The 62,708-nt window shown below is 34.3% G+C and overlaps 3 protein-coding genes and 1 pseudogene across 3 annotated transcripts; 3 read left to right on the top strand and 1 right to left on the bottom strand.

Moving 5' to 3' along the window:
- The first annotated feature begins 6,237 nt into the window (after positions 1-6,237).
- LOC111368013 (protein SUPPRESSOR OF MAX2 1-like) lies at positions 6,238-10,252 on the top strand. The gene is made up of 3 exons (XM_022989177.1): positions 6,238-7,849; positions 8,159-8,453; positions 8,530-10,252. The coding sequence occupies exons 1-3, from the start codon at positions 6,564-6,566 to the stop codon at positions 10,102-10,104; spliced, it is 3,156 nt and encodes a 1,051-aa protein (XP_022844945.1). The 5' UTR covers positions 6,238-6,563; the 3' UTR covers positions 10,105-10,252.
- Positions 10,253-16,894: 6,642 nt separating this feature from the next.
- On the top strand, positions 16,895-19,781 carry LOC111374409 (zinc finger MYM-type protein 1-like). The gene is made up of 4 exons (XM_022997081.1): positions 16,895-17,117; positions 17,202-17,579; positions 17,625-18,805; positions 19,776-19,781. Exons 1-4 carry the CDS (start codon positions 16,895-16,897, stop codon positions 19,779-19,781), a joined length of 1,788 nt encoding a protein of 595 aa, XP_022852849.1.
- A 12,054-nt stretch (positions 19,782-31,835) lies between these two features.
- Positions 31,836-45,463, bottom strand: LOC111368004 (annotated as a pseudogene).
- Positions 45,464-57,769: 12,306 nt separating this feature from the next.
- Positions 57,770-58,314, top strand: LOC111374400. The gene is made up of 2 exons (XM_022997073.1): positions 57,770-57,788; positions 57,869-58,314. The coding sequence occupies exons 1-2, from the start codon at positions 57,770-57,772 to the stop codon at positions 58,312-58,314; spliced, it is 465 nt and encodes a 154-aa protein (XP_022852841.1).
- The last annotated feature ends 4,394 nt before the right edge of the window (positions 58,315-62,708 follow it).

Below are 62,708 nucleotides of genomic sequence, written 5' to 3'. Positions count from 1 at the left end.
ATTGAGACAAAACTCTATAAATTTTGAGTGCTTTTATTTTTTTTTTGCTAATTAATTGCTCTAGGTCATGAAATAGAATTAGGGTTTCTAATTCTCAGTACTATGGGTCAAAGCATACCTTAAAAATGTTGTTTAGGTTGCAACCTAACTTTCATATTACACTCTCGTAACATGTTTGTACGGAGGAATTGACAGCAGAAGACTTATAAAAAAAAAAAAAAGGTTTATTATACTGTTCAATATTACATGCTAAACATTTACTTAGCTTCTTTTTTTAAAAGATGAAACAATTAGGAAATTTACAAAATACACCGCATGTATTTACAATTTGCATTCCACGTTTTGCAAAATCACTATAATTTACTTATTTGTGATATATATATATATATATATTGCACAAAAAAATGCAAATATGTTATTATAAATAACTAAACTGACCAAAGTACCCGTAATTAAAAATAACAATTCGCATCCTATATTTACATTACATAACACTTTACATGCTATTTTTTATTCTTCAAAATTGTAATTTTAGTTACTGTTTCATACAGAAGATTAATCTTTTTTCTCTATCTAACTCATAAATTAATTTTCTATTATTCAAGTATTTTCAATAAACTTCATTTATCACACAAGACTAAATTTTTATCAAGAATATTTATTTATCTTATGTTCTTAAAGTTTCTCATAAAAAATGAAAAATAGCATCAAAAGAAAAAATTAAGAAATTTAATGTATGCATTCTTCAAAATTCCTTAAAATACGAAATGGTATAAAGTTACAACCTCAACTAAATAAGAAATCCATTATAATTAGATGCAAAATCCTTATTTCTTAAAATAAGAAATTATATACTTATTTTTCTAAAAATAAAAAATCATTCAATGAACTTGACTTATTTATTAAATGATGACAAATAAAAATTTCCCTTTGTCCATTTAATAATGTTCGAAAATTTTCAAATGAAGTTTTTGCTATTTTTTCCAACGCATTATTAATTATTAGCATTTATTTCTATTTTTCCAGTTGTATTTTAATGATAATGATGATCATTAATTTTGTAAACCTCATAGTAAAAAGACCGTCATAAAAAAAACATTTAATAAAACATCATAAGCTTCTAGCTATTAATTTTTGAGAATAATGAAATAGTTATACAAATGGTATGTAAAGTGTTAACGTATAGGGTGCGATTTGTTATTTTTTATTAAGGTTTTTTGATCTTTTGAGATATTTATAATAATAATTTGTAAATAATTTTATTTTTATTATAGAAAAAATAAATAAATGAAATACAGTATGCAAAATATAAATTTACAAAATATGGTATGTATATTGTAATACACCCTAAATGCAGAATGTGTTTTGTATATTTCCAGACAAATTAATGATCATATTTTTGTTAATCTCATTGGTGCTTCCCCTAATATGCATCTTTCATTATTTTAAAGGGAAACTACTTTCCCATATATCCTAACTCAAAAGAGTGAATGGGAAAGAAAGTGTATAAAGTCTACATGCTTTGAGTACAAGAAGCTACCAAAAACTTTGTCTTTGCTTAAAGTTTGAACTTGATGCTATGATATTTCTCGCATATATACATACATGCATAAAGTGAGGTGGGGTTTGGCTTGCACCAGTGAAAAGGGATATGGGCCCAATTTGTCTCATAATATTCCATCAATTACAAGTTATATTGAATCATGAACGCATCAATTGCAAAGGAAAAAGGGACTCATGGAATTATATAGGTTGAATTTTGACATTTAAGCAATGACAAGGGAAAATAGAAGTATTTACTCGTGGAAGAGAAATAAGGGTATTTTGAATCGTGTTTATCTATATTTGATAGGATACGGTGGCATGAAAAAGTGTATGATATAGTTTGATAAATATTTTAATCATGATATAGCCACGTACTAAGTGACTTTTGAGGTTAAATTTCTAGAGGGAGGGAGGGGGTGTTGAAGGTGAGGGTGAGCTTAAGTCTTTTGAAATTGGTGCTTGAGTCTTTCAAAATTCAAAGAATTATTATAGAGTATCGTTTTTAAGTATGGTCATAGAACATGTTTAACTAACTTCAAAAGTTACTAAGTTTGGTTGGAATACAAACAAGTTTGGCGAAAATAAATAAATAAATATATATATATATATATATATATATAAAAGTTGTCCAATTGGTACCAAGATTCGACTTAAGTCTCTCTTATGTAGAGGTCAAGGGTTCGAATCCTAGATGATGCGAAGAAAAGCCGTGAAGGATAAGTGGGCGCAAGGCCCACCTAAAGCGGATAGTACGTAAGTTAACGGTTTGGGCGAAAGGTTCAGGTCGTCGTTACAAAAAGACGTGCGTTTTTTTTTTGTAACGACCCGAACCTCTCGCTTAAGTTGTTAGCTTACGTACTGTCCGCGTTTGGGTGGTCTTGCGCCCACTTATCCCTCACGGCTTTTCTATCGCGTCTTCCAAAATTCGAATTCTTGACCTCTATATAAGAGAGATTTAAGGTGAATTTTGGTACCAATTGGGCAATATACATACATATATATATATATATATATAACTTGATCAAAAGTAAATTTGAATTCTTTTAAGCTCGCCAAGCATGATTTAGTCAATTTAAATAAATTCTATCAGAATTTCTCTTTTCCCTTTTTCTTTCATTTATCCTTTTTTGTTCTATTAATAACTAAACTAATTCTATTAACAATTCGAACCACAAAACTACTTTAATTCTAGTGCTTATCCTTAATTAGACTATATAACTTAGAACGTTTTTTCTTTCAGTTTTGATTCCAAAAAATAGTTGTACTCTAATTTCAGTCAATTGATTAAAATAGGGAATAATTGCGACAAACGAATTATTCTTCCCTTTCGGTACATATGCATTAAAGTATCAAAAGATTGTGGGGGTTAGAACAATGTCATTCTAGATTCGAAAAACGTGTAAAAAAAGTTAATGAAAGCGTGCGTTGCCTAAAGGTAAAATGATGATGATTTTTACATTTTTTATGTACGATTTAATGACTAAAAAATTTACCATCTGGACCATCCTTTGTATATTTTTTAATTCCTCCAACTTTAGATAAAATATATAGTGTATAATGTATCCGGCTTGTAGATCGTCAAATATAAGTTGAAGAAAACAATACACACTAAATAAGATTAATTATTCGGTCATCTTCAAGAGATAGTTTATTATAGCAATTTGATTATTCCTTTTCCAAAATTGAGACTTAATTTCTACAATTTGTTTTTGTCGAATTCAATCTCAATCAAATAGTTTCGATTCCGCTAACTCTTATCTTGTCAAAGATTATGTTTGTTGCTGCCTAACTCAATTAGCTAAGCATCATAGAGTAAGTCACATACTTGAACCTAAGACTTGTGATGGTCGATTGATTGAATTCATTTATTTAAGGCTTCTTTCCGTAGAAGAACTTGCATTCACCACGTTATGTTAAGGGTAGGTCTTCAAACATAGAGCAATTATGTTTAGAAGCAATTTGCTTATATCGTTAGCCATTGAACTGTCAACAAAAAGGTTTCATGGCGGTTGTGACTACATGAGAAAAACATTTTTCGTGTTACTTGTACTAATATTTATAAGATAGGCCGAATACGAGAAATGCAAATATGTTCATCAATAAACATTTCATATATCTTATTTCTTTAGCTTTATCTAGTTTTGTTCAATGAAATATATAAAATTATTTTTCAATATACATCAAGAGTTATTTGCAAATGAAAAAAGCTCAAAGGGGCTTCTTACTTTTCAAACACGTCCTTCTACATCTATATATAAACGCTCGCTGATAAAGAGTACACAAGAGAAATACTCGAGAGAGATGATTAGAAACAATAGTTTACTCTAAAACAACTACAAGAGTAAAAAGAGGCTCATTTACTATTACGGAGATTGTGTGATTTAATTCTTTTCTTATTATTATCTCTATGTCTTACAAGAAAGACGTGTGATTTAGGAAAATTTTTGAAATACATATGCTTGTTGAAGGTGAAGTATGAAAATAGAATAATTACTAATGTTGTGTATCATTTACTAAGCAATCTCAGATGCTATGTTTTAATTTTGATTTTAATACTGAGCGAAAGATTACGCCTTGAAGTTCTTCATTATGGGTTAATCCTACTCCGCTAGGACCAATAGGCAGCGGGTCTTACTGTAACCGATTTGTCTGAAAATATACAGACCCATATTTTTCCACCACGGCGTGCATTTCGTGTCATTGCTCGTCGACCTGCTTTGATTTGTCTAGATGTGATCCAAGCAGGTTCAAGTGCCTGAAGAGCATATTTACCAAAACAAATATGATTACCTCGATAAGATATTCCATTCATTCTTCCTCTATGTTGTTCTCTTGTTCCTGTTTAGTTCCCTTCATTTCGTAAGCTGTTTCCATTTCTACATCTCTTTCTTCCTCACTTTCCACCTTTTCTTCCATTTTTGAGGTTTCTTTCCATTTCTTAGTAAGAACGGGTGACGGTATTCTGCCTAAATAGTAGACACAGGTAAGAAATAAGAGAATACTAAAGATCCGAGCCATAGAATTTCAAGCCCCTTTGACATCTCTTCATCTGCAAATAATTCTCGATGTGAAAACACAGAGCCAGGGGGCTGATCTTTGAATAGGAAAAAGAGCGGATCTGCAGGGTCCCAAATGAATTGGCTTATTCGAAAAAGGCCTTGTTCTTTGGAAGATCTATCTCGTGTTTGGATAAGGGTTTGCCCGTTCTTTGTACATAAACCTTTGTGAGGGTTTCGCGTAGTTTCAGCAGTTCTTCCGCTTCCAGGATAAATTCTCCCGTTTGTGCCTCATAAAAAGAAATAGCAGGTTGATGGATCATTACCCTGATGAAAGTGCATTAACATAAACACAGCAGTAAGAAGTGGCAATACAAAAGTGTGTAAACTGTAAAAACGAGTCAAAGTGGATTGTCCCACACTAGCACTTCCGTGCAATAATTCTACCAAAGGCGATCCTATTACAGGAATAGCTTCAGGTACACCTGTTACAATTTTCACCGTCCAATAACCAATTTGGTCCTGAGGTAAGGAATAACCAGTTACGCCAAAAGATGCGGTCAATACCCCCAGAACCACACCTGTAACCCAAGCACTATGCCTGGCAGCCTGGGAATAAAAAATATGACAACTTTGTTAGAAATTACTCCTTTCCTTATCTACCTATTTCATAACCTCATTAATATTTTACAATTACGCAATGTCCTTTGCAGAAATCTGGCTTAAAGGCGAACATGAGTTATTTTACAAGACGTGGCAAGAGCATGTGAATTTAATAAACAAACAAAAACTTTACTATTTCACTTCACGATTTGTGCTGCATGTACAAATACATTTGTACCAACAATTTTACACACTCTCACAGTAGAATGGTAGGGATCACATGGCCGAATTTTTTAATGCAAGGGGGACTCGTATACATTTGAGAGTTATTAAATCATTTTGTCAATCAAATTTTTTACAAATAGTTTTATTCTTCACTTAAGGATAAAATTATTTGTATAAAATTTGGTTAACAAAATGGTTTACTCACTCTCACATGCATGCGAGTCCCCCTTACATTAAAAAATTCGGCCAAAGATAAAATTATTTGTACAAAATTTGATTGACAAAATGATTTACTAACTCTCACATGTATGAGGGTTCCCATTACATTAAAAAATTCGACTATATGGTCCCTACCATTATATTGTGAGGGTGTATAAAATTTTTTGTATAAATGTGTTTGTTCATTTATCACAATCCTTCACTTAAAATAGAACAGGTTACTGTACCAAGAAAGCATATTTTTCCCAGAAATCTTTGCAAGTGATAGTACTTCCATTGACCCTATTTTCCATAAATTCCATCTCTCTCTCTCTCTCTCTCTCTCTCTCTCTCCAACAAAACAAAACAAGAAACGTTGCATGCTCCCTTCTCTGACACCTCCTACTAATTTTTTAATGGCAATTTCTGTGGTTATATCAAAAAGTTGCTCCCATTTTTCAACTCATTTAGCCCCTGTTTGATCTCTATTACCTGAAAATGAAAATTGGGGGAATAGTATTTTTTAAAAAAATGAGTGATTGACAAAGAAGGAAAAGTTTTCGATTTACGTGTAATATTATTTTTAGAAGATTGTGTGGTTGAAAATAGGAAAGAGAAAAATGAAATGTAATGTAATTTAATTTAATGGGGATCAAACAGGGGCTTAATATTACACTCACATTAATTCAAGAAAATCAGTGAGAAACGTTTATTCTGATATTTTCCTCTTTAGATTTCGATTTTTTTTTTCTTGAGTTTTGTACTTTTATGTGAAAAGGGCTGTGATCCTTCCTTATAGCGTTGAATTTTTATACGGCTTTTTGGTGTCACGCATACAAAGTATGCACGATCCGATTCAAGATTACCAAAATTGAAGGAAACCTGTCAATCTAATTTTGATACATATAACCTTTCTTGGATTTTAATTTTCTTTGTATAAATAAGATTTTCTTCACTTCTGAATTTTTGGGTTCTGTTCGTTTTTGATAGAAGAAGATGAGAACTGGGTTGAGTACTATTCAGCAGACTCTGACGCCGGAGGCGGCGAGTGTTTTGAATCATTCAATAGCGGAGGCGGGCCGCCGGAACCACGGGCAGACCACGCCGTTACACGTGGCGGCGACGCTGCTGGCGGCTCCATCGGGGTTTTTAAGACAGGCATGCATCCGTTCACACCCCAATTCTAGCCATCCGCTTCAGTGCCGGGCGCTGGAGCTCTGCTTCAGCGTGGCCTTGGAGAGGCTCCCCACGGACCAGAACATGGCTCCGGGGATGGAGCCCGGCATTTCGAATGCGCTAATGGCCGCTCTAAAGCGAGCGCACGCGCATCAGAGGCGAGGGTGCCCTGAGCAGCAACAGCAGCCGCTGCTTGCTGTCAAAGTGGAGCTGGAGCAGCTTATTATTTCGATATTGGATGATCCCAGTGTTAGCAGGGTTATGCGCGAGGCAAGTTTTTCGAGTCCTGCTGTTAAGGCCGCGATTGAGCAATTGCAGACTTCAAATTCGAATGCGAATGCTCATAATTATCATGTTGCTGGTGCTAATGTGAATTTGGGAGGAGCTTTTGGAGGTATTGCACCAAGGATGCTTTCTATTCCAGGTCAATTATCAGCACTGAGTATGCCAAAACCATCTGCATCTGTTTCATTGTCTAATCGAAACATGTATTTGAATCCGAGGCTGCAGCAGGGGGGTGATACTAGACAGATTGTAAATCAAAGGAATGAAGAAGTGAAAAAGGTGATTGATATTTTGGTGAGAACTAAGAAGAGGAACCCTGTATTGGTCGGGGATTCAGAGCCCGAGGCTGTGGTGAAGGAATTGTTGAAGAAACTAGAGAATAAAGAATTGGGAATCGAAGGGCCTTTGAGTAATGTTCAGGTAATCTCGATTGAGAAATATTTTCTATCCGATAAGAATCAAATACCCATGAAGATAAAGGAATTGGGCGGCGTGATTGAGTGCAGGATTAAGAGTGGAGGGATAATTCTTGATTTGAGAGATTTGAAATGGCTGGTGGAGCAGCCTATGGGTTTTGGTGGCGTTCAGCAACAGCGGGTGGTTTCAGAGATGGAGAGAGCGGCTGTGGTGGAAATGGCGAAGTTATTGGCCCGATTTGGAGGGGAGGGTAATAATGGTGATCATAAGCTTTGGTTGATTGGAACAGCAACATATGAAACTTATAAGAGGTGCCAGGTTTTTTATACTACAATGGAAAATGATTGGGATTTGCAGGCAGTGCCTATTGCTTTGCGCTCGTCTCTGCCAGGGATGTTTCCAAGGTATAATCTTGCATTAATCTATTCGAACTAGTGCTTCCAAATTGTTTAACGAGCCTTTAAATGAACCGATCTTAGAATTATTCGTGTACTTGTTGATTTAATCTCGGTATGTTTGAGAGTTTGCAACATGTGTATCTTTCATAATTTAAGGAATCTGATTTCCTATTTTCATTGATCGAGCTATTAATTATTGTAACTATTGGAGCACGGTTATGTTTATAGTACTGCTTATGCTAGGATTTGGAGAATTGTTTTCCTTTCTTCTACAATTATCGATCATATTATTTTTATGAATTGATTGTGTCTTAGGCTTGGAACTGAGAGAATTCTAAGCACTCCTACAGAATCTTTGATTTCATTGAAAAGTGTTCCAATTCGGCAGCCGATTTGGACACAGCGTGTATCGGAGAACTTGGATACTGCTCAGAGAACAACCTTTTGCCCAAGATGTTCAGAGAATTATGAAAAAGAGGTTGCAAAACTAGTTGCCATTGAGAAATCATTTTCCAAAGCTAAACCAGAAGTCACTCAACAATCTCTGCCACAGTGGTTGCAAAATGCCAAACTTGACAGTTGGGATGCTATCACAATGGATGACACACAAGTATGTTTTGTTCAACCATAACTCTTGAAAAACCAAGTTATATTCGCATGAAGGGTAATAGCATTTATATTTACAGGGAAAGGATGAAGGCATGCTTTCAAAGCAGAAAAGTCAAGAATTACAGAAGAAATGGGGTGATACATGCTTGAATCTGCATCCTGATTTTCATCGCAACATCTGTTCTAAGAGAACTGCTCCAGCAGCAACTCTATCCATGACGAGCTTGAAAAATCCATCCCTACTTGCTCCTCAACCTTTCCAGCCCAAGTTGCAGACGAGTAAACCGCTTGGAGAATCTCTGCAGTTGAACATAAATCAAGTCACCAGTTGCCCTGCAGGTAGCCCCCCGAGAAGTCCAGTGGGGACGGATCTCAGTCTTGGACGAAAAGGAACTGAAAGTACACCCAAGAAAGCTATTGAAGACTATGTTAAAGATTCCATTGGTTACATTTCTTCTGAACCACAGACTGAGTTCCTCGATAAGTTTGCTAGTGCATTGGATTCTGATTTATACAAAAAGCTCCTCAAGGGCCTATTGGCAATGGCGTGGTGGCAGGCGGAAGCAGCCTCAGCAGTGGCTTCTGCCATGACACGGTGTAGATTGGGTAATGGAAAGCGGAGAGGTGCTGGATCAAGGGGTGACATATGGTTATTGTTCACAGGCCCTGACAGAGTTGCCAAGAAGAAGATGGCATCAGTACTTGCAGAGCAAATATGTGGGATTAATCCAGTATTGACCTGTCTTAGCTCGCGACGTGATGATGAAGACTCAAATGTAAATTTACGTGGTAAAACAATAATTGATCGCATTGCTGAGGCAGTTCGTAGAAATCCATTTTCAGTTATCATGCTTGAAGACATTGATAAAGCGGATATGATGGTGCGTGGGAGTGTAAAACAAGCAATGGACAGAGGTCGACTCACTGATACTCACGGCCGTGATGTCAGTCTTGGCAATGCCATAGTTATTCTGACGGGAGATTGGTCGATTACTAATCATAAAGATGGTCATTTTGTTGATGAAAAGAAGCTTGCCTCCGTAGCAAGTGGCAATTGTCAGTTAGAACTCGTAGTCAAAGAAAAGTGTGCAAAACGCCAAGGGAATTGGTTATCAGATGAAGATAGACCTACAAAGCCTCGAATTGAAGTTGGATCTGACCTATCGTTGGACCTAAATCTTGCAGCGGACAATGAAGATGAAACTAATACATCTCACAATTCAAGTGTGCTCAGCATTGATCATGAAGATGTTCTAGACCTTGAAAACACACATTTCTCAATTACATCAGTACCTCACGAGCTAGTTAGCAATGTTGATGATTTCATACCGTTCAAGCCAGTTGATCTCGCTTTTGTTCTCCATGAGATCAAGAAAACAATCTCGGTGAAATTTTCAATGGTTGTAGATGAAAACATGCCCATAAAGGTAGAAGACGATGTTATAGAAAAGATCCTAAGAGGGCTATGGCACGACCGAATCAGTCTACAAGAGTGGATAGAAAAAGTTTTAGTTCCGGGCTTCGAGCAGCTCAAGATGTATCTACCCTCTGTTGGTGGTGGTAGTAAGGTCGTATGGCTCGTGATCAACTCAGAATCCGATGGTCGAGGCAATGGAGATTGGTTACCTGGTAGAATCACTGTAAAAGGTTAACTTCTTATTTCTCCTTTGAGTGATTGGCCGAAGGTTATGAAGGAGTAAACTTTTTTGTTATTCAATAGTAATTTATCGTAAATATTAAGTTTAATTGTTACATGTAAGAGTATCATTTGATCAATAAGAATATAATGTTTTTTCTCAAGTATAATTTCATTGCGGAAATTGTTGCATTCGTCTTGAACCTTACTGTATAGCAATCTATATCAGAGTGCTTGAAATAGATTGGTTTAACTAGATGTTCACTTCGGTGTTTTTGAGCACTTTCATTCATTGAGTTACTAAGAAACAATGTTCTATAATCACGTGCACAAATTATCACTGGTGATTCTGAAATATTGGTTAGATCATCACTTGATGTTTATGAAAGCACAACTTGATCCAAGTTTTTGAAAACTAGATTTATAAAGTTGGTTTACGTCTCTTATCATTGATCGTGCAATTATAATGAAAGCTCGAAGATCAACTTGACTGAGCATCAAAATAGAATAGGAACAAGCAGTGCAAATTTCCTATGTTGTTTTATTATGAGAGGATATTATGGTCATTTAACTCTTGAATGCTAGATTTACCATTTTGATGTGATCAGTGGAATACGACTTTAAAAATCTGGTGAAGGTTCAGAGATGATGAAGTGATTGATGGTCAAAAATGAGCTTTTTGGATTGATTATCATCACCAAATGTGCCTCCATCAATAAAGTAAGTTACAGAAAATACTACGTGTCTTCATCGTCACCTTTGTAAAGTAATGTTTTTAATTTGGAAAAAGTCACGAGTACAAAAATTCTTGATGGATCCTAAGTGATGTCGATATAGTTGTAGATAATTGGATTGTTTTTTGTTTTTTCATGTTTCAATCAATTTTCGTCAAGTATTATTTATCAAGATTTTCTGTACTTATGAATTAATTTCTCTTCCTACCTAAAATAGAAAAAATAAAGAACAAATAAATTACGAATTAATAAAATATTTACACAAACAAGTATATAAAGAGATTCTTTGCACTTGTGTCGCAAAGGTTTTCTAAAAAAAAGTTGATTTTGAGATTAAGAAATTATTTTTCAACATGTTTAAATAATTTTTTAGAAATCCTATAATAATTTCAACATGAAACAGGTCTAAGGTAACACTTCAAGAAGTTCTTTTTACAAGAAATAAAAGTTAAAACAAAAATAAAAGCCCTACCGAACAAGCCCTTTAACGAGGTGGATCCTCATAACTCGTCAATGAATGGGTTTTTTTACTTATTAGAGCTGTCAATGATCAAAATATTATTGGCCGTGAAATAGTATTGAATTATTTATGTAAAGTAACTAAAAAATGCAGCTTCGAAAGTTGGTCGATCTATGATCAATTCATCTGCTTCCCAAATGAAGCGACTAGTAAATTAAGTCTTTCGGCATTGTTTAGAATAATACGAAGAAGTTGATTTTTGAGTCAAGTTACATTTTTTCATATCAAATTAACAAGTTGAAATCTGACTTTTTATCTTTTACAAGTCAATGTAGGGATCGATTTTTGAAATATTAATTAATATAGATGAGTCATAGGCAAGGCATTACAATGAACCACACAAACATTTTGATTTTTAGCCAAATTTGCACGTTCATTTGTAATAGTCGACGTAGCAAACAGACAGCCGCCCTCTTCAATAACCTCACTACCTTGCCGTGAGACCATTGGCACTTTCAAAAGGGACAAAAAAATTAATTAGAAACACAAATTTCACAACCCCACCCAACCCATTTTCTCCAAATCAATGCATTAGCTTCCCAAAAGGGACATTTCTTTGAATCTAGACACACTTAGAAAGATCAAATCAAGGACACCTAATTAAATCGACAAAAAATGTTGCAATCTTTGTTTTTTCTTTACAAATTGGTCCATTTGACTCTCAAACAATGCATGTGTTTTCATTTATTGGTCATCGTTTCTTTTGTAGTTGAGATTATTATTGTTTCACACTATCCCAAAATCAATTGAATAGGTAAAAGGCCATCGCGTAAGTTAAAGAGAACGTGGCCACTGGATTAAATGAGCTAGTTGGACGTGATGTCATAAATGTTTTGAGTGAGCTGGCGTTATAAAATCTTGAATTCCATATTAAGATATCGATCTTGCAAAGAGAAATTTTAACTGTTTTAAGAGGTGTAAGATTTTATATTTTACTTTTAACATGTTTTCACAAAATAGAGGCACGCTTTTAATTGTTAATTTGAGCTTTAAGCAAATTTAATTATTAGTTTTAACAAGTTGAGTTCATATACCATATTAAATCTTCAAAGTCATCTTGAACTTAAACCTTGTGTTGTCATAATATGTTAAAACAACTCTCATCATCAACTTTTCATGAAAATCATAAATATATCAAGATGCATGTTATATGTCATAAAGATGTTCAAATGTAACTTGTATTTTTAGACTAACAAGTTCATTGGAAACATTAATGCCCATACAAGAAGGAAAGAAATATGTAAAACAATCCAATGTTTCACATCCAAATTCCATCAAGGTGGGACACTTGATTGTACCTTAAGAACATTTAGGAAGTTGTATTCATGTAATTGGAGGTTGGTTAGCGAGAGTTGTATTTGAACTCGATTGATATAGTTTCATTGTAACTAAATTGTAAAATGTTATTTGAATCGATAGACTAGTGTTAATATTCGGTTTTAACTGTTGATATGCATATTTTTATCCATGATATATTAGCCGAAAATAGAAGGATATGCTATTAGTAATTATCACAATCATGACAATAAAATATCTTATTACTTTCTTGGATGATCGCTTTATAAATCGATCAAATCTATTAGTTCAATCTTTCACACTTCACAATAACATTGTCCAAAAGATTCTTGCTAGCGGAAAGACATTTGTGAATGCTTAAAACTTATGAATATGTATTAGAGTATGTATCCTACAAAAACAATTAAATTTTATGTTGTCAATAAATACATACATACTAATCAGGGGTGAAGCTCCGTATGGTTTAGTGTGGGCAACCCATATGGTAAAGTGCAGGCACTTACCTCCACATTTTTTTTAAAAAATTTTTTCGAGAGCCCCATATTTGGAATGCAATGATGGGATGGACACTATTTGTCAACTTTTTGGGTTTTTCAGGTAACTAAAAAAAAAAAAAAAAGAACTAGTGGGATTTTTGGATGATTTAATTTCTACGATGGTTTCGCAAATCTAAAGGGTATTTTTTAAAGTCTAGGATTCGATGCTTTTGGTATTGAGTGATTAATTGTGGAATAAAGAAACCTCTTTATTTTATTATTATTATTATTTTTATTTTTTGGGAAATCAATTATGGATCATGTGATTGGCACAAAGTTTTAAGTTTAGGAATAAAATTGACAGTGAATCTTCTGGAGAGCTTTATTTGAATAATTTGATTCATTTTTTATTTTTGTGGATGTAAACTTCTTTCGTATTCATAGGCAGCTTCCTCTTCTTTATCACTATTGAAAAATAGATTATTTCATCATTCCCAGTCACTCATCCGTGCATGAATAAGTGGAAAGTCACTTGCTATTATTGTTGAATTAGTATGCTAAAGATAAGTGTTATAGACACTTGCAATATAATTGATTGAAGTTTTATCTTTTCAATTTCGATAAGATACATCTATAAATTGGCCGAGTTTTTATGTAACAATGAGATATTGAAGTTTTTTGTAAGACAAAAAAGCAATATATCCTATCATAGAAATTCAATTTTTTGAATGAGATACATTCTTAAATATTGATAATTGAATTATTGTACAATGATACAAAGTATGAAAACTCACAGTTAATAAGTTTAACTTATGAACTATGCCATTTTTAGTATTTTTATAATATTGCTTTTTTATTTTTTTTCATAATTAAATCCATGACAAAAAATTCAAAATTTGACGTCGATTAAATTGTGCACGCATTGAAAGAATTTCTTGGCTTCGCCTCTCATACTAATTGCATGTTGGTGTGAACTATGCATGCATGCGCGTACTCATATTTAACTCATTATATCTTGTAAGAAAGGAAAATAATTTTATAATTAAAAAAGATAAAAAGTTTTTGGTCATGCACAATATAATAATATAAAAATAAAGACTTAGTTAGACCAATTACACTGCAACACGAGTATCTTCTCTTGCTGCTACGAAAGTTATCATGGAAAACTACAATTTAAACGATAGATAAGGTAATCATCTAAAGTAAACGCATGCCTGTAAACACTCTCCCTTTCAAAAGCACGGTCTGTCCTCTTTTATTTTGGCATCTCCCTTCAATCACTTGATGTTGATTGTCAATAAATTATTAATAATTTTGTTAGAGAAGAAAAAAATATAGAATTAACTAGTAATTAGTCTCAAACGAAACATTTAAATCAAACAAATGAACTTCAACTAACTCACTCAAACTAATTCGAGAGTGCCAGAGAACGGGGGCGAAGGGAAGGGGCAGCACTTGAGCTAATAGAGGGGCAGCCCGAAACATTAGCCGAGGTGCCGTCCCTAGCCTATTTAATTTTCTATAGTTAAAAAATAAAAAAATGAAGAAGAAGAAGATATTTTTTTATGAATTTTTTTCTATTTATCAACTTAGTATAAAACAAATTTTATTTGTTTCCCCCGAACTTTATCCCTACCCCAGAAAAAGGATCGATATTCTATATGCTAGTTCTTACCGAGCTTGAGGTCATATAAGCTGTTTTATCATATATGTACATGTTTTTACCAATAACATTGTCGCAAATATATACATATTTATATGTAATAGGGAGATATCCTTCAATTAATAAGGAAATAACCCTTAATTATAATTCACAAAAAAGCTACTCTTGTTTTTGTCTGGATGCGAAAAAGATAGGAAGGCATGCAGGGTTGGGGCTTTACCTTGCCAACCCAACACGCCTTTACAACTTTAGACTAGTTTGCCTTTGACTCATGTCAAATCAACCTTTTTGCAATAAAGACAAATAGTTCTCTCAACGACTCTGATTTTCTTAATCTCTTCTATTTAAAAATAAGCATGTTTGGCGAAAATAATTAGAAGTTAATTAATTTTATATACGTAATAATTATTTTATATTAAGTAAATATTAACTTATCCAACAGATTTCGTAAACAAAGGGAAGGTTTACTTCTTTTTCATGCATGTTTCTATTGTTCTAATTTTAGTTTATATCAAACATTAATAGGATGCTTTAAGTACTTAGTTTGGTTATATAATTTCATACATTTCAAGGACAAGGACATACTAGTAATTCATATTTTTGGCAAAAATAAACGCAATATCCAGATGTTAATATTAATTATGCAAGAATGTAATTTTTTTTATTAAAAATAAAATTTAAGTGTATGGAGTATTGAAAATCTTTTTATTGAAATACCTGAAATATAGAGTTAAATATTATTAAGTAAAATTTTAAAGATGTGCATATCCGCCCCATTAGGCCCAGTGCGGGCAGATGCCCGCACTGAACTTTTGGGCTCCAATAGGCCCAATTTTTTTTTTCTTTTTTTGGGGTAAAGCCTGTTTAATTAAAAAGGCCCAATTTCTCGATCCGACTTCTTGAATCAGTCCATGGGCCGTTTAGTGACCCGACCCAAACCGACCCGACTTCTTGAATCAATTATAACCCGTTCAATTCATGTTTCCAATTTCCAAACCCTTGCAAACTTGAAATCTTGAATCACGTCTCTCCTTTCTGCTCTCAACCGGTGCCGTCGCCGCTTCTCGCCAGTCGGCAGTTGGTAGTCGCCAGTCGCTACTTCAACTCGCAGGCGATGCCGACTCAACTTCCACTCTTCCAGTCCACCGCCAGGTCCGCCACTGCTGCGAGCATCTGCCACTGCTTCTGTGGTTCTGCCGAGTTCCGACCGAAGCTGGAAGTTGCCCAACGAAGAACTAAGAAGGTGATTGAAAGTTACCTTGCTTACCTAATGTATATTTTAGTGAAGATGGAGTGTGGAAAATTCTGAAAATTGAAATTGTGAAAATTCTGAAAATTGAAATTCTGAATCACGTCTCTCCTCTCGCCTCTCGGGTTCTGCAGTCTACACTACTTAATTTAATAAATTTATGAATGTTAGTGTTAGTGTGTAATGTGTTACTGGTTAATTATTGAATATTGATGGTTCTCATTTCTCAACTCTCAATCTCATGGGTTTATATAAATTATATTTGATATTTCTATTGTGGAATTGGAATTTGGAAATGCTGTTAGCCTGGCTGTTACTCTGTTGTAGAGAAATTGATTAAGTTCTTCTTTCTCAGCCCATCAAGGAGATTGCCCTGGCCGTTTCTCTCCTGGTTTTTGGCGCGCTCGGAATCTTTCTTTCAGTTTCTTGGAATATTGGTGCCATTATGGCCGTCAATGATGTCCGCAGTGACCACTGACCGCACCCACAGTAAATTTTCTGTTGGAGTTTGAGTTTGAGTTTAACTGTTTTTATTGGTGTATTTATTGTGGGATTTCAACTTTCTTTCTAGTTCACTAAGTTAATGTTCTTTAATGATTAACTTAAGGGGGTTTTGAATAATATTCAGTAAATTAATAATCTTTAGTTATTAATTAAGCATTAGATATTTGGGGAACCCATTGCAATTTATATTTCAATTAGTTTTTCTTTAATAAATACTGCTGAAGTTATATTGATGCTACTATTGTTGATTATTATAGATACGTTTCCCATACAGACATGAGCATTTTTCTGATTATTATAGATATGTTTTCCTTTTGTCATTACGAATTATTCTCACTCACTTCAATTAATAATTGGATATCAAATGTTTAAATCCAGATATCAAATTAATAGATACTTTCAACGAAAAAGGAACGTAGATAGTGTTGATGAGGGGGCATCGAATAATGTGGATGTTGATGAGGGGGCATCGAATAATGTGGAGTTTGATGTCACAAAACTTCCAACTGATCCTGATCTAAGGATACCAATTTTGGATTACAATGCTAACATCCGAGATGAAGTTCGAAGAGCATATATGTTAAAGGGTCCTTGTCAACCCCAAGATTACGACTTTCCAAAATGACAATTTGGAGTAACAATTAGACGATTCAATCCTTCGTGGTTTAAAGAGTTCGGTAGTTGGTTGGAGTACAGTGTAGAGAAGGATGCTGCTTATTGTTTGTATTGTTATCTTTTCAGAACAAGTTCTGGAAAGCAAGGTGGAGGTGAGTCTTTTGTTGGCGAAGGTTTTACATATTGGAAAGATAAAAAAAGGCTTCATACTCATGTTGGACTTCATGATAGTGCACATAATCAAGCTCGCATTAAGTGTGAAGTGTTGATGAATCAAGAGCAACACATTCAATCAGTTTTCTACAAACAGTCAGAACAAGCAAGAAATGCATATGTTACACGCCTTAATGCATCCATTGATTGTGTTCGAGTTCTTTTGCGACAAGGGCACTCATTTCGAGGTCATGATGAATCTGAGGATTCTTCCAATCCAGGTAACTTCTTAGTGCAATTGTAATTTTTGGCTGCTCATAATGAAGCTATCAATGCCGTCACATTGGGAAATGCTCCTCACAATTGCAAATTGACATCACCTGTTGTTCAAAAGGATATAGTAAATGCTTGTGCTATTGAAACAATCAATGTTATTATCAAAGATGTTGGCGACTCACTATTTTCTATTCTAGTTGATGAATCTTGTGATGTGTCAATGAAGGAGCAAATGTCTATTGTTTTACGTTATGTAGACAATAGTGGCCATGTCAATGAACGCTTCATAGGGATTGAACATGTTACAAGTACCACGGCTCTATCACTTAAGGCTGCAATTGATAAGGTATTTTCTAGATATAACTTGAGTATGTCTAGATTGAGAGGACAAGGTTATGATGGAGCAAGTAATATGCAAGGTAAGTTTAATGGTCTGAAAACACTTATTTTGAAGGAGAGTCCATGTGCCTTTTACATTCAATGTTTTGCTCATCAACTCCAACTTGCGCTTGTAGCTGTGGCAAAGAAGAACATCCCTATTACTAATTTCTTTCGTGTGGTTGGGAACGTGATAAATACTGTTGGAGCATCTTCCAAGCGTTGTGATCTTCTTCGAGAAAAACAATTAGACTTTATTGTTGAGGCATTAGAAAAAGGTGAGATTTTAAGTGGACGGGGACTAAATCAAGAAACGACCCTTCAGCGCTCTGGTGATACACGATGGAGTTCACATTATAATTCTTTGGTCAGCTTGCTTGCCATGTTCTCTTCTGTTTTAAATGTACTTGCAATAATTGTTGAAGATGAATCTTGTTCTTGTGATCAAAGATCTGATGCAACAGATTTATTGGAGTTGATACAAAGATTTGATTTTGCATTTAATCTACAGTTGATGAAAAGTGTGTTGACGATGTCAAATGAACTGTCAAAGGCATTGCAAAGAAAAGATCAAGATATTGTGAATGCAATACAATTGGTGAGATTGTGCAAACGAAGACTCCAAATAATGAGAGACGAAAGGTGGGACTCCTTTTTTGAAGAAGTAAGTTCTTTTTGTCAACAATATTACATTCATGTACCCAACATGGATGATATGTTTGTACGCCTTGCAATTCGTGGTCGCCCTCAGCGTAATTCTCCAGAAATTACAAATTTACATCATTATCGAGTAGATTTGTTCTACTCTGTCATCGATTTAGAACTTCAAGAATTGAATGATCGTTTCTCGGAGGTAAACACAGAGTTACTCCTTTGTGTAGCTTGTTTATGCCCACAAGATTCATTTTCGTCTTTTGACAAGAAAAGCTTAATTAGACTTGCTGAGCTTTATCCATTAGATTTATACACCATAAAATTTAAATTAAAAAACATATAGTTTTTATTTTCTCCTCAAAAACAACACACACACACACACACACACACACATATTTCCTTTTGTATGATTACAAATTTTATTAAATTTTGAACTATACATTTCATCAATTAGATTGCGCAATCGGATGGGTGATCAGTGGATGAATGATAGCACTATTGTTTATGTAGAGAGAGATATATTTTTGAAACTCGATAATGAAGTTATTGTACGACGATATCAAAATATGAAAACTCGCATGGAACAAGTTTAATATATAAATTATGTCGTTTTTAGTGTTGTTGTAATATTGTTTTAATTTTTTATCATCATTAAATCTATGACCAAAACCTCGAAGTTCGGCGTCGAAAAATGATGCCCGCACTGAACATAAATCCTGGCTCCGCCCCTGGTGCATACTATGGAATTAAATAAAGTGATCAAGCGACAAACGGTTCAAATGCATAAATAGCCTATTTCAATACAAAAATATCTGGTAAAATAAATTATTTTTGCAAAAGCACCAAATATAGATTTTAAGTGAAATTTAAGAGAAAAGAAATGCTTATTGCATTGCATGCACAATAAATACGTATTCATGGACGGACATGGGGGGTCAAATGAACCCACAATATATTTTTTTTCTTTTTCTCTTAAGTTAATACACAATAGTTGCATAATTTATGGTTACTGAAGTACATGTCTGAAAAAATTTCATGAATAAGTCTATCCAAGTTGCAAGGATATCAAACTCACCATTTTTTATCTTGATCTTTGCTTTTGTTCACTTTCTGGTATCCATTTGCCTAATTTCAACTCACTCGATTTTGGTTATTTCCTTTTTCTGCAGCTATGATGTCCCTAATATAAAAATTTGATTTCATGTTTCTGTGCACACACGTGTATGTAAATATACATATATATAAAGGTATATGTTGTCTTGATGTTAACCCTTTGATCTCATATTTCTATACACGTCCAATGATAAACATGTTCATTGTTATTAATGTAATTGGAAGCAACATGGAGATCTCCCCTTTTTTTCGGAAACTTCTTGTTCTAGTTTATTCGCCGACTTATATTTTTGTGTATTTATTCATTTTTAGTGTTTCGAAAACTCAAGTGTGCTTTGACATAATAGAAACTTAGGACATCAGACAAGGCTAGAAGAAGACGCTCGAGCGCCAATGATTGAAGCCTACCACTCTTGGAGTGCCATTCAAGCGTACTTAATTTTTGACCTCACAATAGAAAATGTTGGCTCCGTCCGTGAACGTATGCAGCACTTGCTAAAAATAATCAATAAAATCATCGGCAATAAAATAAAATGAGATGGTAGATGACAGTTTATTTTCAAATTCAAAGTTATATCAGTGTATTTCAGCTTCTTTCCGCAATACAGCTATATATACTAGTTTACAGCATAAATGAGTTCACGATTTCTATTTAAGTGCAATTTCGAAAGTGATTATTATAAATTTTACAAATACTTAAATATGGAACAGAAAAATCCAGATTTTCATAAATATATATGAAATAAAAATTATACTAGTAATTACTGGATTACAAGTTCATATGTATACTACACACACTAGGAATATTGAATCATTTCTTTCTCCACAAAATTAGAGGTGACCTGCGAATTTATTCTTTCTCAACTTTTCTAAGAGCAAATATAACTACATAAGGATGTGAAAAATCAATCAAAGACAAACAAATCAATGAGATCAATTTTGGCAAAATAAAAATAAAAATAAAAAATAAAATCTTTGTTTTAATACAAGAGTAAATATTTGTTTTAACGTTTTGGTTAGTAATTTTCAATGATATATAAATAACGAACTATGCAAAGTTTTAATTCTGTTAATCGCCAGAGTGCATATTATGTTGAGGTCATCAACACAATGACTCGTTGTCTTGTGTATTCTTTGAGTCACGGTCTATATATCAATTAATTAATAATAAAGAGTAAAGTATGAATTATTAGAAAAAAATAAGCACATCCCCTCAATAAATAAAAGTATGCATAGAATTACAATCCTTGTCTTATGTTTATCAACATCATTAAATCAAATTCTTATTGACTTAAAATTTAATATTTTTATTAGAAAGGAAATACTTGATTAAACTACAATAAAATGAAATTAGCACCTTAATTATTGTGCCAGTTGATGTCAAGTCACACCATCATTGTCTTTGCTTATCATCTTTTCAATATTTTTATGTCTTTTTATATAATTAGGCTCCGTTTGATACCCATTTTTTTCAAAATATATTTTTCTCTCTCTTCTTTTCAATCACACATTCTTTGTTAAAATAATATTACACGTAAATAAAAAAACTTTTCCTTATTTTTCAACCACACATTTTCCATCAATTTACTATTCAAAAATATATTTTTACATAAAAATATCTCCCAAACACCCTCTTAAACTGCTCTCTTACACTTCATTACATAAAAATATCACTGAGTTTTGTCTCAACACCTTTTCAAAGTATCATTGAATTTGAGGCATACATTATTATTATTATTATTATTATTATTTTTTATTTTTTATTTTTTTTTATTTTTTGGGATTGTCTTATACATTTATTGTTATTGTAAACATGGGATGCCCCTCTTGTACTCTTGATTCATATGATGTCATAATAAATTTTACATTTTTGCATTTCTTTTGTATAATTTTCTGATTGGATTACTAAAATGTTTTGTTTCTTCGTTCTGATTTCCCAATAAAGAAAAGGTCCAAGGAATGTGATGCTTGAACGATAATTGTGCACATGACCCTTTAAGTTAAGAGCATTTGATCTATAATCTTGAAGTTACAGGTGTGTAGGAATAGAAATCCCACCGAAAAATTGAGTTTTCTGATTTAAAAAGAAAAGAATGTTACATATAGGCACATCTAACTATTTATATAAGAATTGTGCACTATGACAACGTGCGAAGTGGGTGACGAAGGATTTCATCATTAAGATTTTGTATCATCATAAAAAATTAGAGAAGTTAAAGAAAATATGGTGTGCGATTTTTTAAACTTCTTTTGATCTTGTAAACTTAAATATGTTACATGTACAAAGTATCATGTATATATAAGGTTTATTATGGCATTAAAGGAAATCTTATCCTTATTTTTCTTGTTCAACCTTTTCCTTTTTGCAAGGGTATTTTCAAGAATTATGGAGATGGAATATATAGGTTGGCTCTACTTGAGAACTTATCTGTCTTGCCAATTTCTATTTGAGACAAGTTGTCTGCAGCTGCCTATAAGTCTTCACATCAGCAAGATCTAGATAATAATAAATATGTGAAGCTATCCAAATTGGCCCTCCATCCCTCCTGGAATTTCTTTGTAGTGTGCTATCTATGGATATATATGAGTGTGGACCAATCCTAATTTCACCATCTTTGTTTTTGCAGCCAGATTTGATATCTAATGCCTAATTCAAGATGTAACACTACGTAGTTTGACTATATTAATGAAGAAAAAAAGAGTGACAATCTTTGTGAACGAGCTGGAAGGATTTTAACTTGGTATCGGGCCATCATGCATCAAATTGTGCTCAAATATTTCTCCATCACGTGTAACATTAGTAACAAACTGTATTACCTCGTCTCACTGTTGTCACCGCCACCATCATTATAAACACTTCTAGACAAAGTAGTGCAATGCTTATAACACAAAAAATTATGATATTAGCATCCAAAATACATGCTCAATATAGATATTTTTCTTTATTATTGATTTGCAAATCAATCGGTAATTATTCCCTCAACAAGTATCAATTATAAGGTTAAAGAAACTATTAAGCGTCTAGGTTATAGCAAAATTTTACTTTGAACACTCATTTTGTATCATTCCAAACTAGTAAGAAGTAACTAAACCGACTTTTGTGCACATAATCCAAATGCCTTCAATTAGGCAAATCCGAGACGAGATGTAAAATGTAAAAATGTCGCAAGATGCGACTACTTCGAACTGCTAGGAGCAGTGTCCGAGCGTCTGTAATCTTTAATCATAAAAAGTTTTGAATCCATTAATAGAATCACCTTCTCCAGGTCTAATTCTGACTTTACACGAAAGGAGCCTGCTACTATCATAAATATAAGTGGAAATTAAACCAGATAACCTATTTTATTAAAATATTCAACTATTACTTCTACAATCTTTTTAATATAGGTAATACTACCATTGAGGTAGTAAAAATGATAAGTGCAAAATGCATTCACTCCTAGAGCATAGGCAACAAATTATCGGTTTTTAAGTGCAAATCATGGACCTAATTGCGGAAACTGATCTGAACCCGCAAATCATTATTATCGCTAAAGTGTTACGTTCTTATAACCCCAATTACACCACCATTCGACTCATTTTGCAGAATTCATGAAAATGAATTCCAAAAACTCTTCAATCCATCCGACAAAATGATGTGGTGCAAAAGAAATTGGATTTCATGGCAAAGTGGGAGTGACGCAAGAAAAAATAATTTGGAGTTGTCCGTTTTTTACAAATTTGTAGTCTGATTCGGTTGGAAACAGGTTGAAAAGTTAAACACAAAGGCTTTGACGTAGGACCAATTTTGGACAAATACCTTCGTTTAGGCCCTCGTTTACGCTTTTTTTCCTTTATTGATAATTTTTATTTTGAGTATATCTCAATCAAATAAATTCGGATTTATATTTCGTTTGTTGGAGAGTAATCCCGAAGATTAGGACTATTAATTTCCGTCATTATCTTGATTTTTTTTCCATTGTTGGAATTTATTTTTTTATTATTTAATTTTCGAATTTTCTGGGTTTTTGCTATAAATACGTTGTAAGCCTCTTGAGGCCGTCGATTAATTTGAACGAAATAAAACTTTTCGTGAGTTTTCTTTTTTGTGAGATTTGTTCATCTTCTCTATAACTTCCACTACGTCACAAAATCTTCTTCATATCTCAATACTTTATTTAATCTTGATTCAATTTTTTCATTCCATTTCTTAGAACATAAATTTATGATATTACGATTTCTACACAGTATAAAACCAGTCCCATAGTCCTTCATTCTTCCAGTGAAGTTATAAACTAATAGCATCCATCCCAAATCTTTGTGCGTCCATGGGTTCTTTAGTTAAACATCAGAAGAAGATAATCCTTTTATGTCCAACCCTAGTCGTTGCTTATCTATGGGATCTATAAAGAACAAGCAAAAGATTGAAGCTTTGGCTAGTACGGTAACTCCAGAAGCTAAAATACCTATGGTGTCAACCAACAAATAATAGACAGACGATAAAATGAAATCTCTGGAGATAATCAATCCCAAACAAGAAAACACGCCTACAACACGTATTGCTTGTCCGTTAAAAGTTCTGTCTGATTCCAAGGACAAGGTACAATGTTATCCTTAACAAATTAAGTTGCTAGTGCCCTACGTTGCTTTCTGATCGAGCTTGTGTTGATAATAATTTCACTCATCGGTCGATTCTTATAAAATATAATCTAAACTATTTATCGTTATCGTCCTAGATTTATTAGGTATCAATTGGAGATAAATTCATGGAGTTTGATTACTACAAATCTAGTTTAGCTATATAATTCATTGAGTTTGATTACTATAAATCTAGTTTAGCTATGTCGATTAACGGTAGCTATACATATTTATATTGTCATGTATCTAACTGTAGCTCTCTGACCTAGAAACCTCCGTGAAGACGAGAGATCAGACCTCGAGGCCACAGTCGGTGAGGCTAATGGTGGCAATCGTAGCTCTGAGTCTGGTGTCCATAAATTAGCACAAAGGTGCTTGGTGAGAATTACCTTATATGGGGAACTAAGACCAATTTCTCGATCTTGCCAATACGGTCCTTGTTCAAGGAAAATTTAAGAAGCTGGAGATGTAAAATAGCTGAATAGATTTACGTGGAAAACATCAAAATTAGAAAAACTACGGAATGTCAGAGGAATAGAGTGGAATATAGAATTTCTCATAGACTCCAAACGACAAGTTTTCAATCCATCTGGCATATGTACAGGACAATCCATCTTATGCACGTAGAGGGCCTCTTTAAATCGATTCAATGGCATAGGGACTCTAATGAATCAACTATTCCTTTGCTTATTTCCTGGTATATATGGTTGGAACGAAATACTGCGCGAGTAATCAAAATCCATTGGATGATCGAAGGATCATCTGGCATGTGTATAGGACAATCCATCTTATGCACAAGGGAGGCCTCTTTAAATGGATTCATGAATTAAGCTACTTGTACTCAAATGTTTTGAAAAATTCTTTGACAGATGTTGAGGTGACATGCATTTCTTAGACCAAGGGTTGAGATGGACCACCTTAGCATCTGTCAAAGAATCTGTAAATGAAACTTTATAGATACATTTAATCTCTATTTCTCCTCTTGATGTACTATCTCAAGGTAGGGCTTCGAAAATCCTCCTCCACATTGTATTATTTTCCCACAATTAATAATTAGGATTGAAAAATCCAAACTCCCATTTTTTTATTTTCTATTTTTAGGTTGAGACATAAAAGCCCATCTAGTCATATATGGAGTTTCTATTCAAAAAAGAAAAAATAAATGTAACTATTGCATTGAAAGTGAGCTAACTATAAATCGAGCCATATCTACACTTATTCATTGTATCAAGAACCCGAACTCATAAGATGCATCAATCTTAATCCTTTTATTTTATTTTATTTTTTTCATGTGATTTTTACTTACTTTTTACTCGTTTTGTGTTACTATACTCTTGGTAGTGGAATTAGAAATTTGATCAATAACAAAGAGATGTATTGATATATGGAGATGGAGAATACACAACTAGGAGTCTAGGACCATGTTCGCAACAATTCATGTCCATCGACAATCTGACATCCTTTTGATGAATTTATAAATGCATTAAAGTGAGCGTTGAAAACACATTTTAATATATAAACAAATATTAGTCCTTAAACTCATAAAATAGCACCTATTATACATAATTTTTAAATTTTAGTTAGATTCATTGAAATATCATTTTTAGGGAATTCTGGGAATATTTGTACTCTTTTGGAGAATGAATGAGAAGAATAATCTTTTCTTCTCATATTTACAGTGTATTATATTTTCTGGTCATTAGCAAATTATTTTAGTGATATTTTTTTTTATCCAATTTAACATATTTTTTGTTTTGAATTCAAGCGAGATCCTATCATTAAATATTGCTGCACACAAAACGTGCAATTCTCAATTGATACAATCCAACCAACAGTCGAAAACAAGAAAGACATAGCAAATGATTAGAGGTTATGGACGACTTTCTTACAACATGAACGCACGGAAGTTTGAATCTTGAAAAGTTATTAATATGAAGAAGGGCGACAACAACATTTGTATGTTTTAATTGCTATATTTTATTTTTATTTCTGACATTTTTCGCCCCACTCTCAAGTTATTTCTGTATATATGAATTTAATTTGATTTCTTCATTTACTACTCATATACATCGTGCTTTTTGGATTTTCGTCTCAAATATTGATTGAGATTTCAATGATTTTGAAGTAAAACTTAAACATGGGTTGCTTTCCAAAATCTGTGGAGGATCTAAGACAATGGATTCTGTGCTTTAACTTTAAGGTAAGATCAGTTGTACAAATGTGAGGAATTCATCAAGCTATTGTGTTGAGGTGTTTTGTGTGGGTTTGGAGCCGGCATCTGGATGAATACCCGATTTGTTTAGGATGAATGGCCAATAGGTTGATCTGTACAACTATAATGGAATGTGCGGGATGTCAAAGAGCCGCCCCCCCCCCCTTCCCTCTACAAACATGGCAGAAACCATAGGTAGCAGCACATTGCCTTTAAAATAATTTATTTTTTATTTTTTTATTTTTTGTATATATATACATATATATAAATATAGGCTTGTGAGCTCGAGCTGGCGAGCCACATGGGCCGGCTTGGGCTTTGCCTGGCACCCCAAAATGAGGCTTGGTTCTTCCGAATCTCGAACCAAGTGAGCTCGAACTTTTTTTGAGTAGAGCCACGAATAGCCCAACCCGATGAACTCGATTACTATCCCTAGATGTGCCAGCAAGAGATATTATAACAAACGAGTCTTGTATTATGTTTAATTACTAAAGTTCCTCTGAAACAGCAGCAAAACTAAAGATCCCGTGACTGCTTTGTCTTCTCTCTACTATTTATTAGTTTCACCAAGTTAAGAAAGAAAAGTGAAACTGATGCAGCACTAATAGGATGATTAATAGAAACAGAAGAAAGATTCAGAAAAAATGGGGAATTAAGGGAGGTGATAGAAGAAGAATTCAATAGAAGAAAGGGAGGAATGCACCATAAGTCACCAAAATAATTATTCATTCATCATCAACTCAAAATTACAATGTAAAATAGGTTTAAATAGTAAAACAATCCTAACGAGTTTGGACCCAAGCCCATACAAGTCCAAATTTAAATAATAGTCCAAGAAAATAAATAAAGCTTAAATAAAATAAGTAAATATCGTCCGATATCCTCATCAACTCTCCCGGGGTGAGAGAAAAACTCGACCTTGTTGAGTTGATAGATAGCATAGGCTGCAGTCAATCTGATACTCCAAATGCTTCAAGTCAAGCTACGGGGGACGATCTTTCTGACGAACCAAGTAACGAAATTCCATAATTGATAGTACTGAAAACTGTAGCTTATTCCTAAGAATATGATCTGACCAAGGGGGACGATCTTTCCTTCTAACCAAATACTGATACTGGACTTCAAATAACCAATACTCATGCACCTCATCTTCAAAATTTTCACATGATTGTATATAATGAGGAGCATAAGAAGTACGTCGATCTACCCAACAAACAAGGAAGTACTGAATTTTGCCATCATTGGTCAATACAACACATTCATCTAAAATAATATCAATTTTATCTTTGTCTGCTATGATAGATGGTATTAAAGTAGAAATATCAATATAGTCAAATTGGGGGTCCACAAAGTTAGGTAGAAATGGATCATCAAAGGAAGTAATACGGTATTTGTAAGTAATGAAGTCCTTAGTATTTAAAGTAGAGTGGTGGCTAAAATGTGATGAAAGGGCAATGACATGTGCATTTGAACCAACATGCTTTAAAATTTTTAAAGGACCAGCACTACAAGCTTGCGATATGACATAATCCCTAATGTTAAATTCAAAATATCGTTTATGCGAATCAGCTTGAAGTTTATATAATGCATTACTTGCGTCATGTTGTTTATTGATCTCAATATGCAAGTTATGAAGATGATATACAAATACTTCAGCTGACAACGACACACTAGCATGCGGGGACATGGGAATAAGATCTAACGGTCGCCTAGACTTATAACTATGAACAACTTCAAATGAATTTAGACCTAGAGACCGATTCATAGAATCATTAGATGCGATGTGAACAGTAGGGGGGATCGAGTCCCAATTCTCAAGATTTTTCTGGACTAGAGACTGTAATAAATTGCCAAGACTTCGGTTAGCAATTTCGTTTTGACCATCAGTTTGAGGTTGGTCAGTAGTGGAGAATTTCGATTTAGTGCTAAGAATAAGCGACTGGATTCTCCAAGGGTGACTCGTAAAATCATCAAACTCTTTGAGTTGGGTAAGGGTATGACATATAACATGCGATCGAGAGTTGTCGAAAATAGTTTCTAAAGTTTCGAGAAGGGTCGGGATTCCACTTAAGGAAGTGTCCTCACTATAATCATCAAAATCTTCAAGTTTAGGGCCATATGCTAGATCTTCTAACGACTCTTCTATTGCATTCTTTCATTCTTCTATGACTAAGGCTCGGCTAGGACATTTGAAAGAGATGTGGCCAAAGTCCTTACAACTGATGCATAGCAAGTGAGAAGTCTTTGGAGTTTTACAAATTATACCCTTATTTTCCAAAAGTGGAGGAACATTAGACGAGGGAGGTCCTAGAAGGGACTTAACAAGAGGAAGTGGAGCCACATTAGACGGGGGAGGTCCTAGAAGGGACTTAACAGGAGGAAGTGGAGCCAATGAAACCGAAAGATGATTGCTATTACGCTTTCTACATGAAGAAGACGACCTTGGGCTATCACGACCTTTACACTTGAAGGAACGCTAGATTGGGAAGGCTCTACGATAGACTTATGATGAGACGACGCTAATGAAATGGGTGAACAATGGTGATCACGCTTTTTATATGCAGTACTGATAAGTAACTCGTAGTCCCGAGCTAAAGAGTAAGCTTGATCAAGAGTAGTGATGCCTCGAAAGAAAAGCTCACGCCTAAGTTCATTTCGTAGACCTTGTATAAACCTACTTAAAGTCAGGGCCTCATCCTCAACGACATGACATTTCACTCGAAATTCCTCAAATTGAGCAATGTACTCAGTTACTAGCCAATTCTCTTGTGTAAGGGTATTCCATTGGGTAAAAACTTCACGATCTAAGCAACCATTGAAAGTAGGAATATCTAAGTCAATGTCTCTAAAGAAACGCTCCTTACGACGAGGAAGAGAATGAGTACCATGATGATCATGGCCTTGTTCTCGCTCACGAACCTAATCCCTATTCCTACGATCACGTCGAAAATATTCTTGATCACTTTGTCCACGATGATATTGTCTATTATGAGACGCTTCAGAATTAGTGTCAGTCAAACGAGGGGTTCGCTTAAAATTGCTCAACTTACCAGCTAGGGTCTTTCTCTCCTCACGAATAGCAGTTATATCTGATTGGACAGTCGATAGACTAGTGGAAAGTTGCGCTAATTGTCTAGTGAGTGCATCAAATTGGGATGGATCCATGGTCAATGTATTGGAAATAGAGATGACAAGACGACCACTACGCAACTACATGCAATGTAATACCAACTAAATGATGTGTTATGATGAGATCAGTGAACAATACGTGCAAGCAATGGAAAATAACTTGTACCAATTTTTTTATTTAATTTTAAATATTAGGATTAATTAAATCCAAAACAAGCTAATACTGTTGGTACATGTAAAATGGCAAAGCAACGGTCAAACACACTAGTCAAATTCTCCAATCCATTTAAGTGAGGAACAATGGAAGTCAATTCGGTCACTGGTGTCAATTCGATTAATGGTTTCGATCAAGTGGGGTTTAAGGCTAAAATTATCACGATAACAGCAGCACAAGATTTTAATTGGTGCAATTTTAAAAATGAAGCAGTAGTATAAACCAATACTAAATAAAGATCAAGGACTCCCTGTTGTTTAGTTTTGATTATTTGTATGCCGATTGATCTGAATTGCCAACTTATGAGCCCCAACTATGCTTCTGTTCTACCCATCGTATCCAATGGTTTTAGCCCCTGTAGACTGTAACTAGTGCTGGTTCTGGTGTGGACGTAAAACTGTGTGTAGTGACTGTGGCTTTTAGATTGTTGAAATGGACGAGGAAATATATGAGTGTGGTAATTGTGGTGGAAGTGTATGATCTTGGGTTGGTGGTGGTGGCCTATGGCGATGAAGCGGTGCTCTGGATGCCTGGGTACAATAGATAATGAAGTGGTGGCGTGATGGTGATTAGAGGCGGCAGTGGCAAGAGAGTGGTTGTGAGAGAGAAATCGGGTAAAACTGTGGTATTTGATGTTAATGGATTGGTTATAATCGACCTTGGTTGGATATTTGGGACTGATTATGGGTTGAATGGCGTTGGGCCGATTGTGATAATATGTGATAAGTGGGTTGGATTTAGTGTTTATTGGGCTGAAAAGCAAGTGGATTGGCTAAATAGATGATGAGAGATGGGCTGTGCGTTTAGTGGGCTTTGGGAGTAATTTGGGCCACTTATGGCCCAAGTGTTTTGATAAAAAAATGAATGGAGTAGGTTATAGAGATGGAATATATGGGCTGAAGGGCTGAGTAGGCTTGAATGCTAGGGTTTGGGATTTGTGGAACAACACCATAATTAATTTTTTTATTTAGGAGCAGCAGCAGGGAAAAAATGAGATTTTTTTTTTTTTTTTTTTTGTGAACAATAACTTTTTTTTTGAAGCTGATAATATAGGAAAAATGAATTTTTGGGTGTGAATAGTACCCGTGAACAGTAACACGATTTTATTTTATTTTTTTGGCTGGGGTGTGAACTGAAATTGCAGAAAAAACTTAAACTGAAATTTCCGCCTGTGAACAGTAACCTGAACAGTTTTTTTTTTTCGAACAACTATGAAGAAGTTGGAAAAATAATAACTTGGCTGCTCATGCTAAAAGTTTAATTGTTTGTGCTGTTCCACAAGTTCTTAGGAAAGAAATAGAAAAAGATTTTTGGATTGAAGATGAGAGATTACCCAAATTTAAGCTCTAATACCAAATTTGATGCAGCACCAATAGAATAATTAATAGAAACAGAAGAAAGATTCAGAAAGAATGAGGAATTATGGGAGGGGATAGAAGAAGAATTCAATAGAAGAAAGGGAGGAATGCGCCATAAGCCACCAAAATAATTATTCATTCATCATCAACTCAAAATTACAATGCAAAATAGATTTAAATAGTAAAGCAACCCTAACGAGCTTGGACCCAAGCCCATACAAGTCCAAATTTAAATAATAGTTCAAAAAAATAAATAAAGTTTAAATAAAATAAGTAAATATCGTCCGATGTCCTCTTTAGAAACTAAATACATTAAACACCTATCGTCTACAGTACAACTTGGAAGATCATCTCGGCCAATTCCTGCCATGATTCAAGTTACCTTGTGTAAGAAATAGTCTTCCAGTTCCAAGAGAAACAAAATTAAGACTCGACTCAGAAACCTAAACTAGTGCATTCGGACTCTACAAAGCAAAAACCAGTAACTACATTTGAATTAACTATTTGGACTAAGAAATAACTTGGGCAATTCCCCTTGTATAGGGAAAAACTGTACATTACACGTGCTGCGTTGGCAACACCTGTAGACTGTGTGGTTGTCTCCTCTTTTTTTTTTTTTTTCCCCCCCAATGAAATGAAGCCACCTACCCCCTTTATTTCCCCTTAATAGAATTTTCCTGTACACCAAACATGCCTCAACTAACTTCGAACGCAAAATGCCCAACTGAACTCATGATACAGTTGCACAATATCTGCTTAGCAGAAGAAACTTTAGGTTCTCCCCACTCTATGGCCTTCTTCTCAAGTGTATCAAAATCAACCTTCCCAGCCTGTTAAGAGAGACATAACTATGTATAATAGTTTGAAGGAATTTTTTTTTTAATGATATACGTTTAACCTTATCTAAAAGCTTAAGTTTTTGGATCAAATGGTTCAATATAGTATTAGAACCCGCAACGATTATGAGTTTATTGCCACCTATTTATTAAAAATTGTGCATGCAAGGCTTTAATGGAAAATTATAAATCCTACAAACACGTGAAAGAGCGTGTTGAATTATCTAAAAGCGTAATCAAGTGGTTTATCAAGTTGCAATAAAAAGAAGTACAGATATTTATAAAAGCAAGTTAGAGAAGGGGACTAAAAGAAAATTGACCTCTATTTGAGCTCCAATTTCTGTGTCGAAACTTTCATATCTCTTGCGGACAAGCTCAGCCAAAGAACCATCCTATTTCAAGACAAAAAAATGATTTAGCGCAAAAATGCTCAAACTCTTATTTTTATTATTAAATGCTGCCAAGAGGAAAAAATACGGAATCATATGAAAGGGAGACAAAAGATCACCTCAATCAGCTTGGCAGCATTACGGAGTCCACGGGCTAGAGTATCCATACCAGCGATGTGAGCAATGAATATGTCATCGACATCCGTGCTCTCTCTTCGACTGTTACACGTCAAAATGTATGAACGAGTCTATGGTAGTTTATTTAATAATTGCATGTTGAAATTAAATCACTTTTGAGCTATATCAAGATTAGATTATTTTAGCCTCAATGGAGTTGCTTAAAAATCTATAGAACGACGACTTGATGAATTAGATATAATTTATATACTGGTGTGCATGTGCAGGATGTAATTTTAAGGAAGAAAAAGGATGAAAGAAAACCTACAGTTTTGCATCAAAATTGAATCCTCCTGGTGCCAATCCTCCCTGCAAAACAAAGCAAAATAACGAAATGCAGTTACTTTCAAGTCTCATAGGAATTCAGCAAATTTTTCTGTAAAATTACACTTTGGGGATTTTTTACATACATTTTCAATTACACTGAGCATAACTAATGTTGCTTCCCCTATATCAATCATAAACTGATCTGTATCCCAACCTGTACGACCAGGAAGTCTCTATATTACAACTTAAAATGGAAGAAATTTACAGAATTCTACAAAAAATTATATAGTTAAAATACCGATTTGGGGGTCGCCAGTATTTGCGTCAATGTTTCCGAGTAGTCCATTAATTCTTGCAGTCTCGAGCTCATGATGACAACTGCAATAACAATGAAGGTGTAACACAAGCTTAGCTCTTTTATGTTTGAAGATATTGAAGTGATTAATTTTCAGTGCAGAAGTAGATAATCAACGTTTAGATAACAAGTTTCAGGATTAGAACGTAACAAACCTATGACCGGCAAGAGTTGCATGGTTACACTCGATGTTCAACTTAAATTCATCTGCAATCAACGAGGAATAAAAAAATGAATCAAATACGACTCAACACAATGAAATCAGATACCATTTTATACATTCATAATTACAAGTATATAACTATATTTACTTAGAAAGGACAACAGGAAATCAAGTTAGATGTAGGATTCAATACCATTTAATTAAATTGAAACAGAACACGAAGGCTTTCTTAACTAAAATGGGATGCGGTCTGATGCAAATAAGATGTCGTGTATACGTATAGTTAGCATGGGATAAATTCCAAATATCTTTTATTTTGTTTTTCTAACCCTGCATTTTCTCTCTCTGTTTTTTTTTTTCAAAAAAATTCCTTCCCATTCCATCAATTGACCAGAATAAAACACAAGCCATCCGCCCACCCCACCATTAGTTCAATTAGATGCATATAACTGGAAGGGGGGTGGAGGGTTAAATAAAATGGGAATGGAACACTTCAGAACAACCAATATTAATGCTCGATTCGAGCATATGCGGGCCTAACTTGAAAATATGAGAGGCAAAATTAATCTTGAATCCTTATAAAAAGTTCAGACCGACTGCCATACCTATGAGTCTATAATTACGCAAGAAGTTAGCTGCTGTTGCAGCATCCCGATCATACCTACTAGCATGATCAAAATGTGAGATAAAAAGGGTCTTTATAAACACAATTTCCAGTCTGAAGTATTTTATAAGGAACAGAAACATACTGGTGTTTTGCAGGCTCCTGGGGCTTTGGTTCGATGAGTAACGTCCCTGAAAAAGTATCAACATTAAAAAAAGAAGAAACAGATATGGCTCGACTTAAAAAGAATTAAAGTGGAAAAGAAAACCCATTCAGTGCATAAATTTTCCAGAAAGGTTAAAATAAATATAAGATAATAATAGGATGCTGCGTCTATTGATCATTTAAGCACTTTATCGCGGCTAATGAAGTAGAAATGATCAATACCATTGAATCCAATCTTCTTCTTATAGGCAACGGCAGCTTCCATAAACCTTGCCTGTGAAGATATACACCATATTTACCGGCATACTTTATGAAATAACTATGAAGAAACAACAACATTGGAGCATTTCATTGCCTCACTGAAAGAGCACAAGAAAAATGCAAAGATTTTCATGTGTTTACTAGTACAGCATAACTTTTTAAGTAAGGATTTAAAAATAAAAATAAAAAATAAAAAAAGCTAAATATGCTCTAGTATCATAATATTACTTCTATTTCATTTATTCAAAATCATCAAAAATTCAACATCCATTGTTAGAAATTAGAATTACACACAGATACACAGAGCAGATTACACCTGCAACAAAAAGACATGCAAGTATCTTACCATATGATTAAGCTCTCTTTCCATTTCTGTGTTCAAAAGAGTCTGATAACCCTCCCGGCCACCCCAGAAAACATAGTTTTATCCACCTAGATAGTACGTAACCTGTAGGCATACACAGAAACCCAAACATGGATCAGACCTAATGATATTGAAAAGTTGAGTGAACATACCCAAAAGTCATCTCATTTTTTAAGGAATGGAATGTGCAAAAATTAGTGGACGTTCCCACCTCCATGGTTTTCTTGACCTGTGCTGCAGAGTAAGCATATACTCCCAAATAAGGGCTGCATTTTAAGAATTCAGTATAAGCATGAAGCAGTGCCGGTCTTGTGATTGTCGGGACCTGAGACGAAGTCCGTAAATTAGGCCTCTAGGCGAAATCAACGTAAATGCAAAATTCAACGATATATTATGCGACTTATTGCTAACTTAAAAAACTAACATTAAAACAATTATATAGGTCGACAAGGTCGCAATTATATATGCCGACAAGGCTTCAAATTGCGGAATCGAAATGCTGAAAGCGGGAAGCTCGAAACCTAGGTTGGGAATTGAGAGTTGGGATTGGGAGTCTGGCCGTCACAACTCACAATCTTGAAAGGAAAATTTAACAACCACAACAAAAAAAAGAAAAAAAAAAACTAAAGAATCATCAAACAAATATGTAAAGAAACTTCCAATTTACAGCTAAAACATGAAATTCGATGGGGTTGATTGATAATGAAAGGGTAAAAAACTAATTTTGTGCTACCTGCTGACCAAAGAGAATTATCAAAATTTATTAGTCAAAGATATTTCTTTCACACCACGTGAAACTACAACAAGAATGACACGACCCGTCCCGAATCACCCTAGTGGACTCGAAACGTGACGTGCGTCGATGATAGATGTGACTAGATGTCAAATCTATCATCAGGGCTGACTATGAGTTATTTCAAAAAATGCAGCAAAATCAAATGTTTATATAAAATATAATGCGGTGGGCCCAAAATATTTACTTCATGCTTCATCAATATGAATTATAACACTCAATATGTCGTGTGACTCTGATTCCGAAATCACTAAAAATAATCAATTTCCACCTGTAGGAAAATTACGGGAAAATATATGAATTGATAACTCAGTGAGTGGAGAAGTTCAAAAATAATTATACTTTTTCATTTTTATCGAAAAATGGAGTTAATATCATTTAATAATTCACAAGATAACATCATGTAATTATAATCAAAAGCGAAATATTTACATAAAGTCATAAAATATCATCTCAAAATCATAATATGAATATCAACTGATAACCGTACTATAATTTCATCACATCAAACATGTTGAAAAATCCACAAAAAATGTACCCTCTGACTGAAATATGTAATCCACCCCTCGGGTTAAAAACTTTCGCTTCGGGCCTTTGGCCCCTCCGTGAATGAAAGTTGGTCTGAAAGACCTCTCATAACCAATTCTAGAATACGGCAAAGGCTCTTCAGTGAACTATATGTACACGGTCGAGACCCCTTCATCCCCGATCCAAGACCCTTCAGTGTAGTATAGAACACAGCAAATGCCTCTCAGTGAACTAGAAGAAATATATATTCACGGGTACTATTTTGGTCGATCTCAAAATCTCATATTCCAATTCACAATGTACCGTATACAATCTTTAAAATCCACATGTATCATAATAAAAGATATTTCCATAATAATCATATAATTCAAACACATAATTGCATATAATTGTACATACTTTAATAATATACTTAATTTATAAGTACTTTAAAAATATTTATATTTTTCCACTCACAGTACTATGTTCGCAAAATCAATCCGGTTGGTATGTCAATATCGTCGCTTGAAATACAATATAATTTTTAAATAAACAATTAATTATTTTAAATAATTTCAATAATTAAATAAGCGATACCCAAACTTAATCATTTCATGTTTAAGCGATTTTTAAAGTCTCTTTAATCACTTGCCCATGTCGCTTCTTCTATAGCATGACTCCTTAATACTTTAATCAAAGTAATAGTCTTATTACGTAAGGCATGTTTCTTTCGGTCAACTATCTGAATCGATTCTTCCTCATATATAAGATTTTCTTTCAATTCTACTGATAATTTTATAGCATAAGTTAAATCTGATGTCTATTTAATAAGCCTCGAACATATGGAATACATGTTGAATCGATACCTTAAAAATCATTATAGTGATCAATATATGATATTCTTAACGTTTCATTTTATTACCTAACGATAATATAAGCACAGCTTCAAGTTCAGCTCTTTTTTGAATACAAATATACCTTAATCTCATGTGGTCATTAAGTATTGATCTTCCCACCATGTGATAACGTCACAATTCCTAAATGTTAATCCCAATATAACCAACCATATATCATGATTTAATCATATATTTTTATCAGTCTACAACATAATCCATATCTTATCATTCCACTCAAAGAACATTTTCTAAATCATAACATAAATCATTATCGTTAATCAATCACTTATCATCTTTAGATATAAGAGCAAGTATTTCATCAAAATTTCCTGATAGCAAAACTTTTGAAATTTTGATACACATACAAATTTTGTTCTTTCTTTCTTTCCGTTGACCTATTACTAACGCATAAGCCTTTTATTTATCTCACATAAAGACCTTTATTTAAGATAATGTAACCTAGAGATATCAATCCACAATGTATAAAATTTACACCTGGTTATCATCTTAGACTTTAAACTATCCAACATATCATCCATTTATTCCATAGCAAATACATCTCGATAAAAGTGGAATACTTTATTCACGACATCCTAAAATAAAATTGAGGATAATCTAAAAATTACATCACCAAAATTTCAATAATTTCACCTTAACTTTAAAAGTTAACTCAACGCTTCCAAATTGTATGGAATATAATACAATAATCCAACAAATGCCTTAACAAAATTAATTAACTTAATAACCAAATCAATTATGACATTATTTTGCTATAGGATAGCCATTACGTTCATTTACATACTCACCATATTATGTTGTAATCATATAACCTCATCACATACTTATGGCAATACCATATGCCTTCTAACTTTTAATTATATCAATTTTCCTTAAGATCACAAAATAATAACCTTCATATTTATCATGTGAACCTTTCACACATCAGTATACCAGCAAGATTTCATATGTTAATTTTCTAATTTAAATAAATTCCAACTCTACAATTCTCTACTCCTTTTCATGTCTCCTTTTTTTTTTCTCTCTCTCTCTTCTTCTTTCTCTCTGGTTTGTTTCCTTCGTGTGTGTTATGTGTGTTGTGTGTGTTTTAAATTGATTGTGGGTAGAATTGGATTGATATCAATCCAATTCCACTGCCTCGTGTTATACCCGTTTTTTTTTTTGGGCTAAAGTTTGACTTTTTTTTTTGTTTAATGTATTACAAAGAACGCTTATCACTATATTATCATTCTCTCATCCTTCCAGATGTACACTTATTTATGCATATTTCTCTAGTATCATGTCAAATAAATCTTATGACAATAACAATATTTTAGGAAAGAATCTAAAAAATGATGCAATATATCACCATTGACAAGTTCCTGATATCACGATTATTGAGTAGGGTTACATCTTAAAAGATTAATTTCATGTATAATATAAGTGGGATATTACCTTTAACAGTGATCCACATATCTAGAAACAACCCAGTGGAAAAAAAGGGCATTGTGATTAATCATTCAATTATACAAAACAGAAAAAATCAGTTGCATCAAAATAAGATCATATTTCACAAATTTTATGTTAAAAAGCCCATAACACTAACGAAACCATGTTTTGTATTCCAACAAAAATACGAGGATAGCAACGTAAAAGCAAAATATCGAAAAATCACCACACCACCAGCCAGCTATCAATTGCCTTTTATGATTTGGAATTGGATTGGAGTATTGGACCATTTGTTGTTTAATTTGGGCCTAATGTTTTTAAACAAAATGAGGCCCATGTCAATTGACATAAGCTCAAACAAAAAAAATAAAATAAAATAAGGGTCATCTTCTTCCCAGAGTCCCCGTCTCTGCAAGCTGCAACCTGCAAATGAAATTTCTTTTTTTTTTTCATTTTCTTCATTTAAAAATGAAATAAAATTTGGGGGCCTATTCATCTTCTTCCCAATTTCCCTCTTCTGTCTCTGCATAGTGCAAACTGCAAATGATTTTTATTTTTATTTTTCATTTTCTTCATTTAAAAAAAAAAAATTGGCGGCCAAAAATATGCCCCTCTAAATCGTTGGCCTGAGGCAGAGGCCTCATCTGCCTCACCTCAGGACCAACTCTGGCATGAAGGACCAAAGAAATTCAAAAACAATTAAATTCAACCTATAATGAAGTATCACTTACCTAGTTGCCCCTCCATGCAGGGGCGGAGCCCCATTAGGCCCAGTGCGAGCAGATGCCCGCACTGAACTTTTGGGCTCCATTAGGCCCGAATTTTTTTTTTTTTTTTTGTTAAAGCCCTATTAAGCGATTTTGCCCATTTGCCTCAGCCCATTACCCGTACCCACTACCCAGACCCGATTTCATTCCAAATTTCCAATCAAACCGTATTCATTCAAATCACAAATCAAAACAAAACCAAACCTTTCTCCCTTCTTCGCCTCTATCTCTGCCGTCGAGTGTCGACCGGCCGCCGAATCGCCAACCCTTGCTGCACAGCCTGCACTCCAGCTCGCCAGACGCCGGCTTCTAGACTGTAGTTCCCGTCCAGTCCACAGTCCACCGCCAAGTGCCAAGTGCCAACTGCAGCGACCGCGAAGAAGAAGTCCGAAACTGGAGAATAGGAGAAGCCCGATTGCCCGAAGCTGCCGGAGCCCAAAAGAACGAAGAAGCTGTACAATAAAAAGATAAAGGCGAACTGGTGAAGCTCAACCTGCTGCGAAGTAAGTTTGGAGTTTAATGTGGATTTTCAGTTCCTTGATCAGTTGATTGAAGTTTAATGTGGATTTTCAGTTCCTTGATCAGTTGATTGAAGTTTAATGTGGATTTTCACTATCTATATGACTATATTTGTCGATTGTCATTACTTTCTTTCTGCTGATTTTTGATTGTGAGAATTGAGAAATGATTCTGTATTTCTGTTGACTGTTGAGACTTGAGAGGTTATTGCCGGTTTTCATTATTTCATAGCTTTGTTTTAATCTTGATGGGGGTAGAATCGGTAGAAATAGAATGGTAGATTGCTTGGTTTGGTATTGGTAAAATCAAAATGAAGCACTAGCTTATGAGAAATGAAACAATGAATACAATTTGTGGCTTTAATTACTTGCAATGTACAATATGTGCAAGTGTGCAACTGAAAGATGTTTATATGTATGCAGTATGCTGATGCTCAACTGAAATTGTGAATTGGATTGTGAAATAGTGTAAAATGTAAATTGCATTGTGAAATTGTGAATTGGAAAGTGAATTGATATTGTGAAATTGGATTGATAATGTGAAATTGTGAATTGGATTGTGAAATGTGAATTGCACTTGCGAATTGAAATTTTGAAGTTATGATCCTTTTTGTTATTATGAATTATTCTCACTCACTTCAAGTAATAATTGGATATCAAATGTTTAAATCCAGATATCAAATGAACAGATACTTTCAACAAAAAAGGAACGTAGATAGTGTTGATGAGGGGGCATTAAATAACATGGATGTTGATGAGGGGGTATCGAATAATGTGGAGTTTGATGTCACAAAACTTCTAACTGATCCTGGTCTAAGGATACCCATTTTGGATTACAATGCTAACATCCGAGATGAAGTTCGAAAAGCATATATGTTAAAGGGTCCTTGTCAGCCCCAAGATCATGACTTTCCAAAACGACAATTTGGAGTAATAATTAGACGATTCAATCCTTCGTGGTTTAAAGAGTTCGGTAGTTGGTTGGAGTACAGTGTAGAGAAGGATGCTGCTTATTGTTTGTATTGTTATCTTTTCAGAACAAGTTCTGGAAAGCAAGGTGGAGGTGAGTCTTTTGTTGGCGAAGGTTTTACATATTGGAAAGATAAAAAAAAAAGGCTTCATACTCATGTGGGACTTCATGATAGTGCACATAATCAAGCTCGCATTAAGTGTGAAGTGTTGATGAATCAAGAGCAACACATTCAATCAGTTTTCTACAAACAGTCAGAATAAGCAAGAAATGCATATGTCACACGCCTTAATGCATCCATTGATTGTGTTCGAGTTCTTTTGCGACAAGGGCACTCATTTCGAGGTCATGATGAATCTGAGGATTCTTCCAATCCAGGTAACTTCTTAGTGCAATTGCAATTTTTGGCTGCTCATAATGAAGCTATCAATGCCGTCACATTGGGAAATGCTCCTCACAATTGCAAATTGACATCACCTGATGTTCAAAAGGATATAGTAAACACTTGTGCTATTGAAACGATTAATGTTATTATCAAAGATGTTGGCGACTCACTATTTTCTATTCTAGTTGATGAATCTTGTGATGTGTCAATGAAGGAGCAAATGTCTATTGTTTTACGTTATGTAGACAATAGTGGGCATGTCAATGAACGCTTCATAGGGATTGAACATGTTACAAGTACCACGGCTCTATCACTTAAGGCTGCAATTGATAAGGTATTTTCTAGGTATAACTTGAATATGTCTAGATTGAGAGGACAAGGTTATGATGGAGCAAGTAATATGCAAGGTAAGTTTAATGGTCTGAAAACACTCATTTTGAAGGAGAGTCCATGTGCCTTTTACATTCACTGTTTTGCTCATCAACTCCAACTTGCGCTTGTGGCTGTGGCAAAGAAGAACATCCCTATTACTAATTTCTTTCGTGTGGTTGGGAACGTGATAAATTCTGTTGGAGCATCTTCCAAGCGTTGTGATCTTCTTCGAGAAAAACAATTAGACTTTATTGTTGAGGCATTGGAAAAAGGTGAGATTTTAAGTGGACGGGGACTTAATCAAGAAACAACCCTTCAGCACTCTGGTGATACACGATGGAGTTCACATTATAATTCTTTGGTCAGCTTGCTTGCCATGTTCTCTTCTGTTTTAGATGTACTTGCAATGATTGTTGAAGATGAATCTTGTTCTTGTGATCAAAGATCTGACGCAACAAATTTATTGGAGTTGATACAAAGATTTGATTTTGCATTTAATCTACAGTTGATGAGAAGTGTGTTGGCGATGTCAAATGAACTGTCAAAGGCATTGCAAAGAAAAGATCAAGATATTGTGAATGCAATGCAATTGGTGAGATTGTGCAAACGAAGACTCCAAATAATGAGAGACGAAGGGTGGGACTCCTTTTTTGAAGAAGTATGTTCTTTTTGTCAATAACATTACATTCATGTACCCAATATGGATGATATGTTTGTACGCCTTGCAATTCGTGGTCGCCCTCAGCGTAATTCTCCATAAATTACAAATTTACATCATTATCGAGTAGATTTGTTATACTCTGTCATCGATTTACAACTTCAAGAATTGAATGATCGTTTCTCGGAGGTAAATACAGAGTTACTCCTTTGTGTAGTTTGTTTATGCCCACAAGATTCATTTTCTTCTTTTGACAAGAAAAGCTTAATTAGACTTGCTGAGCTTTATCCATTAGATTTCTCTGCAGTAGATGGCATTGTACTTAGCGATCAACTTGAGACTTATATTTTGGATATGCGCTCTAACAAAGAGTCTGAAGGGTTGAATGGCCTTGGTGATCTTGCGGAGAAGTTGGTTTTGACAAAGAAAGATAAGGTATATCCATTGGTTTACAGACTTTTGACTTTAGCATTGATTTTACCGGTTGCTACCGCTACTGTGGAGAGGGTTTTTTCTGCAATGAACATCGTAAAGAATAGATTGCGCAATCGGATGGGTGATCAGTGGATGAATGATAGCACTATTGTTTATGTAGAGAGAGATATATTTTTGAAACTCGATAATGAAGTTATTATACGACGATATCAAAATATGAAAACTCGCAAGGAACAAATTTAATATATAAATTATGTCGTTTTTAGTGTTGTTGTAATATTGTTTTAATTTTTTATCATCATTAAATCTATGACCAAAACCTCGAAGTTCGGCGTCGAAAAATGATGCCCGCACTGAATATAAATCCTGGCTCCGCCCCTGCCTCCATGCATGTATCGGGGATGGTGAAACAATTGAGCAGTACACCATAGAGGACGAATCTTTGTCACCTGATGATGCAAACAGGTAAATCACTTTTCTTATCTGAAAACCCTTCGTCAGTGTAAAATTACCCAAAGTTCTTTGGCAAGAGCTACTACTTCATCCAACTTAGCATTACTTTCCTGCAACAACATATTGGGTAATTTCAACTTCAATAGAAGTTAGTCGACATATTACATTTCACAGCTTAGTCATTACACAAACAAAATAGTATATTCCTCACTATTAAGATGATAAATTTATCTCGTAAATTTTTTGTATTAATTAGTATGCAAGGAAGAAATACGCTTGGCACTATTGCCCACATTTAGCACTTGTTTAATCTTATTATTTTCAAAATGCATTTTTTTCTCTACTTTTTTAATGGCATATTTTTCAATAAAATAATATTACACGTAAGCCTAAAATTTTTTTTATTTTTTAATTACACATTCTCCATCAATCTATTATTCCAAAATGTATTCTTGCAATAAAATGGAGCTAAAACAGGAGCTTAATGTATCTTGAATTACTAATTACCAAATCAAATATTTTATTTAATGCCTGCTTTACTTCTAAATATATAAGTAAAATTTTATAATAGACAATTTTGATTGATTAGAGCTAAAAATGAGCAACTTTTTTTAACAATAGGAGACACTACATGTTTAGCTAAACTTAGAAGTAATTTTTTTTCTTTACTAATGACTTCATATACAACTTATGTAAATAAGGAAGAAATTTTGTTATTTTATCCATGAAATAGATACTATAATCAAAATAAATAACCTGCTCTATATTTAATCTTGCAATAAAAAAAAAAAACACTTGTTAAAACTTATGTATTTTAAAATTAATTTGATAATATACAGCAATTTATCCAAACATGAAGTTGAAATAAAACCAATTTTTTAGACCCTTGGATTTTCCCCATTTTGAGTGGATTCCTCACTCACTGCGGAATATGATGGTATAGAAAATTGAAACTCACATCAAATAATATTTTGAGAACAATAACGAACAATGATATATTATTGTTGCGTGCCTTTCGGCCAAAACTTTTAACAATTTTGGAACAACTAAATGTCAAAAGTCCTTTGCAGTAATATTCGTTATCTATTTTCTTAGTTTTTGATCAGTGGATATATATCATTTGCTTATGCTTATCTAGCTTCTGTCATTATATATTTTATAAGGTAGCTTTGAAAATCTAGTTGGACATCTTAGGATGGGCATCTAGACTTGTACTTCATTGAGTGCCTGACACACTTTATCATGAATGTCATGACCTCAGCCTCCTAAATTCAATCTCTTGGGCTGTGAGTTCATTTGAATTTTCTTAAATTTTAGCCCACCCAAACATCATTTATGGCCCCGTCCTTAGCACTAACCTTCCTCAATTTTCACAATTGAGTAAAAAATATAACAAGTAGGCTTGAGAAAACGACACGTTTAGTTACCTCAAATGTTTTACCATCAGGAGCAATATCCCTATCATGGAAGCACCATTTGCTTACTCCAAACTTGTCCAAAAACTCAAAATTCACTCTCACTGAATCATCAATAAAGAATATAAAACTAAACAACTTCATTCTTCATGGAGAACATTGCAAAATACTGACGAAAAAAATTTACTTCTTCTTTTAGCCATGGCTAGGGAATACGTGCCATCTTCCCACGGCCACATCTTCGTAGGTGCACCGAATGGATCACCTCCCGTCCCACGGAATGTGTGCCAAAATGCAACACTGAATCACATCCAATCCTATGGTACACAACGGAAGCATGGATGTCTATCAACTAAACCCTCTCAAATGGTCAAGATATACATTTATATACATGAAGAAATATCTCACCTTCATCTTTTTCCCAAGAATCTCCTTGTCAGCATTATACCATTTAAAAGAAAGAGGGTTCTTGCTAGGACCCTGCATACGCATAGGTAAAATATTTTGTAGGTTAAGGTAGACCTTTATAGTAATGGACGCTGTTAAAGAATATAAATAGGAAAATTTCTGTCACTTATAGTGTCTACTATGTAAAAACATGTTCAAACTGCAAACCATTATAATCATTCAGCAAATATTCTTATAATCCAACACATTGTGTGTCGACCCTGTTTCCTCGTACTTAATCTTGGGAATGCCAGGGAAGAACTCCCCTTTCCATTCACCCGAATAGTTGCCGCAATCACTCCCAACATCTACAGGACATGTTGGTGGGCCGGCAGCAAACTGCATTCATCATATGCAATTCAAGATTGCACATTGAAAACCCTCCATATATATAACCGTAAATTCAAGCAATGATCAACAATATAAGCAAAAAAGATAGCTATCTTACAGCTAGAATGGAGACCAAATTTAAACAGAGAGGGAAATGTATAATCTTTCCCGCCTTCATAGTTTCATCTCGAGCAAACAGAAAAATCTCTGCAACCTGGATCAGATCAATCAGTAAAATCAATCGACAGAATTAGAATAAATAAATTATAATTTATTTATTTTGATAGTATTTAAATTACTTATGGTTCTCGATTTTCTCGTTTTAACAAATATATAAATTGAAGAAAACCTAATTTATGGTCCCTCCTTTTCTTTTCACTTTCAATTTTCCCTTTTTTAAATTTCAAGTGAATTTAAACTCAAGAGAATCGCACGTACGGTTCTCGTTTTTTATTTTACATTGCTATTTTTACAAAAATGAGAATAACTTTTCATGCCTTTCGAGGCCCATTTCTTTTTCAGAGAACCACACGTAGGGTTATCGATTTTCCATGTTCATAATTTTATATTCAAAGAACCGCACGTATGGTTCTTGTTTTTCCATTTCCTTAAATTCGAAAATATGATCCTCTAACCCTGAACTTTAAATTTGTAATGAAATTTAACGTCTTATAAATTTGTAAAAATAATTAACACGGAAGTGTAATTAAGGGTTTTTAATTTTTAAAGAGTGATTATTACCTAACTTATAATTTACTTATTTTGAAGTATTTAAATTACTTATGGTTCTCGATTTTCTTGCTTTAACAAATATATAAATTGAAGAAAACCTAATTTATGGTCCCTCCTTTTCTTTTCACTTTCAATTTTCCCCTTTTTTATTTCGAAAAAATTTAAATTCAAGAGTACCGCTCATATGGTTCTCGTTTTTTTATGGCATTTTGACGCATATGAGAATAAATTTTCCAACCATTGGGCACAACTTCCTAAACTAAACGAGAGAGGAAGGTCAAAGTAGTCATGAGCCTTGTGGGGTCCATTTCTTTTCCGTTTCATAGAACCACACGTAGGGTTCTCGATTTTCAATTTTCATAATTTTATATTTAGAGAACCGCACATATGGTTCTCGTTTTTTTTTATTTTACATTGCTATTTTTACAAAAAATGAGAATAACTTTTCATGCCTTTTGGGGCCCATTTCTTTTTTAGAGAACTGCACGTAGGGTTCTCAATTTTCCATGTTCATAATTTTATATTCAGAGAACCGCATGTATGGTTCTTATTTTTCCATTTCCTTAAATTCGAAAATGTGGTCCTCTAACCTTTAGCTTTAAATTTGTAATGAAATTTAACGTCTTATAAATTTGTAAAAATAATTAACACGGAAGTTTACTTAAGGGTTTTTAATTTTTAAAGAGTGATTATTACCTAACTTATAATTTATTTATTTTGAAGTATTCAAATTACTTATGGTTCTCGATTTTCTTGTTTTAACAAATATATAAATTGGAGAAAACCTAATTTATGGCCCCTCCTTTTCTTTTCACTATCAATTTATCCCTTTTTTTATTTCGAAAAAATTTAAATTCAAGAGAACCGCACGTATGGTTCTCGTTTTTTATGGCATTTTTACGAAAATGAGAATAACTTTTCCAACCTTTGGCACAGCTTTCTAAACTAAACGTGAGAGGAAGTCAAAGTTGTCATGAGCCTTGTGGGGCACACATAGGGTCTCGATTTTCAATTTTCATAATTTTATATTCAGAGAACTGCACGTATGGTTCTTATTTTTCCATTTCCTGAAATTTGAAAATGTGGACCTCTAACCCTTAACTTTAAATTTGTAATGAAATTTAACGTTTTATAAATTTGTAAAAATAATTAATGCGGAAGTGTGCTTAAGGGTTTTTAATTTTTTAAAAGTTATTATAAGTTTTATTATTACCTAACTTATAATTTATTTATTTTAAAAGTATTTAAATTACTTATGATTCTTGATTTTCTCGTTTTAACAAATATATAAATTGAAGAAAACCTAATTTATGGTCCCTCCTTTTCTTTTCACTTTCAATTTCCTTTTCTTTTTTTTTTTTTATTTCGAGTGAATTTAAATTCAAGAGAATCGCACGTATTGGACTCGTTTTTTATTTTACATTGCTATTTTTACAAAAAATGAGAATAACTTTTCATGCCTTTTAAGGCCCATTTCTTTTTCAGAGAACCACACGTAGGGTTCTTGATTTTTCATTTTCATAATTTTATATTCAGAGAACCGCATGTATGGTTCTTGTTTTTCTACTTCCTTAAATTCGAAAATATGGTCCTCTAACGTTTAACTTTAAATTTGTAATGAAATTTAACGTCTTATAAATTTGTAAAAATAATTAACATGGAAGTGTACTTAAGGTTTTTTAAATTTTAAATAGTGATTATTACCTAACTTATAATTTATTTTTTTCGAAAGTATTTAAATTACTTATGGTTCTCGATTTTCTCATTTTAACAAATATATGAATTGAAGAAAACCTAGTTTATGGTCCCTCCTTTTCTTTTCACTTTCAATTTTCCCCTTTTTTGAATTTCGAAAGAATTTAAATTCAAGAGAACTGCACGTATGGTTCTTATTTTTTTTATTTTAAATGGGCATTTTTACATAAATGGGAATAACTTTTCCAACCGTTGGTCAAAGTGATCATGCATTTTGGGTCCCATTCCATTTTCGGAGAACCACAAGTAGGGTTCTCAATTTTACATTTTCATAATTTATATTCAGAGAACCGCAAGTATGGTTCGTCTTTTTCCATTTCCATAAATTTAAAAATATGTCATCTAACCCTTAACTTTAAATTTATAATGAAATTTAACCTCTTATAAATTTGTAAAAATAATTAACATGGAAGTGTACTTAAGGGTTTTTAATTTTTAAGAAGTGATTATTACGTAACTTATAATTTATTTATTTTGAAAGTATTTAAATAACTTATGGTTCTCGATTTTCTCGTTTTGACAAATATATAAATTGAAGAAAACCTAATTTATGGCCCCTTCTTTTTCTTTTCACTTTCAATTTTCCTCTTTCTTTAATTTCGAAGAAATTTAAATTCAAGAGAACCGAACGTATGGTTCTCATTTTTTATGGCATTTTTACGAAAATGAGAATAACTTTTCCAACCATTGGGCACAGCTTCCTAAACTAAACGTGAGAGGAAGGTTAGAGTTGTCATGCCTTTTGGGGCTCATTTCTTTTCCATTTTAAGAGAACCACACGTATGGTTCTCGATTTTCCATTTTCAGAATTTATATTCATAGGAATATTTCAGAGAACCACATGTAGGATTCTCGATTTCAATATTTTTAATTTTCATAATTTTAAATTCAAATGATTCGCACGTTTGGTTCCTTGTTTTCCATTTTTTGACACTTTCTCCAATTAACCTTATTAGCTTACATTTATTTAAAAAACATTTAACCCTGAACTTTATATTTGTAATGAAATTTTACGTCTAAGAAATTTGTAAAAATATTTAACATGGAAATGTACTTGAGGTTTTTTTTTCTTCTAAGAATTTTTTTTTTATTACCTAACTTATTTCGAAAGTTTTGAAATTGCTTACGGTTCTCAAGTTTCTCGTTTTAACAAATATATTGAAGAAAACCACAGTTATGCTCCCCCCTTTTATGGGGGTTCTCGGTTTTTCATTTTCATAATTTTAAATTCAGGAGATTCGCATGTAGAGTTCTCGGTTTTCCATTTTTGCCTTTTTGTCCATTTACCATTGCCTACATTTATTTCAAAAACGTTTAACCTCACCTAAAGTTCGGAAAGTTTGTAAAAAGTATTTATTTCCTAACTTATAAGTTTTTTTTTCAAAAAGTATTTATAACCTATCTTATAAATATTTATTTCAAAAATATTTAAATAAATTACTTATGGTTCTCTATTTAAATTAGTAGTATGAGAACCGCACATAGGGTTCTCACAAAAATATCATTAAAGTTGTTTTCTTCTCTTCACTTTTGCTTAGTAAAATCCTTGCAACTGTCTTCACTTTTGCTTCGAATCGGAACCGTAACAGTCTATTTTTGTTGAATTAAGCCCAGCGTACAGAGTGCTTTTCCAGGGCTTTTACAAGTAATTTTTAAAAAGTCACTTAATCACACATGTGGCGAAGAAAACCAGCAGTTGAGGAAAATGAAATGCACTCCACCTTAGTTCCTCCTAAAATAGCAAGCTCACTATCCCCTTTCGTCCAAGCTAGAAATCCAACAAAACACAAGCTCATTATCCCCTTTCGTTGAAGCTTGAAATCCGGCCCGCCTGCTCAACTGTCGTCGCCGACCAACCATCTTCTCCACCTCCAGCATCAATCGACGTGAGCTATCTTGCACCCATTTCGTAGAATCAAGAAATCCACAAATTTGAACCGTAGCCGAAATATATTCTCCGCCTCCAAGCCGTGACTTGTTGGTTAGTGCATTAAGCTCAATCTTTGTTATAAATACGCATGGCTCATTTGTCCATTTTCAATACTCATGGCTGACATAGAAAAAACAGCTTGAATATTATAAATCCTAAAGCTAGAAGGTAGACGAAGAAACAAATCACAAAATGAGATTGCAAAGTCTAAGTGATTTATGTTTTTCAACTTAGAAACCAAGTGTAACGTGAAAAATAATAACCAAATTACAAACTACATGTTTTTATCATATTATCCGGTGTCAATTTGTTGTCCCTAATATAACCTATGTTAGTATCTTGAATAAATTAAATTTTGTCGTGATGCTAACAATTGAATTACTTTTAATATGCTGAACCCTCAACGGCCCAACCTCTTTCTTTGTCTGCAGTAATCTCTATCATTGTGTTTGTTATTTGCCCATTTTCATATGAAGGTATTAGATATTGTCATGTAGAATAGGTAATCTGATTAAATGTTGTGATTGTTTTGTTCTCAATTTGTCACTACAGGGCAAATTTGTGTAGTGGTTTAATATGTAGATAGAAACATGAATTTATTTTTGATGTGTTTATGGTAGTGTAATTGATTTATGTAACATAACGTTACCAATTATTTCATCGCAGGTTGTTTGTTACGCAAGACGTGCATAATAATTTTGTTGCTGACTCTAAAAATGAGAATGCTGTTCAAAATACAAATATAACGGGAGAAGAAGGGTTAGGAGATGAGGGCTCGATTGTGCCTGAGGTGGGTATATAGTTCACGGATGAAAAAGCAATGTTCGAGTTCTATAAAAGATATACATACGACATAGGTTTTCCAGTTCGGAAGAGAAATTCGAAAAAATGGGAGGATGGAGTTCTAAGATATATGACCTTTACATGTAGTCGTGAAGGTTGAAGAAGCACTAATGTCGTTGGTTCATTGAAGCCTCAACAAACAATGCAGATGGATTGTAAAGCCAGGATCTCTACTTCTTCAGATGATAAGGAACTTGGAGGATCAACACAGCCCACCTCGAGCACAATCATACAACAAGCCCTTCAAAGTCTAGGTTTTACCGTTACAATCGAAAATTGTCAGCATATGTGAAAAGAAAGCTTGGAGTGAATGACATGGCCGGAATTTCGCTGCTTTAAAGTTTCAATTCCGTAGTCGTTGAAACTAGTAGATATGAGAATTTGCCTTGTGTGGAAAAGGATTGCTGGAATTATATTGAGTAAGTGAGATGATTACGACTCAAAGAGGGTGATGCAACCACAATGCAATCTTACTTATCGAAAATGCAAGTACGATGTCCTGAATTTTACTTCAGTATGGATTTAGATGATGAGTCGCAACTGAAGAACATATTTTGGGCTGATAATAGATGCAGGCAGGCTTGTAAGGACTTCGACGATGTTGTCACCTTTGACACCACTTATCTTACCAATAAATACGACATGCCTTTTGCTCCTTTTGTTGGAGTTAACCATCATGGTCAATCAACACTGTTGGATTGTGGTCTGTTATCAAACAAGGACACAGATACATTTGTTTGGCTATTCAGTACATGGCTTGAGGGCATGCATGGTCAAGCCCCCATGGAATCATTACAGACCAAGACAGGGCTATGCAAAATGGAATTAAAATCATTTTTTCGAACACCAATCATAGATGATGTTTATCGCACATTTTGAAGAAATTGCCGGAGAAGTTTGGGTATCATGTTGATAAGGGAAACATATTTTCGGCTATACATAGATTGATGTATGATTCACAGACTGATGAAGAATTTGAAGAAGGTTGGGCATTGATGGTTGATAAGTGTATTTTATACACTTATTTGATGCCTAAAATAATGATGTTTAATAGTTCTTTTGACAAAATATATCCTAAATTGTTATATTTTATGTTTAATAGGTAAAATCTAGGGATGGAAAAAGGAATTGAAGGAAAGAAGCAAAAATTGACGGAAAATAGCAAAATTCAAAGTATGAGAACTACATTGCATTAACTTGAAAGATTGGATGGCTTGATGGAAATAATAAATTAATTGGGCCCTAAGTGGACGTGGAATTAGAGTCAAATTGCATAATTAATTGAGGTTTTAATGGGATTCCAACAGGATTTGGGAGGCAGTCTAGAGTCCTTTTGAAAGTAAATTATTGGGCTGCTAGGTTAATCTTGTGCTGGAGGAATTAAAGGAGTAACCAATATAAAAACACGTGCAGACCTAGAAAAAAAAAGGAGAGAGCTGGTGGGAGAAAATTGGACTCCAATTTGGAGTCAATTATTGCGACTCTAACACGCAGAAAATCGAGAGGAGGAATAGAAGCTGTCAGCAGTTGTCATTATATTTACACACACACAAATAGACGGCAGCTTGGTAGGCAGAATTGAGGAGACTCCAGCTGGGATTACAATTAATTGGAAGTAGCAACTCTGAGAAGAATAATTACACGCCTGCTGGGTGCTGAAATTAATCTGAAAACACACAAAAATTCGACCGACTATTTGAGGAATTAATTGACAGTAACTTGGGTTCTCTCCAAAGTCAATTATTGCGGCTGTTAAGAGATTGAATTGGTAGCAGCAAGGCAGTGGACGGATGGATAGAAAAAAAGCAAACGGCAGAATTACTTCGAAAATTATTAATGTTCCGCCAATTCCCGGTGATGTCTTCCATAATTTCTCGTTTTTCTTCCATTATTATGAGTAGTTAAATTTGATTTTAGGGCGAACAATGTAATCTTTTGGAATCCTTTATTTCATGTAATTGAGATTCTAGTGCTTTTATATTTTATGTGTTGATTTTAATGTTGTTCTTAATGCATTTAATTACTTGATCACTAATTAGATGATAAGTGAACGATGATTGCGTAGAGATGCGGATTATTTGTTTAGACCACATGTTAAAATTTGGTAAATTGATATAACGTGTAGAGATATCTATATTGATTACTGCGGTCGTGTGTGAATTCTTAGAACCAATGTTTCGTTTAATTAAATTTAATTTGCATAGAGATATGGAATTGAACTAATTAAATAGGCTCAACGAAAACTCGAGAGGGGTAAATTGAATACAATAGAAGAATTCGACCGGACACTACTTTAGGTTTTATGAATCTTGATTTATGAAGTAAAGGTGACCAATAAGTGAAATTGTTCCGCCCTAGCATCCATTTATTGTTTGAATTCTCAATCACTTTTCGTTACATCCAATCGCATTTTTAAGTATTTAAAATAAAAATCACATTTAATCATTGTTTTTGTTTATTTTCATCAAATAGAAGTTAGAAATAATAAATTGAGCATTAAAAGAATAGCCCTCATGGGAACGATAATCCGGACTCAAAAGGTCCACTTTACTACTTGTTACGATCCGTTCACTTGCGGGATAAAATCGACAACAAGTTTTTGGCGCCGTTGCCGGGAACTATTATTTTTAGTTTTAATTTATTCATTTTACTTATTTTATTTTATTTACAGAAAACTGTGTTCGTTGTATGCTCCGTGCCCAAGGCGATGATCTTGAACCGTTTGATTTGAAAATAGAACGTACTTTAGATGAAGACGCAGGGAACACAAACAAAAATAGCAACATCAAATGGCTGATAATCTAAACAATCCTATCCTTATATAGTCAATTGGACAAATGGCCGCGAGAGCTCAACAGCAAGAGCAAAGGGAAGTAAACAAAGGGGACTTGCCGTTTCTATGTTTTTGACGCCTATAACAGCACCCGCGCGGTACAGCATAGTAAATCCAGATTTTGGGGTAAACAACTTCCAGATACAAGCTGATTGGATTAATTTGATGAGCAACACTCTACAACTCTACGGGTTACCTCATGAGAATCCAAACACACATATCTCAAGGTTTCTCAAGAATTGCCAGAATTGTCATGCTCCTGGGGTTAATGAGGACGCCATCAAGCTACGATTATTCCCATATACACTGAGAGTTGTAGCATTGGAATGGCTGGATGCCGAACCGGATGGAAGTATTACCACATTGGAGGAACTAACTAGGAAATTTTGCAATAAGTTCTTTCCACCTGCTAAGGTGGCAAAAATCAGACTGGAAATTCAAACCTTTCAACGAAAAGATGGGGAGAGCTATCACGAGGCCTAGAACATATTTAAGGAGTTGATGAGGAAGTGTCCAAATCATGGGATCACTATTGGAAATCAAGTGCAGTATTTCTATACGGGACTTTCACCATTATCCAAATCTCAAGTGGATTCCTCTGCAGGCGGATCGATTATAGGGAAATTAGTGCAACAATGTATGGATCTGTTTGAGTTGATTGCTACTACCCATTTCATATTTTCATCAGAAAGAGTGGTGCCTCCAAAAGCAGCGGGAATTTATGAATTAGACAGCACAGCATCTACCAACGCCCAGATAGTAGCATTGACCAAACAAGTAGAGTTATTGGTAAAGTCACAAACAAAATGAGCACATGCAGTGATAACTGGACCATCCTGCGAAAACTGCGGAGCAAATCACCTAACAGAAAATTGCACATCTATGGGATTTTCGGAAGAACAAGTCAATTTCATTCAAAATGGCTCTCGAAATTTTAATCCCTTTTCACAAACATATAACCTAGGATTGAGGCAACACCTAAACTTCAGATGGTCGGATAATCAGCAAGGGAGCAGTTTAAATAATAACCAGCCAGAGAAAAAACCAAGTTTGGGGGAGATGTTCAACCAATACATGCAGAAGATAGACAAGGTGTTCCAACAGATTGACACTAACTTTCAGAATCAGCAAGCATCCATTAAGAAGCTGGAAACTCAAATTGGACAGATAGCTCAACAGCTTGCAGAACGACCACGAGGGACATTGTCAGGCAACACAATGGTCAATCCAAAAGAGCAAGTGCAAGCTATTACAACTAGAAGTGGAGTGCAAATTCCAAAGATACATGTGAAGAGACCAGATAGAAAAGACAAAGAAGTAATGGGTGAAGAAGTTGGGACAGAAGCAGAGTCTGAACAACCAACTAACGAGGAGGATAAAAGGAAAGAAACACTCACAGTGAGAGCACCCAGCCCCTGAAAGCTTATGTACCACCAATTCCCTTCCCTCAAAGGTTACAGAGAAAGAAGTTGGACAAGCAGTTTGCCAAGTTTGTGGATTTTCAAGAAACTGCATATCAATATTCCGTTTGCAGATGCAATAGCCCAAATGTTCAGTTATGCAAAATTCTTGAAGAAGATCCTATCTAACAAAAGGAAGCTGGAAGAACATGAGACTGTCTGCCTAAACGAGGAGTGCAGTGCAATTCTATTGAAAAAGCTACCTCCTAAACTAAATGACCCAGGGAGTTTTACAATACCTTGCACAATTGGTTCTAACTATTTCGAGCATTCTTTATGTGATTTAGGTGCCAGTGTTGATTTGATGCCCCTCTCTGTTTACATGTCTCTTGGATTAGGAGAAGCAAAACCTACAACCATTTCTTTGCAAATGGTTGACAGATCAATCAAATGACTGAAGAGGATTATTGAAGATGTGCTGGTCAAAGTTGATAATTTTATTTTTTCGGCTGATGTCATCATTTTGGACATGGAGGAGAATTCAAACATCCCTCTAATATTGGGAAGACCCTTTTTGGCTACAGGAAGATGATTCTTCGGGTGGACAATGAGCAAGTTATATTCAACATGTTTAAGGCGATGAAACATCCACTGACTTTAGACACCTGTTGCCAAGTAGATATTCTTGAAGAGTTGGTAGCAGATACATTTGAGACAGAGCATCAAACAGTTCTTTGTGAAGAAGAAATTGCACAATGGGGAGCAACAAGTACAGAAAAAACTGAACGTGTTGTCAACTTGGTTAAGCAACCAATAGGAAGAAGACATTGGTAGTATGAATCTCTTGGTGACAACCCTTCACCCCCAGTACCTTCAGTAGAAAATGCACCCACTCTTGAACTAAAACCCTTACCTTCACATCTCCGTTATGCATAATTGGGAGAATCTACAACACTTTCGGTAATCATTGCAAATGACATGACAATGGAAGAGGAGAATAAATTGTTAGAGGTACGACAATTGGATGGACAATAGCTGACATCAGAGGAATAAGACCAACTCTTTGAATGCACAAGATTTTAATGGAGGACGAGTCAAAGCCATCAGTGGAAGGACAACGCAGATTAAATCCAACTTGAAAGAAGGAGTGCGAAAAGGAGAATAAATTGGATGGACAATAGCTGACATCAGAGGAATAAGACCAACTCTTTGAATGCACAAGATTTTAATGGAGGACGAGTCAAAGCCATCAATGGAAGGACAATGCAGATTAAATCCAACTTGAAAGAAGGAGTGCGAAAAGAAGTGCTGAAATTATTGGATGCATGTATTATCTATCCAATCTCTAATAGTTCATGGGTGAGTCCAGTGCATGTTGTGCCAAAAAAGGGTGGAATCACAGTGGAGAAGAATGAGAACAACGAGCTGATACCAACATGGTTAGTGACAGGGTGGAGAGTATGTATAGATTACAGAAAGCTAAACAATGCAACCAGAAAGGATCATTTTCTATTGTCATTCATTGATAAGATGTTGGAGAGGTTGGCCGGTCATTACTGCTTTTTGGACAGATATTCTGGGTACAATCAGATAGTTATTGCTCCAGAAGATCAGAAGAAAATAACCTTCACATGTCCCTATGGAACTTCTGCGTTTAGAAGGATGCCTTTTGGTTTATGCAATGCACCCGCAACCTTTCAACGGTGCACGATGGCCATATTCTCTGACATGGTGAAAAAATAAATCAAGGTATTCATGGATGATTTTTCTGTGTTTGGAGATTCATTTGATGACTGCTTGGATCGGTTGGCTCTTGTATTGCAAAGATGTGAAGAGAAGAACCTAGTGCTAAATTGAGAAAAATGTCATTTCATAGTAAAAGAGGAGATAGTACTGGGCCACAGAATTTCCTCAAAGGGCATTGAAGTTGACAACGCCAAAATACAAGTGATTGAAAAATTGCAGCCTCCTAATTCAGTTAAGGGGATCAAGAGCTTCTTAGGACATGCAGGGTTTTACAAAAGGTTCATTCAAGATTTTTTCAAAAATTACAAAATCTGTGTAATCTATTGGAGAAGGATGTGCCATTTCACTTTTTGGATGAGTGCTTAAATGCCTTTAACACTTTGAAAGAAAAGTTAACTTCTACACCTGTAATAGTAGCACCTAATTGGGATCTACCTTCCAAACTTATGTGTAATGCTAGTGATTTTACAGTGGGAGCGGTGCTTGGCCAACATAAAGGCAAAGTGTTACATGTAATCTACTATGCTAGCAAACCCTTGACAGATGCTCAGATCAACTATGCAAAAACGAAAAAAGAGATACTAGTAGTGGTCTTTGCCTTCGACAAATTTCGTTCCTATCTGATTGGTTCAAAGGTGATAGTCTACACTGACAAGGCAACATTGAAATATCTGTTTGAGAAGAAGGATGCTAAACCTAGGCTGATTCGATAGGTTCTATTACTGCAAGAATTTGAAATTGAAATTCGTGACAAAAAGGTACAGAAAATCAGGTAGCAAATCATTTTTCAAGGCTGGAACAACTGCGTGATTCAAATGATGTGGATATTAATCAGGTCTTCCCAGATGAGCAATTATTACAGATAGAAAAGGCTCCATGGTATGCCGACATTGTTAATTACTTAGCTAGTGGCTATATGGATCCTGATCTCACCTATCAATAGAAGAAGAAGTTGCTTCATTAGGAGATGATCCAAATTTATACAGAAGAGGGGCAGACCAGATCATTAGGAGATGTGTGCCAGAGGATGAGATGAAACCTATCATTATGCTTCGACTTATGGAGGACACTTTGGCCCCACTAAAATAGCAGCAAAGGTGTTTCAATGTGGTTTCTTTTGGCCTACATTATTCAAGGACTGCCACAATTTCTGCAGATCATTTGTTAAATGTGAAAGAACAAGTAACATATCAGTGCTGCATAAGTACGAGGTACAACATCGAATTGCCAATTCTTACCATCCTCAGACAAGTGGACAGGTGGAAACCTCGAACAGACAGTTGAAAAGAATTCTGGAGCTTACTGTGAATGCATCTCGTAAAGATTGGTAAAAGAAATTAGACGATACTTTATGGGCATATCGTACTGCTTACAAGACACCTATCGTGATGTCTTCATATTGATTAGTCTTTGAAAAAGCGTGCCACCTACCAGTGGAGTTTGAACATAGAGCATACTGGGCATTGAAACAATTAAACATGGACCTTGAAAAGACTGGAGAAACAAGAATACTACAGTTACATGAATTGGAGGAATTTAGAAGAGAAGCTTATGAGAATATATCCATCTACAAGGAAAGGACAAAGCAGTGGCATGACAAGAACATTAGGCAACGAATTTTCAGAGTGGGAGACCAAGTGCTCTTATACAATTCTAGACTTAAACTGTTTCCAGGAAAATTGAAATCTAGATGGTCCAGCCCTTTCACAGTCTCTCAAGTGTTTCCCTACGGCACAGTTGAATTACACCATCCAACAAAGGAAAACTTCAAAGTAAATGGCCAACGTATCAAGCACTACGTGAAAGATTTTCCCACTACTAAAGAGAGCCTTGACCTAGCTGTATCAGAATAATAGCAGCACAAAGTCCAGCTAACGACTTAAAAGAAGTGCTTATTGGGAGGTAACCCAATTTTCAAACTTTTTATTTTGTTTTTCGCATCGCATAGCATATAGTTTTGTTTTGTTTACTAGGTTACATTAGATTTAGGCACGTTTCAATTTTTAGGAGTCATCACCCATATTTTTTATACCCTCATGCCCTTGAATTTATTGTTGGTTATTTTGATTATTTGAGCTAAGTAACCCTTGTTCCCTGTTTAGTCAAATTTGATTTTTCAGGAACATGACGTCATGAAACACTCAAACCAATATAGATCCAAGGGAAAGCATGATGAAGAATATTATCCAGTCATCACACATAATGCCTCACACATTCAACAAAAAAAAAATTTGGGGAGTACCTTCTTCTTTTTCTTCCCTATCCCCTTTATGTGATTATTTATATTTTATGACATTGAGGACAATGTCAATTTTAAGTTTTGGGGTGAAAAAAACTTTTAGTTTTAGTTTTTTATTTTTATGTTTTTGTTTTTAAAAAAAAAAACCCTTTTGTTCAGTTGTGTGCTTGTGTGGGTTAGACAGTCTGGCAGACAATGATGATTTAATTTGAGATTTAGTGTTGACTTATGAACTATGGACAAGATGCATACTAGACTAATTGAGTCTCAACCTTGCAAAATTTGATATTACAAGCGCACTAGAATTGAGTTTGATATTATGATTAAATGAGTTGTTTTTTGCTTTGGATAGGTTGATCTAGTTAGACATAGATGGTTTACCTAAACCATATTAAATTATCTATCCTTAGACCAAATTTAGTATAGTTTGGGGGTGACTTTACAGTTGTAAGAAGATTCGGATGTGAATGTAGATTTCATGTGTGAAAACTTTTGTGTGGATTGTCTTAGATTAACATGATAAAACTTTGTGAAAGTCTTAAGTTAGAGGTCAGTTAGTTTGAATAAGTGTGTGATAAAGGGCATTGCACTAATCAAGGCATATACATTTGAAAATTTTAAACTTCTCTCTGAAACCTTTATGACCCGAGTGATTAAGTCTGTAAAGGTGTCTTAAAATTTGGTGCTCTAAAGTTGTCTGACTTGGAAGTCATCGGCCTAAAGCTCGTTACAAGGGTCATTTAGAAAGCAATTAGAGATGAAGTTGCACTATAAAAATAAATAAATAAATAAATCTTGTTCTCTTCGAAGCCTTCTTGACTTGGATCAATAAGCCTGTAAGGGTATTTAAAAACCCTGTGCCCTAAAATCATTCGATTTGGGAGTCGTCGGCCTAAAGCCTGCTACATGGGTTATCTAGAAAGCTTAATGGAGAGAATATGTATAAAAAAAAATGTGAAAAACAGAAAAAGCAAGTGCATGAAAAGAGCTAAAGTACTAAACATCTTGATTAAGCCCTAACACTTATTTGAGGGAATTCGACTTTTGATGCAAGATAATTAGCTAATTGAGTCTTGGAAGTCGAAACAATCAAATAATTGGAGAATTCCTTGTTCACTAAAGTGTTGACTTGCAATTAGTAACGTCCACCTAAACTCGAAAGGGTGAGGATAGTAATGAAATTTTTAGTCGTAGATTACACACTGGAAAAGAATGAAAAGGAATAAGTTTGGGGGTGTGTGAATCTTATGAGTGATGAAAGGATATAGATGACCATTAAGGGTCGGGAATTGAAACAATTTGTGCAGTCATGGTTGATTACTCGATTCTTCACACACACGTCAATTTTTGCATTGGAAGAGTGGATATTAGTTTGGTATTGTCACTTTGAAGCATGTTTATAGAGTAAACACTAAATCTTGAATCCTGAGGTGAGAAGCTAGATTGTCCAACCGAATATTTTTGTATGCTTGTGTGTTAATTATTATTTATTTATAGTTTTGTTTGAGGACAAACAAATGTTTAAGTTTGAGGGTATTTGATAAATGTATTTTATACACTTATTTGATGCCTAAAATAATGATGTTTAATAGTTCTTTTGACAAAATATATCCTAAATTGTTATATTTTATGTTTAATAGGTAAATTCTATGGATGGAAAAAGGAATTGAAGGAAAGAAACAAAAATTGACGGAAAATGGCAAAATTCAAAGTATGAGGACTACATTGCATTAACTTGAAAGATTGGATGGCTTGATGGAAATAATAAATTAATTGGGCTTTAAGTGGATGTGGAATTGGAGTCAAATTGTATAATTAATTGAGGTTTTAATGGGATTCCAACAGGATTTGGTGGGCAGTCTAGAGTCATTTTTAAAGTAAAATATTGGACTGCTAGGTTAATCTTGTGCTGGAGGAATTAAAGGGGCGGCCAATATAAATATATGTGCAGACCTAGAAAAAAAAAGGAGAGAGCCGATGGGGAGAAAATTGGACTCCAATTTGGAGTCAATTATTGCAGCTCTAACACGCAGAAAACCAAGAAGAGGAATAAAAGCTGACAACCTCAGTTGTCATTATATTTACACACACACAATTAGACGGCAGCTTGGTAGGCAGAATTGAGGAGACTCCACCTGGGATTACAATTAATTGGAGGCAGCAACTTTGAGAAGAATAATTACACGCCTGTTGGGTGTTGAAATTAATCTGAAAACACACAGAAATTCAACCGACTATTTGAGGAATTAATTAGCAGTAGCTTAGGTTCTCTCCAAAGTCAATTATTGCGGCTGTTAAGAGATTGAATTGGTAGCAGCAAGGCAGTGGACGGCTAGATAGAAAAAGGGTAAACGGTAGATTTACTTCAAAAATTATTAATGTTCCGCCAATTCCCGGTGATGTCTTCCATAATTTCTTATTTTTTCTTCCATTATTATGAGTAGTTAAATTTGATTTTAAGGCAAACAATGTAATCTTTTGGAACCCTTTATTTCATACAATTGAGATTCTAGTGTTTTTATATTTTATGTGTTGATTTTAATGTTGTTCTTAATGTATTTAATTACTTGATCACTAATTAGATGATTTGTGAACAATGTTTGCGTAGAGATGCGGATTATTTGTTTAGACCATATGTTAAAATTCGGTAAATTGATATAACGCGTAGAGATACCTATATTGATTGTTGCGGTCGTGTGTGAATTCTTAGAACCAATGTTTCGTTCAATTAAATTTAATTTGCATAGAGATATGGAATTAAGCTAATTAAATAGGCTCAGCGAGAACTCGAGAGGGGTAAGTTGAATACAATAGAAGAATTCGACCGAACACTACTTTAGGTTTTAGGAATCTTGATTTATGAAGTAAAGGTGACCAATATGTGAAATTGTTCCGCCCTAACGTCCATTTATTGTTTGAATTCTCAATCACTTTTCGTTGCATCCAATCGCATTTTTAAGTATTTAGAATAAAAATCACATTTAATCATTGTTTTGTTTATTTTCATCAAATAGAAGTTAGAAATAATAAATTGAGCATTAAAATTATAGTCCTCGTGGGAATGATAATCCGGACTCGAAAGGTCCACTTTACTACTTGTTACGATCTGTTCACTTGCGGGATAAAATCGACAACAAGTTTGCCGAATGGCAGAAATGTAGCGCCTGCCTGAATCGACAGAAACACAGAGCCCAGGCGCTGTGTTCTCGGCGCCTAGGCACTGTGACCCCCCTACATATATTTTCTTTTTATTTATTTTTACTTATTTTCTATTTCTTATAACCTCTTGTCCTCTCCCTTCTCATATTACGTAATTTACCCAACCCTACTCCCTCTCATCTTCTTCCCCAATACCCTTAAGTTTACTTATTTTCATCTCCTCCTCAACCCTCCCAAAGTACCCACTTTCCCTCTCTTTCCTTATTTAATTTTTTTCTTTGTTGATTTTTTTTTTCTTCCTCTTTTCACGTCACCCACATCACAATTCTTTCAATTACACATATTCTCACCCCCCCCATCTCCCTTGTTGTTTTCAACATTTCATTGTTGCAAAGTGTGAATTCATCCATTCCTATTAGTTTCCACAGCACCATTTCAAGTATGGCTTTTTTTTTCTCCCTATTTTTTTTCTCTCTTACATGATAGTTGATGCTTATATGTGCCTATTTTTTATAATTATGTTAAGAGGAGGGCTTGGTTTGTTGTGGTGTCAAGAAATTTGTGTATGATGCAGATAATGTGGCATGAATTACTTCTAAATTATAAGCAATTTTTTTGTGGAAATTTGGTGCCTTCAAAGTGTTTGATAGATTGCCTACGTGAATATAGTTGGGTGCAAAGGAGCTATTGTGGCTATTGTGCTAATTGACTTATGTGGGAATTGCCACGTAGATGATTGTGAATTGAAATTGGGTTTAGAATACATCTATTGCATGTCTGACCATAATCCGCCCTTATGGCTAGATTTTAAGCCCTGCCTTATCTTCCTTTACTACTGTTTTTGCTAAT

This window comes from Olea europaea, chromosome 2 (assembly GCF_002742605.1).
Source record: "Olea europaea var. sylvestris chromosome 2, O_europaea_v1, whole genome shotgun sequence".
NCBI lineage: Eukaryota > Viridiplantae > Streptophyta > Magnoliopsida > Lamiales > Oleaceae > Olea > Olea europaea.
This window is presented reverse-complemented; position numbering and strand designations above follow the sequence as displayed.

Excerpts from the sequence above, each read along its gene's own strand:
- LOC111368013 (XM_022989177.1), top strand. The coding sequence starts at position 6,564 with ATGAGAACTGGGTTGAGTACTATTCAGCAGACTCTGACGCCGGAGGCG. Across the intron at positions 7,850-8,158 it reads CTGCCAGGGATGTTTCCAAG|GCTTGGAACTGAGAGAATTC; the intron begins GTATAATCTTGC and ends ATTGTGTCTTAG. Across the intron at positions 8,454-8,529 it reads TCACAATGGATGACACACAA|GGAAAGGATGAAGGCATGCT; the intron begins GTATGTTTTGTT and ends TTATATTTACAG.
- LOC111374409 (XM_022997081.1), top strand. The coding sequence starts at position 16,895 with ATGTTTAAATCCAGATATCAAATTAATAGATACTTTCAACGAAAAAGG. Across the intron at positions 17,118-17,201 it reads AAGAGCATATATGTTAAAGG|AGTTCGGTAGTTGGTTGGAG; the intron begins GTCCTTGTCAAC and ends CGTGGTTTAAAG. Across the intron at positions 17,580-17,624 it reads TGAGGATTCTTCCAATCCAG|CTATCAATGCCGTCACATTG; the intron begins GTAACTTCTTAG and ends CTCATAATGAAG.